The sequence below is a fragment of the Amblyomma maculatum genome, unplaced genomic scaffold, assembly GCF_055883805.1.
Source record: "Amblyomma maculatum isolate TAMU_Amacu unplaced genomic scaffold, ASM5588380v1 scaffold_13, whole genome shotgun sequence".
Classification (NCBI taxonomy): domain Eukaryota; kingdom Metazoa; phylum Arthropoda; class Arachnida; order Ixodida; family Ixodidae; genus Amblyomma; species Amblyomma maculatum.
The window spans coordinates 26,156,957-26,218,461 of NW_028146738.1; the positions used below are offsets into that span (position 1 = coordinate 26,156,957).

Sequence of the window (61,505 nt, forward strand, 5' to 3'; positions counted from 1 at the left end):
GTTACTAGCTCGCTGTATTTAACACAAAACAGACATCAAAGTACCGAGACAATATGCAGGTAACGAGTGCGAACTTTGAAATGTTTGTTCGTTTTGCTCAGAAACGCGTAAGAAATAGACCAGAAACCCCTATGTCACCGTTTCCTATCACGCTGCTAGACAACAACCTAATCTCATTCCGCATCAACACTATCGATGGGTCACTAACGCAGTCCGTAGGATCGGCTCGTGCCGTTGCGTATGCTTCGAAGATTAATCTTTGATTCCGGTCTGTGAACCGGCCTATATTACAGTGGTTTTTTCGAAACTTGGCTCTCAGTACTTGCAACGGGAGGTACTTTGCGAGATTGCTCTGAATGTTAACGTCGCCGACGTTTCATCGATGCTCTCCTAGTCTTATGTTTATGCATCTTTCTGCCTGGCCCACGTATATTTCGCCGTAAGACAGTAGGATGTTGAACACAACACCGTCATCAGCCCCGTCGTTGTGGTGCGGTGTTTAGGGCGCTCGGCTACTGCGCCCAAGGGTGCGGGATGGAATTCCGGCCGCGGCGGTCGCTTTTAGATGGAGGCGAAAAGCAAAGCTTCCGTGTGCTGTGCGATGTCACTGCAGTTAAAGAACTCCAGGTGGTCGAAATTTACGGAGCCTTCCACTACGTCGTTCATCACAGTCTGAGTCGTTTTGGGACCTTAAACCCCCAACCCAAACCAAACAATACCCTTGTCACATTTCATGAACTTCCGTTGATGGCCGATTCCACATGCCGTGCTTACCCTCTACTTTCCAACACCGAGGTTAACTTTTCTGCAGAATGAAGTAAGCTTTTGGAGGGATGAAAAGGCGACGGGTATTTCATCCTTCGCTGCAATCTTCTTAAGCCGATGCTAAACCTTGTGTACATAAGGCAGAAAAACAGGCCTCGCCTTTTATTTTTAGTTCGTCATCCTTTCTCATGGCCTCGAAACCTCTTTAATTATCTTCTCTGTAACTCAGCCAGTCTACTATCTGCAAAATCGGTTGCAATCAGTCTGTAAACTTGCAGTTGTAAACCTGTCCCTATCTTACGACCACCCGATGTTTTAATATATCGTAGAAGGCATATATGGAACCCAATTCTTTTGACAAGCTTTGAATATGGCATGTGTTATATCGAATTATAGGCTTTTCCCATTTGGTCTTGTAAATACAGCAGGTATGGTCACGGTACATGCATATTTGGATGTCAAGGAAGCTAATACTGTAACTTTTCTGCATTTCATGCGTAAAATAAAGCCCTGCGGACAGTGTTCTAAAATGCTGGGACCTGTCACTCTGGCAAGGCGGCCAATTCGTTTTCATGACCAAGGACACTTACTACAGGAAGACACTGGAAACAATGAACAAGAACTTCGCAATCCAGTGTACAGAAGTATGCGCAAAAAATGAATGACTGTTAAACGTCAATTCGACAGCGCGTTTCAAGAATTATCTGCTCGTGATTCCAGCGTTTAGAGATGAAGTTGGGAGGGAAAAGGTAAGGTACAAGTTCTTGTTTATCCCTGTCAGCTCAGAGTAAAATGTGAAGAAGTGTTATAATTCTGTAGTTAATCGGCGGAGTGCTAGTGTTTTTCAACCAATGTTTTCTTCAATGTAATATACTGCTACAGAAGTTAAAGTTATCAGAAAGCCAGAAAGGGGCCTTCTGCGGCGTCTGTGCACTCTTCGGAGATAAAAATTCCGTGAAAGACTTATCAGAGGCCCAGTGCCCTCGTTCGCACGCCGTTCATGCGATGGCATTGCGCACTTGAGGCTTTCAGTTTCCCAAGTGGAGCAGAGTAGCCCCAAATAATTTGTTGAGGTCAATGACCTTAGTGGTTTATCATTAGCATCCCTTTAGTTGTATTGCTGACATAAAAAAAAAAGAAAACGCGCTCCAGGGCGTGCTGAAAAAGGGGGAGTTGATGTCATGTGTCCCGGTGGGCAGGGATACGACGGGGCTACCAACAGGTCTTGTGTGAATGTAGGTCAGGAAGTGATTCAGCGAGAACATCCAGTCGCGTTGTATATCCGCTGCGCTAGTCAGTGCCTGAACCCAGCGGTTACTGATTGGTGTGCTCTATTAGACATCCGTAATGCCATCGGGGCATTTCCTGAAATTTGTGCGCTTTTTTCCAATACTTTTTGAACAGAACGATCGCCCAGAAAGACACTGGGGCGACGAAAGAGCGGCTGCACGCGTTCTGTGAGATGCGAGACTGGGTGGGTGGAGCGGCACGAGGTCATCTATATATTTGTCGGTCTTTGTCCTTCAAAAAGAAAGAAGCTATGAAACAGCCAAAAAAACTCACTAACTATTGATGTGCGTTCTTGCGACTTTATTTGTACTAACAGTCACACTTTGTCAAGGCCTTTGTCCTTCATTTGCCAAAGCAGCTTCAGTCCCCGACAGTCGTATTGGTCCAGTCGATCGCCCATATCGATGAAGTTGAGGCGGCTGTTGTCTGGTTGCGGGAGGCGAGGTATCCGACGATGCTGAAAGCAGCGGAACAGATGCGTGGGTAAGCCGATAGATATACCGATAGCAATGCCCGGTTTGATCGCACGCCGTAGGCAGTTTCAGGAACATTCTAGCGTCCACCTGGGAAAAGTAATTTAGGCTGTTTGGATCTCTTCCCTTCTTCGAACACTTCCTCGCGCATGCTTTCGGAGCTATTCCAAAAGCAAAAGGGCACTAATGGGCTTCTTTTTACAATGAGACCAACGCGATAGCGAAGCAGAGAGAGAGAGAGAGGGGGGGAATCTGTCGAAGTTTTTGTTTGTGAAAAAAATAAAAATAAGAATATCGACGTCCAACCTGTCTTTGTGGTACAGGCGGCTTCCCTTTGTCAGAAGACTTTGCATCCCAACATTCACCGCTTGCTCCAGAATCTGGCAACTTTGCCCTTCAGCCTCGCTGAAGCAAAACGTTTTCAACGCTCCGGCGCCTCAAGCCTTATCCCAAGGCTACAACGTCGCAGCAGCGGTTTCTGGGGTGTATACTTCTTGACATTCACTGTTACATTATCAGTCCAGAAGTTGTCTGTTCGCATCTTTTCGTCTACAGCTGACGGCTTCGCGGTTGAATGTGCAGCATGAACACAGAGAATACTTTCCTATTTTTTTGCATTAGGATGCGGTTTTGAACGGATGATATTACGCAAGATGCAGTTTGTAGAGGAACTCACAGAAGGTTCATGCATTGCCACGGCTATGTTTTAATAACGCTCTTTTTTTCTCGCCCGGCAGTTTCGCGTTGAATTTCAAGCAGTGGCTCTCATTTCTGTATTTCGGTAGTTATTCAGGAATGCTCCGGTACATCTGCGTCCTCTGCTGTTTATTCCCGAAAAGATTGATGCACATCGTCGCGGCGCTATACCAGACGCAGAAGTCATTGCAGAAGACAGTCCATTTTGCGTTGTTGTATAATATGCGAAAATGTAATATAGCCGCGATCTTTCGTAAGAGTGTATTCTGTGAGAAAATGAATGTTCTTTAGGAATCAAGCCCTGGGAGTCCCGTGTGGACTTGTAGTTTATGTAGATATTTGAGTCTTTACGAAACAACACTGCCTTTATTAAAGGCGAAAAATGTCCAAGATATAGTTTAGCGCAGATTTTCATTTAATGTTTTCAGCGGCGGCGTATAATACCTCCCGAAACAATATTCCTGGCTTCACCACTGCTGTGGCGGGCCTAGGAAGAGAAAGAGAGTTTATCGTGGAAGTACTACGGAGAATGTGGTTGGAGAGTACGACGAGCGGCCATCATCATGTCTTTTTATGCAGTGTGAAATGAGAAGGGAAGCTGGGTGGATAACATGATTTTTTTAATAACCTTGTTTATTGCCTCAGAGCATAATGGAATATGTAAAAAAAAAACTTAAGGGGCATTAAATGAAAGAAAAAAGGTTGACTGTTCTAATAAAGTTCAAAAGAGAGTGACGATAAGGCTCTTGCGTGAAATAAATGTACGAAGATGGGTTTTTCGGCGAAAGGCCCACAGCCGTGAGGTGTCGAATTCTCGTCGGCTTCAGTGCCGGGCAAGCCCACAAGTAGTGAATATCTGCCTCATGATTTTATAACTTGCAGACAAGGCATCATGGACGTTGATATAAATATTGATACTGAGATCATGTTCGTGTTACAGCAGATGTGAGGGCAACCCCGATCCGGATCCTCCGTAGCGCAACCTCCTCTATGCAGGTAAGACCACTGGGGAGGGTTACCGTATGCGGTGGGATTAGAGCACGTGTGCGGCGCCGGAGGTGCTCCTTTCTTGTGAGAAGGAGAGTGGCATCATCCATAGTGAGGAAGCGTGTCATTGACGAAGTCACCTGGCGGGTTGCAGAATCTGCAGAGGTTTGCGAACTGAGTAGGTCACGTGAGTCCCATTCAATTCGAACGGTTTGCGAGATGCGAGATGCCAGACAATGTATATTCTGTCAGATTTCTAGTCTGCGACTGACGCGTCGAGCAGACGTGTTGCTTAAAGGGCGTCGGTGCGGATGATAATTTTGGCTTTAGGTAGTAAGGTTGTGGACGGATAAAGAGCGAAGCCGGTCTTGGTCGGCAACCAGCTCAGCACAGAGAGAAGGAGGTTCTGCAAATTGATATCTGGATGTGCTGTTAAGCGCCGGCTTACAAGGACAATGAATTGCAGTTGTCGTTTCACATCCGTCAATGCTGGCATCTACATATATAATTATTGAGCCTTGGCGCAGCTTCGTGTCTTGCTCTGCGATCCTTTCACGAAGAGATGATGCCGCAAACGATGTGGTTGTTTTATGAAGGTCATTAGGTTTGTTTTCGTCCAGCTGAACAAAATTCCATGGAGGAAGAACTGGCGATGGCGGTGGGAATATGGTGTGCGATGTGACATAGGCCCGGAGTGCTCGTGGTGAGTGCAAAAGAGTCGTCGTAAGAATGAGTAGAAGCTCAAGTGTTGTGGTGACGGCAGACCCGCCCTGTAGATAAAATGAATGGGGTTCGTAGATGCAGTACGTGGCTGCTGCAGTAAGCACTGGCATGGGAGATAGGAGCAGGATGCATGGTGTGAGGCCCACGTGTAGGGTGTGGAATAAGTTTCTGATAATGGCGGTGAAGTGGGTACTAGATGACAGAAGGGTGTTTAGAATATATTGACGGTAGTCTATGGGAGGAATGCCAGCCTTCTGCCGGAGCCATTGTTCGTAGTGGGTACCAACGACCATCCTGGAGGTTCTTATGAAGTAGATTGAGGCGCGGAACAGTAAGGAACAGACCCGTTGTACAAAGGCGTTGGACGGAGGTATGCACGGCTGGGAAAAGAGCAACCTTTCTCAGGGCATAGAGATCGGAGGAAAGCTTGGCCTATTGGGTCTGGGTGAGGGAAAGCGAAGCTTGGAAGCGTGGACTCGGCTGAACCAGGCATGGACTCAGCTGAACACCAGGAGCCCAGGCGTGAGTTGACACGTCTGTTACACGTGCAGGTCCGCATGATTCCTTTCGAACACTAGTCCATCTAGCTGAGGGATATATTTGCTTAGATTAATGACAGCCTTTGCCACGTTTTGGAGGCAACGCGTTTGGAGGGTGCGGCGAATACTGTATGTGTTCGGACACAAAGGATGCCCTAGCGTAGTCGATGCATCGCTTGGTGTAGTATAATGCCCCGTAGATAACCAAATGTTTCTTTTTTTTTTACCAACTGCTATAATTTGTAGATCAAGCATATAATCGTTCTATGCAATTTATGAGCTGAGTTACTAGACTGAGCAATGCAATCCGTAAATCGAAGGCTACTGAGGTATTCGCTGTTAACTTTTGATCTCAAACTCTTCTCTGTTTACTTCTCTGAATGCCTCTTCTACACACAAGACGGACGGCAGTGGAAAAAGTTTTTCCCTCCCTTATACCCTTCTTTAATGGAATTTTATGACTTTTCACATGGAGGGCTATTGTCGATGGCAGTAAAAATAGGTGTTTGAGGGACGTTTAGATATTATTATTCCGAACCTTGGGTCTGCAATGTCTGCATTATTGCTAATATTTCACCCGAGCCTAATGCTTTCTGATAGTTTATGAACGCTATACATAGGGCTTGATTATATTGGGCTCATTTCGTTATCCTCTGGTTGATGGTGTCAGTCCCAGAAAACCGCAATAAAAAAACAACAACAACCATGCAGCTGGGAAGGATGGTAGAACTGACAACAGAAGCGCTGGCTGCGTTCTCGTCTATAATACTGATTAAGTTCACTCCTGAAAAAGAACCAAATAACCCAGAGTGCCAATCGTCATTTGCTTTCGTAAAGCAAAGCTGTGCCATTGGTTGGCTAAAGCTTAACGTTGCATTAATTCTGTTATGGATTGCACTACTACGTACCTTAGATGCAACGACAGTGAGTTTACCAGTCTGCAAGTTTTCTAGTCACATCTGTACTGTACAGCAGATGAAGCCTCCCTAACTCGCACAATCCAGGAATGAATCCTTCCTCGTTGTAGAAAAAACTCGAGTCTGGGGCAAGGATAAACAGTTTGCAATTCCTTGCTACATTTCAAGGGTAGTACGCCTGAAGGGAAAATGTCTACAGGTGGCTATCTACATCTAAATTTTGTGGCAAGAGATAGCCTATTATCCGTGAATACGGCAGCTAACTCTAGGAGCTTCACTTCAAGCAGAACATCTCGATTGGCATTTTCATTTGTCCAGTGAATACGACACGCATTGTGATGAGTATTAAAAAAAATATAGAACGAGTTTTTGGCAGCGAATGTTTCACGCGAACCAATGCAGATGTTTTTAACTCCTTTACAGCATCGATGTCCTTGTAAGTGCCCCACTTTTCATGTACCGAACCAAGCAGCGGAAGAGCCGGTTTCTAGATTGCCACATATTAGACGAACGCGCTCGCCAAATTGTTGTCTGTTACCTCACGGTAAGTAGACTGGCATAGCGAAAATATATAAATATCAAGCGAATCTATTACTATCATTGGTTTGCTTTTAGAAGCACGGTCTTCTCACTTAGCGTTATCATCATGCGTTTCAGCGTTTCGTCTTGAATCAAAACACAACAAGCAAGACTGAATTAGGACAAAGCTGCTGTTAACCCCCTCCCCCCCCCCCCCCCCCCTCCCACACCCCATTTCGCAGAAATTTCATCAGATGCGCACACAGTTTTAGCTTCTATTTAAGACCTGGTTGAAAAATAAGAAAGGTGTCTGCGTTGTCTGAAAAACTTCCGGATACTGATAAAAATATAAGACAACAACATGCGAGAGTGACAACCCAAGTCACCTTTTTAAGCGGCTTTTTGTTATTGCTACTGGCGCGGTTACCAACATATGATAGAAAAGCAGAGAGACTGAATTTAACGGCAAAATAATCAATAGGGCCCGATTCGAAACTTTCGGAAAGTCACATAATGTGAGAGCTCCACTTCATTGAGCTCAGAGGGAACCTCTCAACGGATTTAGATAAGATTGTTTTCTTTATTTTTTTATGCAAGCGAATAAAATGCGACTGCTCGCTTCATAAGCTTTCATAGTCGCCTCCTTTTTGCGCCAGCCAATTCCTCCCTCTGTTAACCTGAAACAATACTTAAAACCTCGCATTTCGCACATGCCTTCTATGTATTTTTTTTTTCGAAACAGAACGCACCGTAAATCATCACACTGCAGGGACCATTTCACAGGCTTTATACATGGCCTCCTGCATGCGTTTGCCTTTAGTTCGACGCTGTCTTGCCTTCACATTTTCTTGTTGCTTTATTCGCCTCCTTTGTAACAAGAACAGATTAGCAGACAAATGCCTACTTTACCTCCTTGCTTCGCCTTTTCCTGCTTTCACTTTCTTTAATCAAGCCAGGTATGGATTCGTGAAGCTTATAGAAAATGTGATTATTACCGTGAAAATGATACGTGAGCAACTTGCTACGCCGAATATGTTTTGTGCAAGAAAGCGGCTGGAAAAGAATTTTATGGCAGAAGTCTGTGTAAACTGCTCACTTTACTTTTACTTCGACATGATTCGTTTCTAAGAGGATATAGAATAATGCCCCCCCCCCCCCCCCCCCCTCCCCCGCCTTTTTTTTTTCTTTTGCGGTGCGAATACCCCGTATGGGCACATTTCCTGGTACCATATCAACAGAAATCCCTTTATATTAACACCAAAATAAAAAATGCGCGTTTACACTTCCTAAAGCAGCCCTCTCCCACAGCTACCCTCATGACGACCATAAAAGGTACCGGGTTAGAGAGCTTGTAATAGTTTAGATTACGAGGGTCACATAACGAAGGCTGAAATCTCGGAGCACGAAGTTTTCCGCATTTCCCCCCCATTTAAATGCGTCCTTCGCGGCAGGAAATTAAAAATTACGACCTCGTGTCAAAGCCGCAGGACATGTAATTCACAATAAAAAAAAGTATTGTCCGAGTGACTATAAAGATAGGCGCACCTCCTCCTTTCGTCATCACGTATTGGAAGCAGAGATTTTCAAAGGTCACACACAGTAAAGAGGCCCGCCCACTTTATAGCTCGTGCTGCCATTTCAATTCATCAGCTTGTTTCACTTGGGTAGGGCGTAACCGCAATCCGTTTGCCAGCACCTCTTGTCCTCACATGCCGGCTGCTAAATCGCCGACACGTGCGATTACGGAGACAGCCAGCCTTCGGGATGTCATTACCCGATATTAAGAATTCACGCACGGTTACGTGCTCTCGCCCCATTCTTACTACAGCGCCTATAGACGAGCGCGTTCTTGGCAGCAGCCTAGGCAGTACGTAGCGCGTGCCAAAGCGGGAAGCCAGTCATTAAACGCCGGCCGATAATCGCGAATTGAGAATTTATACTCCGCCAGCTGCAGGCTTCGACCAGTTCGATGAGCGATCGCCTAGCGACGGAGCCGAGGAGAACACGAACGCCCAAGGCGGAAGCATGCGATGGCTCCGCATTTGGCTTCGCCTGTCACACTTGAAGCGTTTGTAGAAATCGCGAGAATCCACGCCGGGCTTCCCCGAGAAATGACGACTGCATGCTTGTGAACACCTCGCGGCTCCGTCGTCGCTGCCGACGGCCGCGACTACACTTGACGACGCTCCCTTCTCTTTTCTCCCCTATTCCGTTCCCAGAGACTAGCGCGTGCTGAGCGCTCGGCCATGCGCACCGAGGTCGAGTACGCAGTGTTCGGCGCACTCATGTGCGCCAACTTGGGGTTCGGGCTCTACTTTTCCTGCGTGCGGCGAGCTCGCAAGGAAGCCACCACGGACGAGATGTTCCTGGGCAGCCGAAGCCTGCGCACCCTACCCCTGGCCGGCTCCGTGCTCGCGTCCATGCTCTCGGCCATCGGCGTGATTGGATTCAGCGCCCACTATTACGCCTACGGGTTCCACTACCTGTGGAACTTCCTGTCGGCTCCGCTCATCGCTGTCATCGTCTCCAAGATGGTCATTCCGGTCCTCTATCAGCTCAAGGTCACCTCCGTGTTCGAGGCGAGTGTCTGCTCTGCTTAAGAAAACTTTCCTTGCGCACTGCCTGCCGTCAAGGCAGCGATAGAGGCACGGGAGTTCAGCGGGCGCGAGTCAATGCACGCGCTGCCGCGAAGATGCTATCGCCGTGTCGATGCATGGGCGCCAAAGGCCAATTCCTGCAGATCAGGGCTCGCGCAGTCTGTTCCTTAAGCATGTGTAAACTCCTGCCCTCCGACATGAGCTTGCGTAATTTGCAGTTGTTGGGCGTTAGAATAACCGGCTATTCCAGGGCCTGACGCTTGCCTTCCGGTATCAATCTTTAAACGAACACGTAATTACGAACACGTTAGTGCTCGTAATTACCATCAGTTTCTGTTACAGAGATACGGAGGGTGTAAGAAGAGAGAAGCTAGACTAGTTGGGTTTTGATTATACGGACAGTAAAACACTAGCACGGCTCAGTTCGTTGTGGGATCGTGGAAGTCCTTAAGCATAGACCCCTGTGAATGTCGAAAGTAGCGAACAACTCCGGACTGCTGGGCAAGTATTTCTCTTCAACTGATTTTTGTAACACGTTATTGTTTTTCTTGCTGCTAACGGACATGACAAAGTGTTTTTTAAGGGAAACTTTGTGAGGATAACGACGAAATTGTCCCTTTTATTTGGACAGATAGTAAAGACTTCGATGCTAAGGCCGCGCGTTTCCACCACAGTAAATTGACCGCATTTTATTCGGTGCCGATGCCAATGGAAATTAATGAATGACGATCGTGAGGTTCGCCACAAGACGTATATGGGGGTTTTCAAGTAACGACGGTGATCGAAGTCCCACGACCATTTTTCGTTTTAAATGAAATTTTTATATCTGGTGGGCAAATGTCTTGACACAAAATAATGAACTAGTTTTACAAGTTACGCCGTTATTTTCTTGAAAAAAGAAATCGTACGCCACTACAGCTGAAAAACGCAGTAAAAAGTTTGAAGTTTGGAGACCTGCTGCTTGCGAACTAACATTTTGTCATGCATTATATTTTACTAGATAAATTTATGGAACGTTTACGCTTAAGAGAATTATTAACGGCATTTTTTCTTGCCACAGCTGTTCTAGTGAAAAATCGGAAACTTTGCGCCGCGAGTGACGCGCTGAAAAAAAGTCATTTTTTTTTCAATCCTACATTCTGGCACGAAGCATTACGTTGTTGATACTAAAATGTTTTGACTTTCTTATAAGCCTTTTTATTAATTCCAGGCAAAATGTGAGACTCTAAACCGTTAAATTGTTTCTCCATAACGCCTCAAATTCGGCCAAATTTCAAAAACAGTAAAGAAGGCACAACTTTGACTTCAGTGAAAAAAAAGAAACTTATCTTCGATTTTCAATAAAATCACCCTCAGAGACCCCCAGTACGTCAGAAACATTATGAACTAAAATAGCGTTTCATTATATTGTCTAGAATTAAAAGAATTAATTTAATATTCAGAGCGTGTGCAGAATTTTTGTCAATATTTAGCCCTACATTCTGGCGCGAGCCACTAAGTTGTAGCCATTGAAACGTTTTCTCGGTATTACGCAGGCCTTATTGTTTACTCCGGCGGAAATTTGCAGCTCTGGAACTGTCCGTTTTTTTTTCTCCACATTACTTCAAATTTGGCTAAAATTAAAAAAATTCGAAAAATGGATAACATGATTCGAATAAAAAAAAGAAAACAATGCCATATTCGATTTCTATTTGATTCTTTTAAACATAACCATAAGTTGTTCATAAAATTATACACTAAAAAAAGTAATGGTTGGTTGGTTGGTTTGTGGGGTTTAACGTCCCAAAGCAACTCAGGCTATGAGAGACGCCGTAGTGGAGGACTCCGGAAATTTCGACCACCTGGGGTTCTTTAACGTGCACTGACATCGCACAGCACACGGGCGCCTTTCTTTTCGCCTCCAACGAAAAGCGGCCGCCGAGGCAATTATACATATATATAATAGCTTAAAATGGAATGAATTCGCTATTGCTTGCCATTTCATGGGGAAATCTTTTACTCTATCGTGCATTTTTTTTTTCTTGCGGTACAGTGAGATTCCGTTCAGTTTTGGTGGAATTATATGCCTTTATATCTGCAGCACGAATGAGACGAGATGGCGAATGTTCTCGTCGACAGAGTATCTAGGCTAGGAGAGGCGAGAAAACCTAAAACAATCCCGCCGTCCACCTAACCTGCAAAGCCTATAGGGTCTCGTGTTTTGCTTGGTACTTGGCACGTTAGATAGAGGCGGCTTCGCTTTGTGTTACCTCGCCTTTTATTTTGGCTAGATAGCCCAGTCAACAAAAAAACAAAAAAAACATTCACCATCCCGGCTCATTCGTGTCGCAGGCATAAAGTCATCTAGAATTCCATCAAGACTATCATGCTGCAAAGCGTTTTGCTTATAATAGTATATTAGGATTATCATCTTCAAAAACATAATATTGCCTCCAAAAACGTATTAGGCGCACATAAATTTGTGTACACTAAGCATTCAGGCGTGCTTACGGCGAGCGCTTCTTCTGTTGATTCTCTGCGTTTACGCGATTTTATGAGTTAGGTAATATAGATGCAGCGTTTCAATGAACTCTACACACAGCAGCCTTTGATTTTTTATATTGCAAGTTTTTCTTGGCGTAACTTTCTTCAAAGAGCTGTAATTATGTAATAGAGAAGTGAAATATAGCGTTACCAATAGCTAGCTTTCCGCAAGGCGGAAAAAGAGCTACTGACGAAGATGTCTTGATTTGCAGAAAAAAAAAAAGTGCTGCATGATGCAGCATCTTCAGAAGCCTATTTCATATTATGCCGACCATACTTACTGCCACTTTCGTCGCGATTTTGTACGACTCCACACTTGAATTATGAATGCGAACCTCCACGATCTTTGTTTTCTGTATAAATATGCACTTCCGGCAGTAGTGCACGGGCAAGCGGCAAGGATATCAGAGGAAACACATATGAACATCTCAAAAATAGCCGCTGCACCGCCGCAAAACGCTGTCATGCAGTTCAGTCGATTCGCGTGGTTTCTTCACTTTTACAAGCTACTGTACGTGAGAAGTAAGATGAAGCGAAATGATTCACGGTCAGTGAACTGCACTTACTTATTATCCATCATGTTAAAAGTAAAATATGTGTAACGTTGTGATGTAATATGCTAGCTTCTGGATTGCGAAAAAAACCTCTGAGGGACGATTAGCATACTCCATAATGCGAAATTTTGAGCGCAGCTACTTTGAGCGTTTGTGCCATATATTAATAGAGGCAAAGAATTTGAGAGATGCTAATTGTATGTTATTTGCAGTTGCAAAGCATTCACCAGTTTTCTCCCGAGTCAAATAGTATATCTCAGAAGAGTAAGAAGAGCCACAAGCGAGCGGCGCAGAAGACGTGGCTCTTCTTTCCTTCTTTCTGAGAAATTATCTTTGGCCCGTGACTTTTTTTGCTCGGTTCCACCGGCAACGGCACCAATAGCGACGCGGCTCAACCTCTGAACGGACGCAGCGGAGCTGCGTTGCGCTAAAAACGTAAATGTGAAATTAGTTTCTAAAAAATGGACGCGTAACACAACGCTATAAAACATCTTTATGATAACTAACGCTAGTATGCGGGAAGAGCTGTGGTAGTCAGCGGGAAAAACGAAACTCAAGCGAGGTAAGTAACAAGGATATACTCAGATGTAACTGTACCGCACCTGTCACCTTTAGGTTAATGAGAATGGTGTTTAAGGTTCATCTCGTTTAGGCTCCACTCGCCAACCATTGGGATTATGCAGAGCCTTGCGTGCCGCAAAAGGCCGTGTGACAGAAATTTCTAAATGAAATCGACGAACTACTAAAATGCCATTTAGATGTTGAAACACGCAATCAGACCGTCGAGAGCGGCAAATTGCATGATATGATTGTATACACTGCACTGAGAGCTAGACTGCAAGGATTTTGAAAGTGTCGCAATGGCCGATGGCTGGAGGTTTTTGTTGTTTCCTGAGTCGCTGTCCACACTGATGGTAGTTACCTAGGGAAAAAAAAAAAAGAAAAAGAACGGTGACTCGTCCGCTGATAAGGCTTCGACCAGCAGCTGTTATAACATGATGTGAAGCGCTTTCAGTGCATTCTGGATAAAGCTCCCTTTTCCCTTTCAATTTGCTTTAACTGTGTGGTCAATTCTTCAAGTTCGAAAAGATACTTAGAAAGCAGGTACCCTTCTCTCGAGTGTACTTTACTTATAGGTTCTACCGATGAAGAATTGAGAATCAACCCCCCCCCCCCCCCCCCCCCCCCCCATCATATGCTTTAGAAAATATTAGTTAGTTAGAGGGGTTTTATGGCGCATAAGCAACGGTGGCTATGATCGCCAAACACAAGGTTAGAAATGCCTCAGAAAATGTAAGAAAATCTCCACTACACGCTTAATAGCCAGCATGCTATTTTCTGACTAACTACGCTGAAATAATAGATTCGCTTTACAGTATTATTGAAACTTTGCAACAATAGCGTGCACATGCTCGTGCTCGATTATCAACTAATACGTTGTCAAGCTCGGTAACTCAGAAAATGTCACGAACGACAGGAGCTGTTCAAATGCGAATGATATTTGTTTTTACGGTGGAAACTGTGTCAATTCACTCGGAGTATTGTACAAATACTATTTGTCAGCATAATACTAGCATATCTATAAAAATATACAAGTTAGCGCAAAACAAGACGGATACAAGACGAAGACATGAACGATATGCGTGTCGTTCTGTCTATCTCCCTTGTGCCCGTTCCGTTTTGCAGTAACTTGTTTTTGTCAAATATAGCCGTTATAACCTGCGTTTTGGCTCGGTATTACAGTCTTAAGACAAATGTTGAAAACATAAGTATGTTTAGATCGGAGTTTTCAGCGCAGTAGTGGTCCACCGGGGCCAGAGTGTGGTATACCTCGCTAAAACGTTTAAAAATCTACATACTATTTTTCTCTACGCGATGCCTCGCGTCATACCTTGTTCTTATCATGTGCCTCTGTGTCTTTATTTTCTCAAAGAAGTTTTGTTCTTAAAAATATGCATGCTCTATCGGTTTGGACTCCGAAAGGGGGTCTTAACGGCTTCCTTTTCAGTGCTTTCCGTCCGTTGTTTTATTATTGCTAAACGATTTTTTGTGTCCGCACATAGTTGGTCGCTCATGTCCTCCAATAAATTAACGTAAATGGAAAGCAGGCGTATTGCTTAAATGTAAAAACAAATTTCTCGCCTCGAAAGGATATAAAAGTGATAGAATAAGAGTCCTCTGTTGTGCTACATCACGATGTGCGATTATTGTAAAAATGACTGCAAAAGAAAATATGTTCATAGTTATCTTATCTAAGCATGCACAATCAGGAGACACCATCGTAATATATCGTAATGTTGCATATATAATTAGCAGTATCTGTATAGGGGACCAGTTGTGCCATTACATTCTTCTCTTTCTTTTTTCAGTACCTGAGGATGCGGTATGGCAATAAGATTGGTCTGACAGCCTGCGTTATATACTTCTTCATAAGCGTGAGTAAATTTGTAATAAAATATCTCTTTGTGGCTTATTTCATGCTATACCGTGAATATATATTTTTTGAAAAGTAATTTGTTCAAAATTCGGTCTTAAATTGTGAAGCCCTACTCCGAGGAGCTTGCTATTGCTTCCCCCCCCCCCCCTCCTCCGCCCACACACACCAATTACAATATTAAAATTAGTATGGCGGACCAATAGCGGCCTTTGCAAAGGAAGCCTTTCCAAAATGAAGCAGTTTGCAAACGATTATTGTTAACTTACTGTGCTGTTATAAGATGAGCGTACCAACAAATAAACTCCCTAGACGGGTTTATAGGCAGCTCGAGTAGGCAGCTTCTGTCGCATCGGCCCTGTCACGTGGTCGCGTAACGTCGCACAATCTTACGACCAATTATTAGCCGGCCATGTCGCTTGCCAGCTACCGCCTGCCACAGCCATGCCCGTGAGTTATCGCTCACAACACCGACAACGCCACCGCCGCCGCTGAATTTCACGGATGCCGGGGCGTTTAACGCTACGACATTAAAATTAAAAAAGAAACAAACAAAAAAAAACATGGCATTACTTTCTGATAAGTCGTTTTGTCATATATTTTGTCTTTTTCACAGAGTGAAATTGATACACTTTAGTGGGCTACTGAGTCCACCACCTATGTGTGTATTTCAAGTTTGGGTGCTGTACTGGGGAACGTCAAACAAACAAAGAAGCAAGCAAACAAACGTAGAAACAAACAAAACAAACAACTTGGTAGACAAATTTAAGCTGTGAATTTTATTATGCCAGAGATTAACAGTAATCTGTCCTTCTTTCCGCGTGGAGTTGTGCGACATTGCGAATGACGAGCCAATGTCGCCCAGTTAATTTGTTCACGTCGTCATATGAAGTGAATAGGCGGCGAAACGGACATGCAGCATTATCGCAATGGGATAGTTTGGCGGTACATGTTAAACCCAGCACAGCAGTAAAATGAAAACCAGTTTCTTTGGCTACTTTCTTTCATTGGCTATCTGGTTTTAAGGCTCGAAAAGCCGCCCTTGAAACCAAGGCAGGATCATATAGTTCACAGCGCACGTGTTACTTTTGTGCTGGGTAAAACGGCCAACAAGGTAACTGCAGCGATTACACGAGTGAATTTTGAATCAATTGAAAGCTGCGTTATAATTTTTCTAACGTTGGCGTACAATTAATTCCACAAATGAGAAGCTCAACAACTTAATTCAAGCTGATTTGGCCTCATCGCCACAGGGTCCTGCATGAAAACCGCTGTTCCGATTTAGTAAGGCGAACTCTTGATGATGAAAGGCGTTGCCTAATTTTGCTGCAATTTTAGGAAAACTTATTTATATTGTGATTCACCAGTTAGGTATTTGAAGCTTTATTAGTCTCTACAAAGGATGTAACTGTACAACATTCAGTCGTGTTCAAAGTATTCATCTACAATGTCGACTTCTTTTGTAAGAGCTTCGAAAATATCGATTCCACTAGGAGGAGACGAAAAGATTTGTAGGGAACTTGTGGTTGCGTAAGCTGGGTGAAAGGCTGATTATGAACATGTCGAGGTACTTTTATACTGTCAAAAAAAGTAGGAGAAATGTTTGACATTATTCAACCAAGGTAAAGCTGTTTTTCTTACCTTGATAAGTTGCTTCTAAATGAAGTTGGAAAAAGAAGAGAAGAAAAGATCGGTTAAACTGATATCTTATCGTCGACCTTCACGCATAATTAACCTGTCGTATGGCAACCCATTCAGAATAAATTAAGCCTGAAGTGATGCCCTAGATAATGACTTTGTATTTGAGAAAAAGGAATCAAGCGGCAGCTAAACTCACTCAGTTTCATTGCAATCTGAAGACACGTTTCCATACGATATGATTTCTTTAGCTGCACTCGAATATGTACAGCCACCCAAATCTTTAAATGGCGTGCGTGACGGCCACACTTTCTCTGATTCAGAGCGCTATAGAGGAGTTAACCTGATAAACATTCAACTATAAGCAAAAGCTCCCCAAGCCCTTGCTTAATCTTGACCTTCCGGCAAGTTTTTGTCTGCCCTAAGGCGCAGAAAATGCGGTCGTCAAGCACGCCAGTTAAATATTTTGGCGGCTGTACAGTCCTCTGAGCTGCTAAACTAAACGTCGAAGGGCATGAGCAGTGATACCTACAGAACCCGTGTCTCATGCTACCATGCTGCTTTCATTACCGGAGAGATTTCAGCCATCTAACCACATAAGCCACAAGCATAAGACACTTACAGGACCGAAAGAAATAAGGAAAAGTAAATAATTTCTTCATGACGCGCTAGGGGCTGGAGATTGGATTCAACTCAGCACTGTTCTCTTATGAGCTAGTAATTAGTACTGAACATGACATAAGTTTGGAAAGAGATGATAATTATAGGGCAAAGTGTACAAGGAGGAAAGGAGACAATTGATACTTATAATATTGATACTTTGCGGATTTGTGAGTGAAACTGGCCTTCACTCATACATCAAACTATTCTTGTCAGAGATAATTTGGAAAATAACATTTTAGAGTGAAACTGACGCTTAGATCAAACTGTACATTAAGGGGAACAAGTCGAGTTGTTCTCGGTTGTGCTGGCTTTAACTATCACGTCTTCGGAGGACGAGGCGGCGTTGCTGTAGAGAAAACGATGAGCATCTCTGACGTGTTTACAGGGCTGTTTGTGCGGCTGAAGAAAGCAATTTGTTTCACAAATAAATGTTGAAATATACCTCATCAAACTTTCCCGAGTGAAGCAGCGCAACGGCTTGATGCATCCTGCCGTTGCGCTGTTTAACTAGAAAAAGAAATCTAAAGGCGATTATTCAATAGCTGCGCTGAAATTCAAAATTTTAGCGCAGCTATTTAGGCACTTTTGCTTTATATTGAGCTGAAGAATTTAAAAGATACTTGTATGTGACTTTGTGTAGACACAAAACCCTCTATTTTTCACACGATCCATAGATGATTTATCATAAGAAAAAAATTGCAGTGGAATTGATACACTGTTGAGGTTTTCGATGTGTATAAAGCACATGTTTATTCAATGTTTCGCTTTACAGACACGAAGACCGATCGGTTGTTTGTACAGTAGTTTGCCACCGTCTCAATTTTGGATACACAGTACCTAGACGAGTTGGTCTCTCTATAATACAGAAGATCAATGGCGGTTCCCCATTGAGTAGTTTAAACTTGAAGATTCGATGTCAAATTAAAGTCTAACTTCACCTTCATACACTCGCTAAGCTTCGAATTCTTATTGATGTACCGTTGGACAGTGTTCTTGTAGTTCGGCAGCGACTCGGCGTTTTTGCGGATCTGAGACGACTTCGCTGCTTAGCAAAACGTTCTTCCCGCTCTTTACGCGTATCCGATGCTCGCAAAGCGTTCCTTGTTTCATTCGCACCTTGTTGGGCGGCCTCGCGCCATGCGATGACTTCTGGATCCGTCGACGCTCCTTCGCGTATCCTCCGTTATGCCGTTCACGGTGCGTGCGCTCGTCGTCCGCCTTTTCATCTATTGCGCGTCTATCTAGCGATCGCACGCCCCGTAGCTTATATGCTCAGCTGCGCGGTAGTCAGGGTAATCATTATGATCACGGTGGTCACGCGTGATGATCACCATGAAGACGATGAAGACGATGATGAAAATAGCGGAGCGTGACGCCACGCGCTGTCAAAGCGAGGAGTTCGGCGCGGCTCGGCGCAACCGGTCATCAGGGTAACAGCGCATGCGCGTCTGTGGCGCCGGCTGGGCACCGCGAATTGCACTTCTGTTGACCTTGTGTAGTTTCCCCTACAAGAAGAGCCACAAGCGAGCGGCGCAGATATAGTGCGCAGAGCTTGTGGGTCTTCTTTCTCTTCTTCTGAGAAATTTTCTTTGGCTCGTGACCCTCTCCTGGCTCATGTCTATGTTTGGCTTTGTACACCGGCAACGACACTGGCCGGCTCGACCACCGCACGGGCGCATGAGGGCTGCGCTCTAGAAATGTCTCACCAACTCGCCCAGCTTTGATTGTACAGCCTAATTCCGTGCTCAAATGTCACCCTGTATGCTGCTGCGGACCTCTTGTTTTTTTATCGAGCTACCTTTTCCTAAAATTATGCTATGGATAAGTTCTTGTCGGGCCTATTCGCCGGAGAGAAAACTGGAATGTCTAACTTTGCTTTTTTTTTCTTGCCTTAGATAACTATAGGAGCTGTGGCTCTGTTTACTGCCTCCGTTGCGGTTTCAACAAGTAAGTCTGCATCACATTATTGTTATCACTCGGCCAATCAGTTTGAGCCTGCGGACGCTTACACATGTCTTTAATTTGCATCCACAGTTTTCAATGTCTCGCTGTTTTGGAGCACTGTTTGCATCGGCATTGCGAGTACAATCTACACCTCGTTGGTAAGTAACGCCCAGAGCTTCTCGTTGAAAAAGGTCTTTTAGATATCAGGGCCCCAGCCATATCAAAAGTAATGCATCTTTTGTTAGAAATTGAATCGGCTAAATCGGAGCTTTAGAAAGTCACTAACTAATGATGATGAAGCGTCATCGTGGCATGAGTTAGCTAAAACAGTGATACCAAATGTTGTAACTGGGACGACGTTCGGATGGTTATAAACAGGTATTGTTGGTGTCGCAATGCCTGGTCGCAAGAGCCGGTGAGCACGACAGTTTTGCGGTCAATTGCACTGCCATTTAACGACAAACCCAGGTGCTTCGCATTTATGCTACCGAGAGAACGGATTAGATAACTGTGTTGCAAACACTAAAAGATACTTAGGAAGTATAAGACGCATCTTGCATTTTTTGTTTTTTATTGACTGGTAACATTTAAACAGGAGACTCTGTGAGCACTTGCAAAAGAGTACGGGATTTGCTGAACAAAGCTCTGAAATGAAAACAGAAATATGTTAATGCTCACAATGAGGAATAATGCCGTCGCCTCTCTTTGCGAACATAAAGCGGCATGTTCCGAAAAGCAGTTTGTGGCACCAAATGCCGCATAAGAAGAAATGTTTTGCTCCGTAGCTCCAGGAATAGCTGAAGCCTTGTCAGCAATTCTCGGAACGCTAACACTTCTCATTGATTTCGTAGGATGCACGGGTATCCTCAGTATAAAGAGTCGGGATGTGATATTTGCCGTGGGCTCATTGCACAGCACATGCTGCCCTAAAATGATTATTACATTCCAAAAGTAACTAATGTACTGTAACCTTCGCAGGGAGGAATGCGGGGAGTCGTATGGACCGATTGTGTTCAGTCGCTGCTCATTCTAATGGCCCCAGTCACCGTTGTTACCAAGGTCATCTATGACTCGCATCATCGAGATGTTTCACTGCGTCCGGCTGCTGACTTCAGCATCAAGAACTACATCTTTGAGTGAGCGTCTTCAAATACTACTGCATTTACTTTAGCGGCACAGTGGCCAGCAAGCGAAGCTAAAATGCTTCTTCTTTGTTTCATTACTAGCGCCAGCCTGGACTTTACCAAAGACGAAAATGTATGGGCCTGTTTGATCGGCCTGTTCATTCATAGCCTGTTTCGCTCGGGCATGGATCAAGTCGTCGTCCAGAGATACCTTGCCGCTAGAAAGCTGAAGGAAGCTCAAAGGTGCGATTATCTGGTCTTGACCAAGAATTCATTAGTCATAGCGCCACCCAATATTTTACTGTTTTGATAAACTCAGCAAAGACACTGATGACATAAGTGAAAGACGAGAATCTAGCATCACTGCTAAATTCAAGCTCCTAGAGCTAGGCTCCTAACTAAACCATAGGCTAAGCAAACAATAACGCGCCAAACAATCCGCAGTTATTGCACGCGTTGTGGTTTTTTTTTGTGGTTTGTGAGGTTTAACGTCTGAAAGAGACTCAAGCTATGAGAGACGCCGTAGTGGAGGACTCCGGAAATTTCGACCACCTGGGATTCTTTAACGTGCACTGACATCGCACAGCGCACGGGCGCCTTGCTTTTCGCGTCCATCGAAAAGCGGCCGGAGAGGCCGGGATTCAATCCCGCATCGTTGGGAACATTAGTCGAGCGCCGTAACCACTGCACCACCCCGGCGGGGCACTCGCTACATACGCAGTGCTTGCACGTAGAACTCAGCCTACCTACACTGAGATGTATTATAATGTCCTACTCTCTCACCTTGTTGCCAGGGGCGTTGTATGTGGCGAAAACGTTTTCAAACTTTGTGTTGGTGCAAAATGAGGCACCAACGCACACCGTTTTTTTTTTGTGTGTGTTTGCATAGAAAGTTGTAGTTTTATAAATTTGTTCCTGGCTTTTTCAGTGCTTTTTGCATAGATAGTTTTTGCCTCTTGAAGCATTCTAGCACACGGCCAATCTTCATTGGGCAGACCGTGGTTGCCTTTGCATAGCATGTGCGCAGGAAAGTCCTGGGCACAAGGGCTTTTGCTGTGTTTTTCCTATATGCCTATAGAGTGATGCCTGCACTTCATTCTTGGTGAACTATACTCAGCCGTATAATTTTTTGCTTTTATTTAAAGGCCTTAAAGAAAACGACACTCCAGCTTCGGTATAGTAGCTCTGAGAGCCAAAACGATTTCTTCCTCCACTGTAATGTGAAGCAGATAACGCCTTAAGGGCACTTAACAACTATGACCTCGAGAGAAATTAGTATCGTGGTACAGAAATAGGGTGCAGCCGAAATCGCTTACAGATACACAAATCCTTCTTGCCTAAGAAGGTTTCCCCTTAATGAACATCATTACAGAGCGACAGCCAAATTTGGCTACTTGGAAAAGTGACAAAAGCCCCACCCAGGAGAGTGGTAACACAGCTTAGACCGGGCTGGGCTAACGATTGCAGTGGTCGGAGGAGCTGGCATTTAAATTTTTTTATTCATTTTATAGAAAGGAAGTACCCTGCAAGATTTCACGTAATCTTTTAAAAGTTTGCATATGTTAGCGCGCCGCTGTGCATCAGTAATAAAGAGCATTGCGCAGTTGGGATGAAATTGATCACAGACAGGCTAAAACGGCGCACTTAAAATGAAACAAATAGGATGCAGTTTGCCACAGGTGCCGCGTTAACTGCACGGTTCTGGCCTAATCACGTGTTTATATTCGAAAGCTACTCCAGGTAAAATGATTGTTGTACAGCACTGATAATTTGCTTTTTCGCAACAACAGCTCTTCAAGACTGCAGCCTAATGCAATTGCTGCTTATCATATGCAGATCATGATGAAAGCTGCAGCCTGATACACTGAATGGCAACCAGAGCCAACAGTAATTTACGAACGAGGTTTCCTGCATACAACACAGTTTTAAGAATATCAAGGTGTTTGGATTCCGTGCGCAAACAAAGTTAATGTCAAAGCTTCTACTGAGTTATGAAGCGCGCCGCAGGTGAATGCTTCAAAGTAATTTTGCCTCCTTTTGAACACGAGCAGAAAACTCATCATAATAAAGGTTTTGCATTTTGTCTCTTAGAAAATCTGGCCATTGTAGCCGAGATAAAACCTGTAACCACGGGTTAGTCAGCCTAAAAGTATAGTTACACATGTGTCGCGGTGGTATGCGTCTGGACAGGCGCTGCTTCTAAAGGAAGTGGCAAGAATTTAGGATCTGAAAATTGTTTTTAAATGAAGGTATATCTTTATGCACCTCGCAGTTTCAGGGCGCAGAAGAACTGAATTCGTCCCTTGCGCAAAAGGTGTAATGATTTTGTTGTGTGAAACAAAATTACTTACGCAGATTACTTAACAGATTACTGCTGCGTGAAAAAAAAATACTTACACCTTATTAACAACATGCTTAGAAAAGGACAAGTGCTGTTAGCTATGAAGGAATTTATAAATAGGTTTAAAGATACTCTAGCTAACAATATGCAATGTATTTTGCACTATTTTTAATACTGTGTCACCCAAATGAATCTCAGGATTATTTTAATCCTCTAAACAGATTATCCATAAGGAGCATAGCGAATCGAGGCGCATTACATATGTTGTCCTTTTCGCAAAAAGTTTGATTTGGACGAAGTTCGCTTCTTAATGCCCCATCCACCGTATCTTAAAACCTGCAGAGGTGCGCCCCTCGAGCAATTCAGTCTGTTACATTTGCACCAGCCGACACCGACGCTCTGCGTCTACACCATCCAAATTTTCATAAAATTTCCGAGTACTGCAGTAAATTATTTGGTTTCTTTCGCTCTCTCCCAACACAGGAAGTTTACAGCGTGGCTTTGATCTCACAAAATGTAATGAAGAAACTGAAACACGAACTTGCCTAAATAGATGTATGGAACACTTTGACTTTCAAATTATGCTGTAAGTTATGGCGCCTTGCGAAATGTATGCACTCGAGGGTGCATTGTTTCGTCATAACTCTGCCCACACGTGTATTTACTGCCGCAAGGAGCGGCGCTGTTTCTGTCACCTGACTGCGTGCACAACTTTGCGACACACCATTTACGCAACCATGACAGCATTGAACGATAGCAGTGGAAGCGTGCCAAACTCTTTGATCTTCTCAGCTTGTAAACTTCCCACTGCCGAGCAAGCTTGCTCGAAAGGGCGGCAGCGATTGAAAGCGCGTCGATAAAAGAGTTTCAGAGGCAGGCATTAGCGTGACAGTTTCCTAGGCATGGTGGCGGTCGCAGACGGTACTTTCCAGAATACGTATGCATCAAAGTTTGGGCGTCTCCATACACACCCTTAAGGTAGACAGCAGAAAGAAATATGGCGCCTCCACCCCCTCAGAGTCTCAGTTCTGGCGTTTCTGGCGAGAGTAACCAATGATTATTAACCCGCCAGGTTTACCTCTTAGAATTAGTATTCTCCAAAACGTTCGCCTAACATTGTCACAGCTAAATAAGCAGACACTCGCAATACATGATAATTACGATTGCTTAGCACACGTTTCCTCTGACAGCGCTCCACCCTCCTGTCAATGGCTCGGAGTGAAGGGTGAAGGGCACGTGGACTCTATCGAAAGCTACGCTGAAGCCACCAAGGGAGCCTACGTCGTCCTGGGCATGAGTCCAGTGAATAGTTTTGAATGCGACTTACGCTACAAAATGCCGAGTACAAATAATGTCGTCGAAATACAGGCATTCCTCATTGCCAATATTGCACTGGGACGTCACACTCCATATGCTATGCGGAAATACTGTCCGAACTTTCCATTTCCCGCGACAACCTTTTGTGGTCTCTCTGCCAGCAGTCGCTGCACTTAGGCTTAAATTGAAATAAAACATTACATAATGAATGACAAGAAAGGAAAAAGACCCAGAAAAGCGCAATTCAGATTGAGCAGCGTTCCCTTGTGTATATCTGTCTATGAATATCTTTGTAGCTCTGCTCTGTCCGTTTAAAAGCTTGAATGAACGCGTTCAATAAGTAGTTCTATTAGCGCTTCATCTCAGAAACTGATTAGGTTACTGAGGAACGTGTAATTTTAAGGAATGGATGCACTCTCCTTTGATCGCCGAGACTGCGGCGAGCCACGCGGGGTCACACTGATCGTTTCCTCACTCGAGCAGAGTTAAATACAGGCACATGCTGTTCGGCTAAGAGGACATCATAACTAGAAATATTTGTACCTTTGATAACTTACAAGATAAATGGCTTCTCTACCCACCGACTTTGTAGTATCAAAACGCTAGGCGGGAACGTTAGTACATATCTTCAAACGTTCTGAAATAGCAAGGCATGCTTGCACGTTTTGTGAGCGGCGACGAGGTGGTGCCTGCAGACATGGGGCTAGTGATGTGTCCTTGTCATAACAGTTCTGATGCCTCAACGCGTCATCCAATTAACGCGCAGCCTGATATTATCCGCTCCAAATTAGGAAGAACATTTTTAAGCAAGTGAAAATAAGATGTTAGACCTTGTACTCCAGAGGAGCGCATAATGTCCTTATTGGCTCTATAGGCCCCATCACATAGCTTCTCCGAATCGCTGAAAAAAATTCTGCTTACCGCAACGTGCATTGTAGTATTCTATTGTGCCGCCTTCGTTACAAGTGGCTTATGCGTTGACAGTCTTAAGGTGCGCCCGGTGAGGAGTCTCGACAACACTGCACAGGTGTCGTTGTCATGGCTGAAGTGTATCTTTTGTGCATTGCCAGGAATATATGCAAACACACCTCGCACGCAAACACCCGGCACGCATACCCTCGAAGTTTCTTAAAATTTGTTGAATGCAAATGCTCTTCACCTGAGCAGGTTAGCCAACCGGGACGCCTTTTTCGGTTAACATCCCTTCCTTCCCTCGTCCTGTTTATCCATCTATCTATTTAATTGAAAATATTGCACTTTTCCACGTACACCTGTTGTTTTATATTCATAATCAGATAGCCTTTTAATGTTCTGTTATATTGTTTACAAAATACGGACGCACTGAAGGTCCCAAATTCTGAGTATAAAGTGGCACCGGCCGTAGAAGGTGAAATTAAAAACATATTGGCAGCTACAAGCATAATATAGCCAGTAAATATGCAGTAACAGTGCAAAATATGTGTACTAATGTGTAAAATTGCTAAACCTGCGTGTGCGTGTCCTACCCTCATATCCTTTCCACAATCACCGCCACTTTTGTTTTCTCACAACTCGACCCATCATGCCTTCATGCCTTCATCATGACGTGACCGCGTGTTCACTGCGTCTTTCGTTTCTCCGAATCGACCACAACTTTTCGTGTACCAAAAGCTGTGCTACGGGCGTGGATGCTCAGGAATATAACTCTGAAATTTGTTAATCTGCTAATGTATTTTAATACTATCTATACTGAATAACAGGCTAGTACAACTTGACACCAATAAGATCGTGCAGAAAATTTTGGTTCAAAATATAAATATTTTTAAGCAGCACTAGGAAGGCAAAATGCCACAATACTGTAATAAGGTTATGAAATGAGAGAGAAGAAAAATCGTCGAAAGGTGGAATGTATAAACATAGATGTAATTTTTCCAAAGCATCAGTTTAGGATAAGATAGTCAGGACTTTAGGGATAAGGATATCTTGTTAGATGCATATTCGAAATTGACGAACGTATCGAGTCTTACAATTGAGTGGCATTATAAGTCAATAAGAAATCGATGGCCTGTTTACGTTAACTGTAATTACCAAGGACGTCGGCTAACCTAGAATTACTGCTTGGTCTAAAACTTTAAAATAGAGGAATGTTTCAAAACGCCCATGCGCGTACTCAGAAATAGAGCTTGAGAAGCACGAATAGTTCCTGAAAGAATACATTGCAAAGGATTTACCCATGAAAGTGGCAAAGTGAGTGAAATATTCACTTTCATTATTCTGAATACATATGGAGCACCATTCTCGTATATAAGAGAGATCAAGTCACTGCTGGTTCTAAAATCTCCGATTCGGCATCCAACATGAATTTACATTGTCACAAAAAAATTATGCAATTCACTCATGTAAGTAAATACAAGCGCAAGCCTACTTATCCCTCAGACAGACTAATTCTATCAACAGTGTAATTAGGGTAAGACTTGATAATACGATAGTAATAAGTAATTTTTATATTAACCTTACGGAGGAGTGCTCGTTCTTGCTGCTTGAGGATTAGGTGTTACAGCTTTAAAATTGACGATCGATTTTATTGAATTAATATATTTTATTTGAGGCCAGTACGGCGATGTTGTGTGACGATGTCCCAGACGGGCCGTTGGCACTAGCAGCGTAATTATCAGGAGTCTAAGAGCTGCACACAACACTTTTCAGATGCGACAAACGCCCATTAGCACGTGAGCTTGTTCCAGAAGCCACAACTGAGTTCGTAGTGTCTCAAAATAGGCCCTGCAGTACAAATACGTTAGTTATGTACATGTATATGGTAACGTAACTTTGTTTTTTGCGAGACTGGATGCGCTCTCAGAGCATGCAATTTTCTCTTGTTGCAAATGCATGCCTCGTTCCTTCGCAGCATTAAGCAGACAACATTGCGATATTTCGGACGCAGACATAAGAGATAGCAGCACAGTATGAATGCTTCCTGTATATCGCCAAAACTTTGATGTTCTCAGTGTCGTTGTGAAGTTGCGTGTGTCGGAAGCGACCACTGCATCATTAAATGAGCACTGGCAAACGAAATTGTCGTTAAAGTGGGGACCTTTGGACAGAGGAAATTTGGGATATTCATGCAAATGTTTCTGATGAACGGGTTCGAACCTGACCGCCGGCGGTTGCGTTTCGACGGAGGCGAAACGGAGAGGCGTCCGTGTGCTCAGTGCTGTGTGATGATCTCAGTGCCCGTTAAAGATCCCCATGTGGCTGAAATTAGTTCGCAGCCCTCCACTACGGCTCCTCTTTCTCTCTTTCTACTTTCACTCCCACTTTCCTCCCTCCCCTTACGACGCGGTTCAGGTGTCCGCCGAACAAGTGTGACAGATAGTGCACCTTTTCTTTCCCTGAACCAATTATTATTATTATTTAATTTTATATTATTATTACTATTATATTTTTATTATTTATATTATTATTTCTGCTAATCGCGTGTAACATCTAGAGGCAGCAGGAATGTGAAAAAGACATTATTGACGTTCGGCCCATTACTATATGAATGACTAACGGGACTGTGTTTTGTTAATTGTTTCAGTCTGGACAAGTAAGAGCCATGTCTCTTTTTCAGCTCCATTACATAAATAACAATACGGTTCGTTTATATGTGCAAAAAGACTGTTTCCTTTAATGTCGCAGCTAGGTGTACCTTGGAGACAACGTAAGTTTGTTTAAGTATAGCGAGGAATTTAGTGCTTTCAAGTGCGAACATAGCTGCCTGTTTTAAAACAACTAAGTTTGCCTGCTCGAATCCATTTTTGTGCAAAAGTCTAGTTTGTTCAATGTTTGATTTTTGTTCTTGTTATGTCCGACGCTGAAACAGCATAACCTACATCGGTCTTACGTTGAACGCAATCTACAACTTCATCATGGCCGGCATGGCGGTGGCATTGGTCTACTGGTACCGAGACTGCGACCCGCTTCTCTCTGGTGCCATCACCAAACTTGATCAGGTAAATGAGCGTCTTGAGTGTGCCATTACGTCAATAGTCTCAAATGCTCATTTTACTGTTGAGGCCGCTGCCGAAAGGCATTATGAAGAAGAGACAGTAGATTGCATAAATAGCTTCTCTATTTGGCTCTCCATCTTTCTTTCCGGTACAGCGTGCCTTGTAGCTTACTGTATCAAAGCGAGAGTAATTTCTGTGTATCTTTTGAGTATTTTATCATGATATGTTCCCTTATCTATTGCTGGTATCGTTAACTCGGGCTTAATAGCAAAATATACGCTTGCAAATCACATTCCCGCGGCCACTTTAGTGAATGGCGGAATGTGGTATGGAAACCGTCTAAAGATGGGGTTTACTTGTCTCTGGCGGTGAAATGTACCCTTAAAAATATCGCTGTTAAGTGGCTCAGCAGGAGTGTACAGCTACACTTCTAGTTTTACGAAGAGTCGCTGCGTTTTTAAATCAACATGACAGGGTTTTTTCCTCGCATATAGTGAGCAAAGCATGACGCTGTTGGGTTGAACTATCTTTTTACTATGGAAGTAGAAATAGCGGCACAGTTCTGCTATGCACTGAACAAATATTTTGCTCATATAAGCATCCTGCAATTGGCGAATGAAATATATTTGACGGGTATGTGGGTAAGTGCAAATCGGTGATATATTTTCTGCCACCATAATGAATAGAGGAGTTTTTCATACGCAACAAACATTCTCAATTATGTATGCATTTTAATAAAAGCATTCCTTATTTCATCAGATGCTACCGTTCTACGTGAAGGAGAACTTAAGCGACTTCCCAGGCTTCTCAGGACTCTTTCTCACAGGAGTTGTCAGCGCAGCAACCAGGTACGAAGGGTGCTGGTCAACTTTGGTGCATCATACGAGCACATTTTCAAGAAGCTGGGTATGCCTAATCTTATAGACAGCTACATTCAATCGCAGCCACACAATGAACATGTGATTGAGAAGTACATTTTCAAGACTTTTCAAATTTGCGATAAAGCATTACACATCCCTAGCCGTGTTTTTTTTTTTTTTTTTTTTTTTTGCATACGTATGTTGAGTAAAGATGCAAAATTTGAAAAAAAAAGTTTTGAAATCTTGAGAAAAACCGCCTTTTCCACTTTTTCTTCTAGAAAATTGTGAAATTGTGGATTAAAGCAGTAACGTAAAGTATTGACAGGCATAATTTTCCTGCAATTCTATAAAGTGAACGATACTATTTTTGCACCGCAACGATGTAGAAGAGATGGGGACATCTTGCATATATGCAGCCGAAACGTAGCGATGTGTCTGTCTGACTCAGCCCTTCTGGGCAGGGAAATGCTTGCTTCGCCATCTATTTCCACGCTGAAGTTGGAGTGCATGTATGTGCAAGTTTTTGCAAGTGCTCTCAGGCGGTCCTGTTGCGCAACCTGGTATACACACTACTGAACTACGACCTCTGCAACCACGACTGAGAACAGATGACATGCTGTAATGGCTGCTCAATGCGTTTATTAGCGCCCCGTGCATTCGTGCACCGTTCTTACTGAAACGCAGAACATAAGACGTTGTGAGAAAAGCGAAATTACTCAGATAAAAAAAAAATGCGAAAGTTTCTTTTGTAACTTTAGAAACGGGTAATGTCCGTTAGCAAAGAGCAGAGCCACAGCGGACACTTTGTATTTGAATATTTCATAGATTTCTTGTTTAGGGACCCCCGCAACCGCCACTGAATGGCGGCGATATGCTGTGACGGCCAAGATCCGGTTGATTGGAGGCCGGAGCGACTGTTACTTGTGTAGCTTACGCGTGCGCTTTTTACCTGCAGGTGCCCAAACGAATAAGCAGGGCGATAAAAAAAAGATGAGGGGAGGGGGTCATTCGCACCGCCATAAAGGGTGTCTACGTATCTAGTCTTTGTACTGAGCGCGGGAGTCCGACTTCAGATGGACACAGTAATTTTAGGAAAAAGAATGCTAAATTTCTCAGCTAGCAGAGAACTGGTATTCTGCAGGAGGATCCGTGTGGATATTTGGGCCTTTGTTTTGTTTTTTGAGTCAATAAATAAACAACCAAACAGTTTCTCACTTTTGTTTTTGCATCTAAGTGACTGGCCCCCCCTTTTTTTCTATAACTGACAATAGCCAGATGTACCTTGGGCAAAGGTCTCATGCACATAATACATATTTTAGGCTGCTCAAAGACGTAAAGCCTATCGTTATGAGGCTGTGCAAGGTAATTACGCATACATCGATCAGTTAGTTTTTGAGAGCGCTGGATGACTGATTCTACTGGCCACTTTAGCGTTTGATTTTTCAAAGGGCAGAATGTGTCCCCATCGTTACTCTAGTTTCGAAAGCTTCAAGTATTATCGCAGCGTGTGAACGTCCTCAAAATCTTGCCCGTCATGGCTTAATTTCACGTTTTCTGGCTGAGCAATTTTGTGAACATTATATCAATATGCCGCATCGTGTCAAAAGTACAACTACATCGTAAATATAAAACCCAATGTGTTTTTTTTTTGTTTTTTATTTTGCAATTTGGATAAGACGTTTGTTGCGTGTAATAAAAGAACCAAATAAAACATCAAATTCAATTACAAGTAGCACAATGGACGCCTCACGCTGCCTATTCTTTCGTGAACGCGAACTTCTATTAGCAATGTTTGCTAGATTCATAATAAAATGTTTTTCGTAATTGTCGATTCCTAGTTAGCAGAGGCCGGTGTAGCGAATGATATAAGGCGCGAAAAACTCCGGTACCGCACTTGAGCAACAGGAAAAACTCATACTGATCTGTTTAATTCCCTTTTTTTCAGCACTGTATCATCAATCATTAATTCCCAAGCTGCTGTATTTTACGTAGACGTTATCTCGCAGTACATGAAATTCACGACACAGCAAGGCGCATCCTTTACAAAGAAGAGTGGTGAGTAGTTTCTCTTTTTCTGCATATGCATACACGGAAAAGGGTGCACTTTGACGAAATAATTACAAGACCGCGCTTAAGTCTGTTTAAAAGCGCAAATTGCGAAAGGCACTTTAGAGAACTGTTTCTACTAATTACATCGCCATTGTTATCTCTATTATATCATTATCGTCATGACTATCGCTACTATTATCATTGTCAACTAAATGCACCATCATTGTCATCGCTACTGCAATCATGTCATTATCACTAACTGCCGTGTCATTATCGTCGCTACTCGCATCGTTATCACTAACTGCAGCGTCATTCTGATTGCTCCTGTCACCCTTACTAACCTTAGACAGGAATTAAGATCTGTTTCTCACGAGCCTGTTGTGTAATAGTGTTTTGCGGGCTCGGCTGGGTATCGCATTGGTAGAGGTTCGATCCCCGGTGGGGTCAGATTGTTTATTAAGTGTCAGTTCGCGCGGGCATTTCTTGAGAACATTTATTTTTATTTTATTTTATTTATTTATTTATACAATACTGCAGGCCATAAAAGGCCCTGGCAGGAACGGGGCACAATCGAGCATCGTTATACACACCTATGTACAGTACATTTTTCCGTGGAAAGAAGAGAGCAGAAGGAAAGAACAAGAACACATTTTGATATATTACAAAAAATAGATGCTATTGCTTCAAAAATTGCTGAATTGCAGAGAGGACATTTGGACCTTCAAACACATGCGAAGGCAATCCATTCCACTCGGTTAAAGTCCTTGGGAAAAATGAATATTTGAATTGGTTTGTGCGGGCAAATACAGGAGTTAGTTTATGAGGATGATGACGCCTCGTAACTCTGGACGATGAGGGTTGAAAATACAACGAAGGATTCATACGGAGCGTGCGATAATAGATGTTGAAGAGCAATTTTATTCTAGCTAGCCTTCTCCGAGATGCTAATGATTCGATTTCATTTAATCTTATCAACTGTGATGGTGAATCATGTCTGCGGAAGCGGTTATATATGAAGCGTACTGCTGATCTTTGTACTTGCTCTAACTTATTAATATCCTGCTTTGTATAAGGATCCCAGACTTCGCAGGCATATTCTAGCTTGGAACGGACTAAACAATTGTATGCTAGACGCTTTACATCGGAGGTGCAGTGCTTGAGCCTATGTCTCAGTTGGCCTAGTTTGCGACGGGCAGATGAACAGATGTTCTGGATATGGGGGGACCAGTTCAAGGGATTGTTAATTGTAACTCCTAAATATTTGAAGCTGTCGGTTTCAGTTATAAGGGTGTCTTTGATAGTGTATCGGTAAGAATGGTACGATTTTTTGTTCGTGATGCGCATGAACACGGTTTTATTGACGTTAAGTTTCATATCCCACTTTTCACACCAGTCAGAAACAGCGTTAATACTTTTATTTAAAACCACTTGATCACTTGTATTATTAATAGCCCTGAAGAGCAGGCAGTCGTCCGCAAATAAACGAATATTCACACTTTCATGGATAGAGGCAGTCAAGTCATTCACATAAATTAAAAAAAAGAAGAGGACCTATCACACTTCCTTGCGGAACACCGGAGGTTACGGAAAGGCAGTCTGAATAATGGCCTTCAAAATTAACAAACTGCTGGCGCATGTCTAGATATGATGAAATCCAATTAAGCACAGTTTGAGGTATACCCAGCTCGTCAAGTTTATATAATAGACCGGAATGCGTAACCATGTCGAATGCTTTACTAAAATCGAGAAATATTACATCAATTTGGCCAGCATTATCGAGTACCGAAGAAAAGGAATGTATTGTGGAAACCAGTTGAGTAGTTGTCGACAACCCTTTGCGAAAACCATGCTGAAATGGGGAGAGAACGTTGTTCTTATCTAGGAAGTCAGATATGTAGTTCGAAATAATATGTTCCATAAGTTTGCATGCAGTGCTGGTGCGAGATATCGGGCGGTAGTTGGTTAACTGATCGCGGTTGCCTTTCTTGAAAACAGGCACAACACGGGCAAGCCTCCAGTCAGATGGAACATCGCCAGTAGAAAGTGATGAACGAAATATAATAACAAGAAAGTGTGCTAGTGATTCAGCGTAACGTCGCAGGAATACGTTTGGGATGCCATCAGGGCCACAAGACGATTTTGGCTTCAAATTGAGAAGCATTGAAAAAATTCCTTCATATGTTATGAATTCCGGGCTAACGCTGGTCGTGTTATTGTAAGAACTAGGGTGGGGACGGGGATTCGAAAAAACTGACTGAAAGAAATGATTGAACTCCTTGGCTATTTGTGACCTGTCGCGAACAACGTTTTCGCCGACCTTGACACGATCGACGGTTCTGCGTCCTTCATGATTAAGGTGGCGCCAAAATTTGGCAGGGTTACTTTTGATGAATTCAGCTAATGTATTGGAATAAAAATATTGTTTGCTGACACGAAGTTTTTCTGCCAATGCACGCCTTAGGTTTTGAAGTACACAATTATTAGCCTTGCGTTTTCTAAGCCGTTTGACTTTGCGAATTAAATGAATTATTTCGCGGGTAATCCACGGAGTTTTTCGGCGAACAGTTTTAGTTTTACTTGGGATGAAGTTATCTATGCAAAAATGGCAATGGGACTTAAATTTGTTCCATAGGTCATTCACATCGCCCTCAGAAAAGTTATCTAGGGCCATTTCGAGGTAATCAAGAACAGATTCATCGTTAACCCTGGTAAAATCCCTAACGGTCTTCCTGCACCGAACTGGTGGGCAATTAGCTATACGCATGTTGCATGTAAACAATACTTTCTTCGTCGTCGAAACGTTGGCTCGGCTTGCAAACTGAGGCTTGTCCTCTGCCCTTTTTTAGTTCCCTTTCTTTCATACTGTGTAACCATCTTCTTCTCGTTCTACCCTTAACGTGATTAAAGGATTCGTATAGGCTAAACACGAGAAGCTATGTTTTTGTCACATAAACGTGTGTAAACAGGTTTCGCTGCACTTGTACATCGACAGAGCAACTTAAACCCAAAACAGCTGCTCGCCCTACATAAGAGGACCTTCAGAATGTGGAACAAACTTCGGTCAGCTGGCCACCTGCACAGGAGTGCTGATAAATACGCGTACACGAAGAACTCAATTTTATGCGAATGAGACACCCCTGGAAGGTTCAAAGTTTCAAATAGTTATATTTCGCTATATTTGGCTTTCTACTTTTATGAAAAACAAGGCAGTTATCTTTGTCGAATATTCCCTGTTGTTTTGCTTTGTAAAATGCTCCAAAATGAAAATCTTTTATAAATCAGGGAATCAGATCTTTGCACACTTGACTTCGGCAGTGCGCAGACTTCGTCCCTCTGCTTAAAAATTCACTTCAAGCGAAATGCTGAAAAACTGGGTCAAATTGATTGCAGTCAGGCACGGCTATGGAAACAAAGAGGTGGAGAAAACAAATATTTATAAGAATGTCTTCAGATATATGTGTTTAGAAGAAACTAGCGAAGAAAGCCAGGGAATACCTGGCTTCCAGCAAAGAACGTTTCCCGAATGATTTAAACAGAGCGTGTTTCAACCTTTTTTTCAGTGCTATGATATGCGGCTACACGTTGAGACCGTAATCCCGTACTCTTCCGGCTATAAAGATTTAAAAATGCTCTCCAAGCTTCGTCTCACCATTACGTGCTCTTAACCATTTTTAGGTTATACACTTCACGATAAACATTATGTGAGCGAGTTGAAATTCATTTTTGCAAGCAGCCCAAACCACCTGTGCGAATGTGCAGGTAGAAATGAGAGGAAAGAATTCGCGAATTATAATGCAGGACAGTTTGTTACGAATTTACAATTCGTCTGCTATTTCTAACTAAAACTCTTCTAGGGGGATTTTTTCCGTGCGGGTCTTCGAGGCAACGTTTACGTGTGCGAGCACTGTAGCTAACTTTTTTCAATGCGCTTTTTTAGGACATCGTGCCATTCCATATAATTTCATCCATATTTCAATTCTATTAGAATTACACATTTTCTGTGCAGTGTCTGTGCGCGTTAAATAACCCCATTTGTTGAAGTTTGCGGAGCCCTCCACTACGGTGTCTCTGAAAGCTGATATAAATTAGGGCCATTAAACGCTATAAAACTACAACCAACCATAGCTCCACAGGTCGTATGTCGCTATCGTTCTCGCATGAATGGAATAGGAAGAAAACAGAGAGGCATGATATGGCTAGCGCTAATGTTCATCTATGGTGCAATGTTTATTTGCTAATGGTAGAGTAACTGGCAAGCACACCTTCTGAAAAGCATTTATGCGCTAAGCTGCACCTTGGTAAGTCTCGATTATATTTCAGGGGAGGTAACTCGTTTCCGGTTTTCTTTCTCCCTGCAGCCGTGTTTTTTGGGTGCGTTCTTACAGCTTGTGCGGTCGCAGTGCCTTACCTGGGATCAGCCGTTAGGGTATGTAAGACACTTTCTGCATTCCAATTCTGAGCAGTCTGCTAGATTATATACACTATTTTTATGTCACGTGCTGCCCTGAGCCATGGGCATATTTTGCTAGATGCTAGATGCCATCATGTAGGAGTGTACACGTAAAAGATTTGGCGCTAAATATACATGATATTCCTAGCGGTGGTCTTACGTTTAGTGAAAAAAGAAGGTGGTTAGAGTGCAACCAGAAATGGGGGCCACGGTTAAGTTGCCACTATTTATGGGAAAGCGTCTTTGACGCTATTGTTTACCCTATAACCTGGCAATACGCTCACCATTATTGTAGGTACCCGCTACATCTTTTTCTAATCTTCACTCCATGTGTTGAAAATTTAATACGTCAAAATTCTTTTTAAATGCTTATCAAATTATGCTTCACTTAAAAGCACCCTCCCTCACTTGGAAATTTATTCATTCGAAAAAAAAAAAAAGCAACATGAGTGCCTAAATGTGTGTTAATGCGTAAGTACCCGTTATAGATTCTGTGTTTCAATCAAGATATTTTAGTCCCCACATCTTCGAAGAAAAACACTTAGAACTAACTAGTACATGCGGAGAACGAATGAGGAGGAAAGGCGGAAAATTAACTGGGAAAAGACCGTGTGGGAGTGCTAAACATGTCACCTTTTGAATTAAAAAATAGACCAGCAGGTGGGAACACAAATCGACTATAATGTCGGGCATGTCGCGAAGTACGACAGTATAGTTGCTATATTGAGCCTTACGGAGGAATTCCTACATTTGTAGCGTCATCTTGAAGAAAGAAAGCGCTGCGCCACATATTGGAAGCAGTAACGCATTAATATTAAAGCATGTCCTATTATTATCCAGGTGAAAAAAAAAAAAGAAAAAGAAAGCTGTCATCAGAACTAAACCTGCGCTCTTGAAACAATTCGCATAGATAGGTCCATAAGGCACGTATCAGTGAAAAACATTTTAGTCCTCTGCAAACAGGCTTGCACAGCCACCGTTAGGATCACAGTGTGTAAATCTGGTAATGTGCTAAACGTGGTTGTGGAAATATTTTTACTAGTAAGTCGCTTTTAGTAAGTTTCTAGCTTGCGTATGCGATGGAGGGACGGAATTACAACTCTGAATGCCCATTACATTATCTCTATTGGCAATTTACACGAAATATAAGCGGGGATGCACTTGAGCGAAGATGATGACCATAGGAAGGACTGTAATCAGCCTGAGAGTAATAACATGTTTCTTTGATAGCACGATCGAATCGAGTTGTTTTGGTGAAAGTGAGTGCGTAGATAATTTTTTAACGTCTTGTATTAGCGGACGTAAAACAATCAATGACAGACTGGAGATTTTCGGTCTTTCTCTGCAAACTCGCCTTTCGTACGTGAGCGAAACCGTAAGCTTTGTAGCCCTTCTCGATGGGTTATTTTAGTGACATCAAGAGTGTCAACGCTAAATGTTTGGCATGTTGAGAAACAAAAAAAAGCGAGCACGTCTAGGATTTGATGCTTCATTTTTACAGGTAAGCAAGGCTTCGGGAAAGCACTCCATTGCGTTGAAAGCTGAAATGATTCGCGATAATCTCGTTATCGACTGTAGGTTGTTGCAGGCGAAAGTCGGGCCTCAGTACCATTTACGGGGGCCCATCGCTTCAGCCGAGCAAGCATCAAGCTTGTATGCGTACCTAGTACACATTTGGGAACTTCTTTAGGACGCTGGAACAGCGTGCTGCGAAAGCTATCACAGCGCGCAACAGCTATGTTCGAGGCAATGTGCTCGTTGCTTGTTCCTATATTTATGCAGTGAAATGCAGCACCGGCTGTAAAATTTCGCTCCTTTCTACTGCAGATGACTAATCGAGCGCTTCGAAACAAGCTTTCTCATATCTGTACGCTGAGATGGGAACTCGGGGCGCGATCTTTTAGGCCCGATGTCGCGAGTACAGGAAGTGGGCTTCTGGTCCGGCTTTTACTTGCCGCTACTCAAATTTCTAGTCGTGAAACAAGCGAATTGCATTTTACCGATGGGATCTCGAGTGTAAATGTACACTACATTCACTGACGAGATAATTTGATCTGCCCCGCCGCGTTATTTGTTTACTTGCCCGCTGGCTCCTTCTTTCTGAAATTCGTAAAACACGAGTGTTAAAAAAAAAGAATTAGAGGGTCTTTTAGATGTCTCTTCAGAGGAAAATGGCGAATATCTACCTTTCGATCCTCTCCTATAATTTGCGTCTCTTCGTTTGCCTCTTATCGGCGTTCGTTGCAGTGCTACGTGTAATTATATTTGGTTTAAAGGAACGAAAAGACGCAGTACCTGTCAAACGTTCTCCGACAAGTGCGAGTTTGGGCGGTACACCATCGCTCCTGTCGCGTGGCGTTCCTTGGCGGGCGTTCAAGTGTGGGATTTGCAGATGGCAGCAACGCTAGACAAGAGCACACTTCGCGCAATGTGACAGATTTGACGCACAGATCCGACGTACAGCTCCCGCGCACAATGAGATTTCGTTTCATGAGCCCAGAAAGGCTTTCGTCTTAAAAATATGCCGGACGAGTTTTCTTCTTTGATGGGATCGTAAAACAGCTACAGTATCGCGTTGAGGGCGTAAAAATCACTCGTATTTTCAGAGCCCAATTATAAAAAAAAAAAAAAAAACATCTGAATGCAACGATAAAGCACTTCCAAAGAAGCTACCAAACGGTTCCACAGGCTGCAAATCCTCCCTAAACTAGTTGGCTGCACCACTCCAGCGTGGTATGGATCTCGTGAAAATTGCCAGTAGTGAAAATTACTAGTGATGTCGCTTCTCTTGCTTATTTTCGATCTCGCACTGCGTCACGTCGAAGTTCGCATGGTGTAAAGAAAGAAGTGAAACACAGTACCAATAATTGGCATAGAGCATGATTTTTCTAAGAGGGAGGGATGCATGCATGTAGTGATGAACGTCCGTAGAATATGAACGGGGACCATACATCATGCTGTGCGGCTATCAAAAGCTGGGGATGTGAGTCCTTTCATGGCAGGGAGCCTGGGACACTGTCTGCAACCTAGTAGAGGCGGGTAGTCACAGATAAGAAAATTTGCCGCAAAGTGGAAGACATTTTCAAGATGAGCACAGACATCAAATTTCGTCAGGAGGCTGCGGAAATGGGAATTGGTGCTCCTCCTGTAGACACCATTTTATGCACACAGTTTGCTTCTTTACAACATCCAGTGCAAGGTCACCACAAATAGGCACAATAAACATCCATAATAAACGTTTATAAAACCTGGATTTAGCGATGGGACTCTAAAAGTTAATAGGGAAGTATAGTTTGAAATGAGGCAAATTTTCCTGCCATTAAGTTAAAGACAGCCCTGCAAAAATAAGCACGGCAAATTTTTTTTTTCCCGATGTGGATAACGTTTGGTTACATGCTACCTGCTCAAATAGTGAAGACTGCAGCGCAATATGCCCATGTGCTGGTTTCATTTTTCGAAGCTATCCGGAGAATGCGCAGAGAAGAACGTAGCGAAAAAGGAAGAAAAAAAAATGTTCCTTCATAACAGTACCTCACCTCAAAAGTCTCACAGTGCGTAACAATTTCTATGGGGATTTGGATTCGAATAGTCAACTGCGCAGCCTATTCTAAGAATCGTGTTAACTGTGATATTTATTGTGTTCGAACTTTAGAAAAACAGCTTCGACAATTGACGCCGCTGCGCACCATATTTCCAGACGTGCGGCAAAAGCTTCCTGTTCTCAAAAATAAAAAAAAATATCAAAAGCGATATATAAGTTTTTCAATTTCTCGAGGCTGGGGCTGCAATAGGATTTGAACTTACTGAACGCGCCTCCTGCCCGGTGTTTTAAATTTCTGCAATACAGTTGTTCCCGTAATACATTTCTAGACAGCAGAAAAAAGCATCCATTGAATTTTCACGAGCTATTCTCTCGCATGCATTTACGAATAGCGGATAGTACAAATGATATCAATGAACGAATTTCATACCTGTTCACAAATGCACCCTATTTAATGAGAAGCGAAATTTACTGTAATATACGAAAATAATAACTACAAAATGGTCTGACGTTGTTTGTCGTTTTAATATTTTATTTCGTGCGATACCAAGGACGGTCATCGAGTTTAACATTGGGCCTTATTATGCACAACCATCTTTTGATATCAGAACTGGTTTTCAACAGTTGAATTATTGTAAAAGATGTGGCTATCGGAACAATGTGCGCTTCAAATATTTATGCAACCTAAGTGTTTTATCATATTTGGTTACCAGCTCATCCGGAGTGAGCGATAACCGCATCGAAATGTCTTTGCCTCAAGGAAAATAGGATCCGGCTGATAATGGCGATAAATTAAGAGACACTGCACATCCCTTTCAGATTGCCCGGCCCCTATCTCGTACTGCAACTTTTTCAGGTTCCTTTTTCCCCCGCACTGCTGTGGACTGGAATGCCCTCCCCACCAACGTCGCCACTATCATGGGCCCATCTTCTTTTTTACATGCTATAACTACTTTTATCGTAAGGCAATGACATGCATTTATTATTTTTGTATATATTAACCCACCCCTTATGTAATACCCCCGGAAGGGGGCCTTTAAGGTGAATAAAGTGAAGTGAAGTGAAGACACAATATGATCGGCAAGAACTTGGTGTTGTACCCATAAATTGCCACAACACTAAGGTGTCTTCTCGTTGCGTTAGGCGCCCATTTATTTTTAATTTTACCCCAATTCAGAACAATTTTGTATTGCAGAACTATCCAATCGCACATAGTTCGCGCGATTTTATCTAACGCATATTTTAATGTTACGCATTTATCGTTAACGCTAATGTTTTTAATTCTTCGCTAGCATATAAAACATGTATTTACTAAAATAACAAAACAGGCCCCCTAACCTCATCACTGTGCTCTTCTTACTCTATATTTAGCTAATTCTAGTGCTACACAGCGGCGGGACTGCACCCTTCGTCGGACTCTTCATTCTCGGCCTGGCTTTTCCGTGGGCCAATGCTAAGGTATGGTGACTGAACCTGTATGCTCCCGGTTTCCTTTTTTGTATACGTGAAGTGATCAAACGCACCTGCATTTGCATTAAGAGCGACTGCCTTTACTTGTAGACGTAACTGCTGAGATGTACGTACGCTTATCTTGCTATATATAGCCTGTTTTTGTGTTTACCAACCTTTTTCTTTGGCCTGATCTGCGATAGTCTCTTTTGATACAAATGTGTACTTTTGAAAATCACCTCAATGATACGTCGTTTCATAACCTATCTTTTCTTAAGACTGAAATCCAGCGATATAGACTAAGACATGTTTTTCTTCGCGCTGACGCCAAAGTTACGCCGAGTTTACTCAGGCCGAATAAGGAAGGTCACCCGCAACATGGAGGCAAGCCAAGCGTAAGGATATTATAAGTTTAACACAACTGCTGACACTTCACACTTGTGCGCCTGAAAAAAAAATGCAAACCTGTTCTTGTTTTCTCTGTGGTTTCTGCTGAGTTTAATCAAATAGCTTTTATATCGCAATTCCCACAAAGAATAAGCTCATTGGAATGTACAGCCTATAGCTGTGCAATTATCAGCAGAAATGATGGGTTCATAACACTCTCCGCAATCGTATAGAAGTTCGCTGAACAATGCGCTGGTGCCTGTGAATTTGATTGTTGGAACTATCAACAGTTTAACGGCTCATACGCCGTCCAAGCAGGTAACTACATATATAAAATACAAGCAGTCCTGTGAATATTGTAAATGGCATGGCAACAAAATCGGTTTTATTCGCTGCAGAAAAATGATTTTTATATTATGTTCCAAAGTTGTATTTCTTGAAACGACACTGCTACAGGGAGTAATCTTGGGGCCCCTTCGACGTTTGGGGTGCCTTCTTGCCTACAACTGCAAAGTTTCTTGAACAAGTGGCGCTTCAAGAAGTTACACTCCTGGGTTTTTCTCCATATTGATTGATTTTTGCACAAGACATCTCGCGTCTCCTATTCAGTGATTAATATTTCATGTTAATAGAAAACAAAAATACTGCGCTTCCTGCTCTCACTCTCACTCTCATTCCAAATTCACTCTCATTCCAAAACTCTGTTGTAGTTATATTAGAAACGTCCTTAGCATCTCTGCACCAAAAGTAGGGAAGCATATGGCGGTGCTGTATAATAAATTCGAAAATTCACTACGGTAAGGTTTTATGCCAAAAATGACAAGTGTTGACCGAGAGAGAAGACGTTCCCAGTTGTGCTCGTCGCAGCTGCTCTTAGTGCTCGGTACTTCGTTTTGAATCATTATTGAAATCGTAAACCGGAAAGAAATTCGTAAGAAAAACGGAGTTGAAATCATTGGAGTCTAATTGGTAACTGCCAGTATCGACGTAGTAACTCAGTATTGGGAAGAGGGGACAGGGATTTGATAGCATTTCGCCGCACCAATTTTTTCTCGTAACGAAAACTGGGAGCTTCCTTTAGGAACTTGGTGCGTTTCGCATCCATCTTTTAGTGTTGTGGCAAAATACCTTTAGGCGCATATACAGCTTCAAATACCTCTACTCGATCTCAACAATATTTGTAACCGATTGAATTTTGAAGTATCCTAACTGCATTGTTACGTTTTCTTTTTAACTGCATTGTGTCATCACCCTTGCGCCAGCTACGTATATTACGAAATGTGTTAAGCTCCTCAGCAAGTTTGAGTGAATATCGACCGGAAACCAGGCGAACCTGAGCCCGAACGGGAAGCCTTCGCCATCTAAAAACCTCCAAACATTTCTGTTGGAATGACAGCCCACATAAACAAAAATACCCATTAAAATGCAGACCTGAACGCGACTCGAACCAGCTCCTATGCAAAACAAGCAGCCTGACTTTCACTGATTGTGCCATGTAAAGTGTCAAAAGTCCCGAAATTGACAAAGGAAGGGATGTGAGTGGTTTCCTCATGACATACATTTGGAAGAAGCCAACATGCACAAAAACCTAGTAAAAGCATAGGGGAATTTTTTGCTTTTTTATCGCTCTGTGGTATTTATGAATGGAAAATTGGTAGCATATTCAAATCAGGGCTGCTGAAAGATGAATTATTGGAAAGAAGAAAAACCACCCACACACTGCCACTGAGATCCGAATTCACGACTTCCGGATGTCGCGTACGGTACTACCATTCGAGCTGCCTTTCAGCCATACAATGGTCGGTTGGTTTGGTTTGTGGGGTTTAACATCCCAGCGCAACTCAGCCTATGAGAGGCGCCGCAGTTCAGGGCTCTAGAAATTTCGACCACTTAGGGTTCTTTAACGTGCACTGGCATCGCACAGAACAAGGACGCCTTGCTTTGCGTCTTCATCGAAAAGCGGCCGCCACGGCCGATATTTGATCCAGCATCCTTGGGCAATTTCCTGCCATTTCACCGGTTGGGTTGTGCGCGTGCTATTCAGAACGAGTCTTCGTTGTCTTCTTTCGTTCAATAAACTTTCAGTTGTTAGTCCAGTCTTGTCCTGTCCTCTTCTTCCCTGTGTCTCGTCCTTTGGCTGGTTTAAAATGAACCGTTATCAACTCGCCCAGGCGTCAACCTTGTTGAATCCTTGGGCACTGAGGTCGGCAATACAGTGATTGCACTGCTAATTTCAACTCATAAAAACTAAAATAAACTAATTATAGAATGTTAATTGCGGCTTTCCTTCGTATCGCAGAATGTTTACTTCTTTAACAATAAAGACGCGAAGGAGGAGGAGGAGGAGGAGAAAAGGAGGGCGAAAAGCAGGGATGCTAACCAGAAAGAATGCATTCCGGTTGCCTACCCTGCACTAGGGAAGGGGAATGGGGGATTAAAGGGGAAGGGTAGAAAAGGATAGGAGGGGATAAAGTCACAGTCTGTCAATCAGGCTAGTCTCTCTCAAAAAGCAAAGTGCCTTGTAGGCTTTGAGCGCAAATGACTTTTGTGGCCATGGTCCCAAGATCATCCCTTGCGTTAAGGGGTGAGCGTCCAGACAATCCAATGCAGTACGCAGCGTATGTCGTTCAGTTGCAAAAGCAGGACAACCACAAAGGAGGTGCTCAATCGTTTCATCAACGCCGCATCGTTCACAAGCAGGGCTGTCAGCCATCCCGATCAGGAAGGCGTATTTATTTGCGAATGCAACGCCAAGCCATAGGCGGCACAGTAACGTTGTTTCACGACGTGTTGTGTGGTGGGGAATACGCAGGCATAGTCCGGAGTCCAATGTCTTGAGGCGACGGTTGGAGAACTCTCCGGTATTCCACGCTGAATGTGTCAGCTCCACAGCCAAACAGCGAAGCCCACTCGCTGCGTCGGTTCTCGTTAACAGAATTTGGACTGGAAGTCGGTCGTCGTGGGCAGAACGGGCAGCGTCGTCCGCCTGGTTATTTCCTGCAATGCCACAGTGTCCTAGAAACCACTAGTAAATGATGTAGTGGCCTTTGGATATTGCGTAGTGGTGCAGCGTGCGTATCTCTGCGATTAGTTATTAATTTGAGCCGTGACGGTAGTGCCGCTTGCATGCCTTAAAGCACTGCTTTGCAGTCAGTGAAAACTGACCATTCTTGGGGGAGTTTCTGGCTGTTGTATTCGACTGCAGCCCGTAGGGCAGCTAGTTTCGCGCCAGTCGAAGAGGTGAGATGTGTAGTCTTTAGCTTTATCAAGACGGACCTTGCCGGTACTACCACAGACCCCGCGGAGCTGGCTGACGTAACGGAGCCATCCGTGTACACATGTATTCAGCGATTGTGCTTACAGTGAAGGTGATCCAGCGTCATTTGTTGCAAGCAAGCATTGGTACCCCAGCTTTCTTCTTTATGCCAGGAATTGATTGGTGAATCTTAGGTTCATGTAGGCTCCATATGTGTGCGCAGAGGTGAACTGCGAGGAAAGATAAGTGCGGTGAGCTTCAATGGTTTTGGAAAAGGCAGCACATGGTCTCGTTGCTGGAGATTTGCCAGGTGGTGATTGGGAACTCGCGCGAGGTGTCTAATGTGTGTTCTCAGGGTCTCGACGGCAACATAGGCAGTGACAGGATGTTCCCCGGCTAGAAGAACAGTTGCTGCCGTTGAGTTGCATTTAGGCAAACCGAGGCAGGTGCGGAGAGCTTGCGCTTGCGCACTTTGGAGAGTCCGAGTGTTCGTCTTCGTGATGTTGTTGAATACCGGAAGGTTGTACCGCATGTACCGCATAAATAATGATCGATAAAGTTGTAGCATCGAGTGCACTGATGCGCCCATGACTTTCTCCCGAGGAAGGAGAGAACATGGACAATGGCAAGTAGTCTCTTTTTCATGTCGTTCAGATGTGGGCTCCAAGAGAGATTCCTGTCGATGACAACTTCCCAGGAAGCGATGGCTTTTTTCATAAGGAATGGCTTTCCCGTTTATAGATATGGTATAGTGTGACATTGGTTTTCGTGTGAACCCCACAAGAGAGCATTTCTCACTTGAAATACCAGGCCCTGCAAATGTAGGTAAGACGTCGCGATTGATGCTGCCCTTTGAAGTCTCGCACGGACTTGGGTACGAGTCACACTTGACGCCCAAATGCAGATATCATCAGCTTAGATGGACATCTGAGCGGATTGTGGCAGCAAATCGACCAGGCCGATGACAGCAAGGTTGAACAGGGTTGGTCTTAACACCCTACCCTGTGGGATTCCGCGTGAGCACCGGTGTGAAGAAGTTGGTCCGTCCTGAGTCTGGATAAAAAGCGACCTGTCTGATAAATAGCTGCGGATCCAGCTGAACATACGACCTCCAATCTCAGCGGTTTGCAATTTTCCTATAATAGCCTGATGTGTAATGTTGTCGTAGGCGCCCTTAATGTCCAAAAACAATGCCACAGTCAATCTTTTCAATTTTTTTTTGTACCTGAACGATGTGATGTAACCAGGTCAACCATGTTGTCGATAGACGAACGGCCACGTCGAAAATCGGCCATAAAGCCTGGATACACATGGTATCTCTCCAAGTATCATTCAATACGCGTGAGCAGCATTCGTTCCATAACTTTGCCGACACAGCTGGCAAGTGCTATCGGACGATATGATGCAACCTCGAAGGGTGATTTCTCGGGTTTCTGCAGTGGAATGAGCCGGCTGGTCTTCCAATCATTGGAAACATTGCCGTCGCACCATGACTTGCTGTAAATGTCCAAAAGAGCCCGACGAGCCTCCTGGCCAATGTTGGTAAGCGCGGCGTACGTCGCACCGTCGGGCCCCGGCGATGACGACCGTCTGCAACAAGCTAGCGCGGCGTAGAATTAAAAAAAAAATAATAACAGATCCATGCGGGAATCCCTCGATGCTGGAACATCACAGAAATGCTCCGCTGCTGGTGGGTTTGGGAGGCCAGTGATCTCTGCACAGAATTCTTCGGCTACATCAACCTCGCTGCGTCGCTGGTGCAACGCGAGGGATTTGAACGGATAGCGCTGTTGAGAGGATGTTCGGAGGCCACGAATCCCATTCCAAACTTGTGACAAGGACTTCCGTGGATCCAGTGTTGCGCAGAAAGTCCACCAGCGTTGAGTCTCAAGTGCCTGAAGTCTGCTCTGTATCTTCTTTTGTATGCGCCTGGCATACCGAAGGTCTAGGTGCGACTTCAGGCGACGGTATCTACGCTCTGCTCGTCGCCGTAGCGATCGCAGTCGCTGTAATTCAGTGTCAAAATGGGTGTAGCTTGCCACAGGGTTTTAAGAAGCGGGTTGCTTTTTCCATAGCCTCCTTATTATTTCCTTCGATACTCGTGTCGAAGCCTTCAACGCAAGCATCTTCCATGATTTCCTTGAAAACGTTCCAGTCAATGTAGTGCATACGTGGTGCTGAGGAAGATGTGACATGACCGGTAATGGTAAGGTAGGTCAGGATGTGGTCGCTGCCATGGGTTTCAGTATTAGAAAACCAGCGGACGCGTCTTGTAAGGCATTCCAAAACGAAAGTCAAGTCCAGGCAGCTGCCGTAGTTCACTCCTCTAACATACGTAAGGGTTCCGTCATTAAGGCATTGAAGGTTATGGTCCGAGGCAAAGGAGACGAGCTTTCTGCCCCTGCGGTTCATCCTAACACCTCGCCACAAAGGGTGATGGGCATTGAAATATCCTGTGATAATCCATGGACCACTTGTGACTCCCATCAGGTCACTCAGTCTTTCGGTGTCCAAGCGGCTTGATGGCGCCAGGTACACAGCCACAAGTGTAAACGTCAAGGCGCGGCTCTTTACGGTCATGCAGACATATTGGTTATCATTGTTCGGACGAACCGGATGAAGCACGTATGTTAGTTCACGTCGAATGTATACAATAACTTTGCTAGTTCTGGTGCACGCATGCGAAGAAAATGCCTCGTAACCGGATATTCGCAAAAGTTTCGATATGTTCGGTTCACAAATCGCGAGAATAGAGAATTTATATTCATAGACATAGCGCCGATTATCTGAAATACGAGAATGAAGACCACGGGAATTCCACTTAAAATAAAAGCTTGCTTGACGTTTTTCTGAGAGGTAAGTCCGGGGGAGCCATGGTGCCTAATTTTGTAAGGCCGCAAGAACTGTATGTAATGCGTTCAGTACTTGTAGAGCGGTATTTGCTGCTGGCGTGTTCAGGCTCGTCAGCAAACTGCGCATGGCATTCATCAGGGACGTGAGTATAACGATCACTTGTAGATCTTGGCTGCGGTCAGAGTCTTGTCGTTGCGCTGGCTCAATAATAGGTGTTGGACGTTTGGATGGCAGAACGTTTCTGGCCTAGTGCGAATAGAAAGCTTCGGTAGTGATGGCCAAGTGAGGTGGCAGGCGCCAGGTTTAGCATCACTAGAAGATGGGATTTCTGCGTTTACTGTAGGTGGTCGCGGAGTTGGACAAGTCATAGTAGCACTTGGAGCCTTCTCTTCAGCGGTGGTTGCCTTCTTTGTCGATCGTTTTCGGTGGAGCGACGTCGTCGCACCTTTGCTGTGGCTCTTCTGTGCGTGGAACCATCTCGCATCATTTTTCTCAGTACTGCCCTTTCAGTCTTTAGCCGAGGGCAGTCTCGTGAAGATGGGTCGTGGAGACCACTTAAGTTGGCACACTTCAAGCCGTTCGCTCAGCAGACAACAGCGCTGTGTGCCTCTGAACATCTGGAGCACACGATGGGGTTGCTGCACACAGCGCTCACGTGGCCTATCTTGATGCAGTTCCTGCATTGTAATGGTTTAGGCACGAATGGTCGAACTGTAACGTCAGAAGTGCCCGACGTTGACATGCGCTGGTATGCAGTCACCCTTGAACGTAAGTTTGATGCATGTTGACTTTCCAAGGCACTGAACTTGGACTATGGTAATGTTATAAGTCACCGGTTTGATCAGATGATGTAAGTCAGCGTCACTGATGCCAATGTCAACGATGTAAATGACGCCAGCCGTGGTCCCGCTGCCTTGGAAACTATGAGGGCGAACGCTGATATTTCCGAGTTTGGTTACTGCGGCCAATATGTCGAGTGCGCTCCACTCAACGACATCAATGGCAAGGATATTTTTGTAAGGATATATCCTCCCGTCTTTGATGGCCCCCGGTACGAGACTCTCCAGATACATGGAAGTAGCTTGCCTGTTTAGATGGTTCAGGTTGTCCGTCTCATTTTGCGGTACAAATAAAGCCGTGTGTGCCGGTACACTTCGCGCCGTGATCACCGTAGCCGTGCTCGATGAGGAGGACTGGGCGGCTTGTCGGCGTAGTCGGTGTTTTGCTTTTGTAGTGACAACCGATACGAACCCGTCGTCGTCGGTCGAGGAGTCGTCACTGAGCGCCGAAGACGCATCAATGCCCTGGCTGCCTGAGTCACTTGTATGGTACACTCTTTTCCTCTGGCCGACTGCTGTCGACCGACTAGTTGCTAAAGGAGGCCCAGTGGTCTCCTCGTCCATTGCCGTGGCAAAAGGGAGCGGCACCTCCCTATATATCCGTGAAGGAGGTTCATTAAAGGAAGCGGCTCAAGGCGGAGCATACTCAAGCCGCGTAAGCGGCCAGGACTATGCTCCCTAGCTCGAACACTAGGAGCGGGAAAAGACAGGGGCGCATTCAGCCACTAAATGTCCTGACGTATATCACTGTTCGGCTCTCATTATAAGCTCTCTTAAAACACTGAGGATTTCCTGTGACATTTTTCATAATTTTACATATTCTATATAACCATATGAACTACTGTTAGAACGAGAGGAAGAAGATGGTTAACGCTATGAAAGAGCCCTGAACAAGGGTAGATGGGTGGAATGCCTCAATTTGCTGGTCATAGCCAAAGTTTCTACAAGTGGGCTTGTCTTCATCTGTGCAGAGCGATTATTACTGGCAGGAGTTTAAATACGCTTTTGCTTCCGAAGAAGAGCTGGAGAGGGGGAGGGTGGGTGAGAAGAATGTAGGTCGAGGAGTGAATAAAAGAAAAGTTTCTTCAGTATGTATTTCTCAGCCTGGAACCAGTGGTCCTGTGGCCTAAAAAGAAATAGAAGCGGAAGTACCAGAAAAACTACAATGCGGGGTGGATATTTATACACCTTAAGCAGGTTAGGTGTAAATACACCTTTTTTGAAAACGGACAGGCATTCCAAAGGGTCCTGATAAGGAACATATCTACAAGGTAACAATTCTCAAAAGTTTTCAGCAAAGGCGGAAAAGGAACAAGAAACAGAAAAATAACACGACAGTAAACCACAGCTGCCAGGCACTTTTTTGGGGGGGTGGTAGGTGTGGTTCACTGTCCTGTTAGTATTATGTTTCTAAGTTTTTTTTTTTTTTGCCGTGGTATGTGTGGTTCATGGTCCTGTTATTCTGTTTCTTTCTCCTTCTGCCCCTTTGAGGAAACTTTTGAGAATTGTTCCCCTGTAGACCTTCATGGATCACTGCCTTGTCGTGGCGGAGGGGGTTGCGAAACTCGATGAAGTTGTGAGCCTACTGTGTAGGGCCACCCAAGATAGACAGGTCACGGCAGAGAGTTCTGACAAAATGGGATTCACTGGAGAAGATAATGGCAACCCACTCCAGTATTTCCTGCCAAGAAAACCCTATGGCCAGTCACAATACCATAATTAATATGGCGCCGGAAGATGAGCCCCACAGATTGGAAGGCGTCCCAAATGTTACTGGGGATGAACAAAGGGCGATTCCTAGTAGCTCCAGGACGAATGAAGCGGCTGGGCTTAAGCCAAAAGGACGCTAAGTTGTGGATGTGTCGGGAAGCGACCAGAAAGTCCGATGTTGCAAGGAGATATATCACATAGCAACATGGAATGTAACATCTATGACGCAAGGTAAACTGGATGTCGTCAAGCGAGAAATCGACAGATTGAACATTGATATCTTGGGTATCAGCGAGCTCAAATGGACCGGAATGGGAGAATTTAACTCCGACGACCATTATGTCTTTTATTGTGGGCACGAATCCAAGAGAAGGAATGGGGTCGCTCTCATAGTAAACAGAAGAATGGGCAAAGCAGTGCTAGGGTACAACCCCAAAACCTACCGAATGATTTCACTTCGGATCCAAGGTCACCCTTTCAACATAACAGTTATCCAAGTCTATGCACCGACCACTACTGCTGAAGAAGCTGCCGTTGAGAGATTTTATGCGGACCTACAATGCCTTTTAGACCGCACCCCATCATCACACGTCGTTTTTCTCATATGAGACTGGAATGCTAAGGTCGGGAGTGAAGAAATATCCGGAATTATAGGCAAGTTCGGTCTTGGCGAGCCAAATAAAGCTGGGCAGTGGCTAGTAGAGTTTTGTCAATGAAACAACCTGACCATAGCGAATACTCATTTTCAACAGCACTAGAGGCGCCTGTACACATGGACTTCACCGGACGGTCTGTACAGGAATCAGATCGATTATATTCTTTGCCCGCAGAGATGGAGAAGCGCTATGCAAGCAGTAAAAACAAGGCCTGGGGCCGATTGTGGCACCGATCATCAGCTTCTTGTTGCCAAAATTAAGCTTCCATTGAGGAAAACGCAGAAAACTAGAAGGTCTTTCAGGTATGATCTGGATCAAATTCCATTAGAATATGCTGTGGAAGTGAGGAATCGATTTCAAGAATTAGATCTAGAAGACAGAGAGCCCGAAGAGATGTGGACTGATGTTCGTGATATAATACAAGAAGTTGCTACTAAGGTAGTTCTAAAGCAAAAGAAATGCAAGAAAACAAACTGGTTATCTGAAGAGGCTTTGCAAATAGCTGAGGAAAGGAGGATGGGAAAAGTTATGGGGGAAAGTAAAAGATACAAGGTTCTCAATGCGGCATTTCAGAAAATAGCAAGGAGAAATAAGAATGCCTCCCTGAACATACAGTGCCAAGCAGTTGAAGACAACAGCCAATTGAGGAACACAAGAGCTCTGTATAAGACAATCAAAGATATCAAAGGAAGCTTCTGTGCTAAGCTAGGCATGATAAAGGACAAACGAGGCAAGGACCTCACGAAGCCTCAGAGATAAAAAAGAGGTGGCAGGAATACACAGAACTGTACAGGAAGGAACCGAATGTGCAAACCCAACATAAGACGGTTGTGATTACTGATGTCGAGCCGGGCATCCTGAAGAGTGAAGTTGAATGAGCCTTAGCCAGCCTTGCTAAGAACAAAGCTAGCGGAATTGATGGCATTCCAGCTGAGTTGCTTCAAAACCTCAACCATGACGCTGTTAACATTCTGTATACATTATGTCAGAAGATTTGGACAACCCTGCAGTGGCCACAGGATTGGAGGAGGTCAGTTTACATCCCATTCCAAAGAAAGGCAGTGCCAAAGATTGTTCCAGCTACCGCACGATCGCGCTTATTTCGCATGCTAGCAAGGTGATGTTGAAAATCCTCCAAGGTAGGCTGCAGCAGTATTTGGATCGGGAGCTTTCGGACGTGTAAGCTGGGTTTCGCAAGGGCAGAGGAACTAGCGACCAAATTGCCAACCTTCGCTGGATAATGGAAAAAGCAAGAGAGTTCCAGAAACCCATCTACTAATGCTTTATTGATTATGCGAAAGCGTTTGACTGCGTAGATCACAGCAGATTGTGGCAAGCTCTCTAAGAGATGGGAGTTCCAATTCACCTCATCTGTCTCCTCAGGAACCTTTATGAAGGGCAAGAGGCCACAATCAGAACTGGGCATGGTCTTACTGATTGGTTTCCGATCGAGAAAGGAGTGAGGCAAGGCTGTATACTGTCGCCCTGCCTATTTAACCTATATGCAGAGTGCATCATGAGGAAAGCCGGTCTGGACGAGTCTTCAGCTGGAGTGAAGATTGATGGAAAACGTATCAACAACCTTAGATATGCGGATGATACCACTTTAATGGCAGAAAGTGAAGTGCAAGTCAAGAGACTTCTGATGCGCGTACAAGAAGAGAGTGAGAAGTTTGGACTTAAACTGAACATTAAAAAGACAAAGATCATGGCGTCTTGCCCTATCAAGTCCTGGAGCATCAATGGACAAGAAGTGGAAGCTGTGACAGATTTTCTGTTCTTGGGCTCCAAGATTACCTCGGAAGGAGACTGCAGCCATGAAATTAGGAGACGCCTGCTTCTGGGAAAGAGAGCAATGGTTAGCCTTGACCGCCTAGTAAAGAGCAGAGACATTAGTCTGCCAACCAAGATCCGTATAACTCGTGCTATGGTCTTTCCAGTTGTGATGTATCGATGCGAGAGTTGGACTGTGAAAAAGGCTGACCGCCTAAGAATTGACGCGTTTGAATTGTGGTGCTGGCGAAGACTCTTGAGAGTTCCTTGGACTGCCAGAAGATCAAATCAGTCGATATTGTCGACCATAAACCCTGACTGCTTATTGGAGGGTCAAATACTAAAGTTAAAGCTCAGCTACTTTGGTCATCTCATGAGAAGAGAGGAGTCGCTGGAGAAAGATTTGATGTTGGGAAAGGTTGAGGGTCGCCGGAGAAGGGGTAGGCAGCGAACGCGATGGCTAGATGGCATCCTAGAGGCACTGCAGATGAAGTTATGTAATGTTAGGAAGATAGCGAGAGACCGGAAAGCGTAGCGTGACATGGTCCATAGGGTCACGAAGAGTCGGACACGACTGAACGACTGAACTGAACTGAGATATATTCCTTTAAGGACCCTTTAGAATGCCTGCCCCTTTTCAAGAAAAATGTGTCTGCACCGAACCTGCATTAATTGCTTGCTAATCATCCGCCCCGAGGAGAAGGAGGACGAGGAAAAAAGAAGGGCGGAAGGCAGGGATGTTGACCAGAAAGAATGAAGTGGGGTTGGCTACCCTGCACTGGGGAAGGGGAATGGAGGATTAAAGGGGGAGGGTAGAAGAGGAGAGGAGGTTAGAAAGTCAAAATCTGCCAATTAGGCTAGTCTCCTAAAAAGCGAAGAAGTGCCTTGTAGGCTTTGAGCGCAGGTGACTTTTGCGGCCGTGGTCCCAAGATGTTCCCTTCCGTTAAAGGGTGAGCGTCCAGACGATCCAATGCAGTACGCAGCGTATGTCGTTCAGTTGCAAAAACAGGGCAATCAGAAAGGAGGTGCTCAATCGTTTCATCAACGCCACATCGTTCACAAGCAGGGTTGTCAGCAATCCCGATCAGGAAGGCGTATATGTTTGCGAAAGCAACGCCAAGCCATAGGCGGCACAGTAACGTTGTTTCACGACTTTTTGTGTGGTGGGGAATACGCAGGCGCAGTTCGGGGCCCAATGCCTTAAGACGACGGTTGGAGAACTTTCCCGTGTTCCACGCTGATTGTATCAGCTCCACAGCCAAACGGCGAAGCCCGCTTGCTGCGTCGGTTCTCGTTAACGAAATTTGGACTGGAAGTACGTCGTTGTGGGCAGAACGGGCAGCGTCGTCCGCCTGGGTAATTTCCTGCAATGCCACAGATCCGCCCCGAATTGTAGATTTTTCGTGTACTGCCGCTTTGTTTCTTTTTCAGGCCACAGGATCACTGATTCCAGGCCGAGAAATACATATTGAAGCAATATTTTTTAAATCATTCCTTGACCTAATTTCTCTTTACTCACCCGCCCCTCCGCAGCTTTTCTCCTACAGAAGCAAAAGCGCATTTAAGCCCATCGCAGTGACGATCGCGCTGCCCAGACGAAGACAAGTCAACTTGTAGAAACGATGGCTAGACCTGCGAACTAAGCCCCCCCCCCCCCCCCCCCTACCCTTGTTCAGTGCTCTTTCATACATATGGACTACAGTTTGAGGAACATCTTTTATTGTTTCAGATATACGATAAAGCTCCGTGGCGTGCAAAATTGCTGACAGAAAAAAAAAAAACACATTCTCATCTAGTTTAATGTTTATACTTCACAATACTACCATCCTTACTTAGTTTGTAGATACAAAGCTAGTAGGAAGATTCCTCGGCTTTTAAATTGTCAAACAATATGTTTTAGTTTTCATGTATACCTTGACGTGTGCTATACATAATATATAATATTATACACGCATTTCGATGATGCTATTGCTACTTGGCCGAAATAAGTGAATCTGTAATTACAATAAAGTACAGTGCTGCACCACAAAATTAACTACCAGCTGCGTGCGGGCCTTCCTTCGGTTTGCAGGGCGCTGCGGTTGGCACACTCGTCGCTGGATGTCTCCAGCTATGGTTGATGTTCGGGAAAATTGCCCTCGACATTCACTCCCCAAGGATGGCCGTTACTCTCGACTACTGCCCCGCCAACGTCAGCGCTCCAGTTGCTAACATATCGGCCTCCGTATTCGACGAAGTCTCATCCATTGAAAGGTTAGGATCGACGTACGTGGAAATGCTAAGCTATTTGGAGTGGAACGACAGGACAGATTATGAGGCGAGGTTTCAGGATGGTTGATAATTCAGCATAGTTGATGCTGGGCAAGTTGGCGCTGTGTTTTAGAGTAAAACTTTATCGCAGCAGCTAATGGGTAGACATGCTGACAATGACAACACAAATGCTTGTTTCCCTCGCTGGCTGTCTCTTCAAAGGTGTAGCTTTTTTTTTTTTTTACGTATTTGCACATTAACCGCGGGTAAATGAGAGCGAGGCGAACTTAGCGGTTCTGCTGTGCGTGCAGCCAGTCCAGGGAGCGCAGTGTAGACCAAAAGAACAGTTACGCACCCTCGACTATATGATGTCATTGTATCATTATTTGAACTAGTAAGAGGTCCGTCCATGACGTTTCTCAACCTAACACATACTCTCTAACACACACACACACACACACACACACACACACACACACACACACACACACACACACACACACACACACACACACACACACACACACACACACACACACACACACACACACACACACACACACACACACACACACACACACACACACACACACACACACACACACACACACACACACACACACACACACACACACACACACACACACACACACACACACACACACACACACACACACACACACACACACACACACACACACACACACACACACACACACACACACACACACACACACACACGCACGCACGCACGCACGCACGCACGCACGCACGCACGCACACACACACACACACACACACACACACACACACACACACACACACACACGCACGCGCACACACACACACATACACGCGTACGCACACGCGCACGCACACACGCACACGCACACACACGCACGCACGCACACGCACGCAGACACACACACGCGCACGCACACACACACGCACACACACACACGCGTACGCACACGCGCACGCACACACGCACACGCACACACACACGCACGCACGCACACGCACACAGACACACACACAAAAAAAGACAGCTATAAGGCCCAGCGGCATATTCGTCGAACAGTACGAGAAGCAGGGGAGTAAAGAAATTGTTTCGAAGGTAGATTGCAGTAAACTTGAGATGTTCTAAGAAACTGAAAAGAGTAGCTTTGCGATTATCCTGCTGGAAGTTCCGCTAAAAATAGCGATCGTTAATAATTAATTGCAACACGTTCGCCGTAGATCAGCATTATGTAGAATATTATGGTAATCTGAAGAAGAAAAGGGCACTCAAAATTAAAATCAAATCGTCGAAGAATGGGCGCATGGAATCACAGTACATTTTATGAAAAAAAAAAAAAGGCAATTCAAATAGAAAAAAGAAGTCAGTGAGGTGATAATACTGCAGTTTGCAGCTAACGGCTTGAGAATGTGCCATTTGTTGCATTATGAACACCGAAAACATTGAAAGATAGCAGAATTTATAGAAGTGGAGTTAGTGATTCCTGCGGCTCAGAAAAAACAGAAATTAATGTGTGTAATCAGAGGCGAAGATGTTAAAGTAGGTTAAATGATATTTGATTGAAGACAAGCACCGCTATACTTATCGGCCGTAGTGGCTTTGTGGCTATGGCGTGCAGAAGCTGAAGCCAAGGGCTTAAGATCGTATTCGGGCCGCATTTACATGGAGGCGAAATATAAAATATCACTTGCTTTTCGATAGGAGAGCACAACCTTAGTTGGTCTAAAATAATCTTGAGCTGTCCCCTGTGGCGTCTGACGTAGTCCTTCTGTAGTTCCTGGGCGTTAAAACCCCTTGTATGATCCATGTAGCGCTGCACAAACATGAACAAAAGGACAAAATGTATACGAGTTTTATAGAAAAAACAATCCCTCCATGACAAGGTGTCACGGTTGGGCACAATGACACCGCAGAATAAAGAGCGATGTGGTTCTTTATTGGTTTGTTCTCTGTATTTCTTCCCCAACACAGCTTAATTCGGACATTCCCAACGGGTCATTCTCCGCATCCTTAGAATGGCCGGTTTCTTGCTCATACGTGCGTGAACATAAACAGCGAATGCTTTTCTCCACCCTTGGATGATGCCTTATTGAGATTCAACTAACTTAACACCTAAAATTCACATGTATACAGGAGCCTGATGAAATGTGTGTCAGCTGCTGTGAGGACTATGTAGAGTCCAGTAATGATAACGTTTTCTTTTTGTGATTCATTGCAGCATTTCAGGCCTTGAAGAAAACAGCTTGCTCGGCTTCTATCGATTTTCAGCATACTGGAGCCTTATTTTTACTACAGCTCTGACAATTATACTCGGCCTTACTGTCAGCTTACTGACAGGTGAGTTCACCCTCATTTTTCGCCTTCCGTTTGAGGACAAAGTGTAGAAAGTCCGAAGGTGCTCAGTCCTATAATTTGGATTTCAGAGGTTGAGAAGTTGAGAACTCAATAAGGAAATTCTATACCGCGATGAAAGGAGCCTTTCGATGCTATTATAGAACAGATGACTTGCAAGTCGGGAGTGGCGTAACGCGTTGCGATTTTAGTAAGAAACACACAGTTACTGGTAGCCATGCGTTGACAAAGAAGTAGGTACTTATTACGCGCAAGAAATGGAGTGGAATGCTGTGGACAAGGTTTGTTGTCTGGGAGCGACTCTGGCAAGTTATTTTAGTCTCATCAACAAGGCAATGACTTGGAAAGCCTTTCAGCCAATAATTTGTTTAAATATTGTCCCAAAGTTATCCAACCTTCTAAGAAATTTGAAGCACAAGAAGCAAGAATAAATTGAATAAATTTAAGTGAGTTCTAATACTTACCAGCCTTTGTATGCCTGCACATGTGTCTCGCAGAGTAATGCGATGCAGGCAATAGTACTAACAATGTAATAATGTTAAGGATTGTACCTAATATGCCTTTTTACATTCGGACATATTCCGTAAAATTTTAAATGAACGACTCTGGACCAATTGTCATGAGTAAACTGATCAAATGAGATATTTTCATTATTGTTATAATTTGTTACAGTAGCTGTCTCGTAGAAAATGACCAGTCGGTCTTCCTTTATACGAACCGCAATGTGAACAGAGCAAAATTTGCGAATCATTCGAGGGACATGATTTCTTAATATAATAGCTGTATAGAAAAAATACACTTCGCTACTACGGTTTATTTTATTCTGACATTGTTCATTAGCCCATTTCATAATTCAGCACGGAAGATGATATAATTTATTTCTTTCCGCGTAGCAGGACTATCATGCGTATTGTTTCATGTTTCCTCGGGAAAAACTTCCGGCTTTCGTTTCAACTTGTGTCTCACCGTGCGTTGTTTTCAGCGATGCGGAATAGACATTTGCGGTTATTAGCTTGTTAGTACGGCCTACATCGGCATATTGGTATAATTTAATGATCGTCTTTTTTGTTCTCACTTCCTGCTATGTTTTTTATTGTTCCGTTTGCTTTTCATTCTGAAGAAACATGGCACCATCTGAAGGCGGCTTTCTTCCGTGTGTAGATTTATTGTGTTTAATGCGCAATTATCGTTTTCGTTTATGATGTCTCGTTGCCGACAATTAAACTAAGGTGGCAATTACCCTAAGTGTGACACTAAGCATCTTTAGAAACAGTTTGGTTGCAAAACACCATAGTCTACTTTAGTCATTTCACAAGCCAATTGGAATGAAAGTGCGGGAATGGTGAACTTATGCTTCGTAGTGTTCGTTATTCAGTTTGCGACTACAACAGGTGTGATCCTGTCTCATGCTGCAGCGTGCTTTAAAGAGTGGTTCTCTTGTTTTTCTTGGCGTGCAGGTGAGAAAAAGACCTGTGCTGAGAATTTTCACCTCACTAGCAAGCTTGCATTAAAGCTATGGAGGAAATTCAAGTTTCTGCCAAGACCGGAGGTACGTTTTGAACCATGTGCTGTGTTTTCGAAGTGCTTTGTAGATTTACCTGCTAACATGTAAAAATAATGCGGCACTTGCCTGAACTAAACTAAACAAATTGGATTCAACTGGCGTTTCATTGTACAACACCCGGTTTATTTTTGTGCTGTTGTCATCCCTTAAAAAATGCTGACACGAAATGAACAGTTTTTAAGAGATGCGTCTGGCAAGAACACACCTAAGTAACACTTAGGCGATGGATAGTTTAGAAAACTTATGAATAATATTATTTCTCTTGTACTCATTTGAGCAGGACAAGACATAAGGTTAGATGTATGAACACGTTTTCTTTATATATACCCTCCTGCGTAAATGTACACATCCATAAGAATATGGTCGAAAGGTATATACTGCTGCACAAATCAGAATCAAAGATGGAAAAACAGCGCTTTGAAGACGAGGACGAAACACAAAGGACAGGACGTGCGCTAACATTCAACTCCAGTTGAAAGTTAGCGCATGTGCTGTCCACTTTGTGATGTGGTCTCGTCTTAAACACGCTGTATTTTCATCATGATAAAACAACTCGCCCGAGCATCCACCCTGATCAGAATCAAATGTCTGTGTTTTTTTTTCGTGTACCATGCTCTAGGTGAAGCTCCCTGCCGAAACAGGAGAGGAAGAGGATGAGAAGAAAATCCTTCACCACGAATTCAAACGGGAAGAGTCCTTCCACTCGAACGAAAGCAACGTGTAGATGTCACATTTATGCACCCGGAAAAATATTCACCTCACATACTGAACAGAAGCAGATTCTGAGACGATATGCTTGCAGCTTTGGGCTGAAACTGTGCCCTTTCCAAGTTGCCTCACTCAGTGAGCGACGTGTACCAAATAAGAGGTGTGGTTTGGAAGGCAGGGAAGAAAAGTAAGGACATGCCGGCATATAATGGGTACACCGCATTAGCACGTTCATCCATTCAACAATATAAAAATGGATGTACAACTACTACAATGCACATACATCCAATGAAAAAAAAAATAAAATTACCTTTGTTCTTGTTTCGAGTATTGTTTCGCACCCTGTTAATGAAGTCCCGAGGAACCGGTCTTTTAAGATTGTCTCGCGTGCCGATGGATGGAATTTGTTTAGATGTATTGGTCGCATCATTGGCGATTTCAGAAATTAGAGGACGCCCTCGTAGAACGAATTGAAATAAATGAATGACATAGGTGCGAACGTGTACCAGCAGTAAAATCAAAATAGGCAGAGACAGTTACCTCCAATTTTGCGGAAATGGCCGCTTTTGATCACCGTAGTTCGAGAGCACTCTCATAGCACTCGCGCAGCATGCAGAGAAATTATGAGGCCGTCTGCACCGACGGTATACCAACGCATGAGGAAAAACAAACGAACTGCTTAGCGGTAATATTCTCTGTTGAGCTGCGTCCGTATAAGGCTTCTTGTCCCCTGCTGGCAACCATCAATTCACTCCAAACCGCGAGCTTGAGCAGTGGCCACAGTTTCGCGAATGTCGCTGCGATTTTTCTCTTAATTGCGAAGGGTTTGACGGCTGAAGGGACCTAAGGAGATATACAGGTAACGTTGCACGGTTGTGCGCTGATCATATTGCGCAGCTGCGAATAGCCCAGTGGCTACGTTCCAAAGACGACAGGTCTGTCGAAGATGAGCACACTGCTCCGGTTACATGACGTCCTTCGACGCCAAAGTTTCAGTATTGACACAAACATTTCAGTATTCACAGCATGCATGCTATAACTGGCCCCTTATTGAGTAGAATAAAATTAGAAATACGCGGTATGATAGCGTGGTGCGAGGGTAGTCGCGTTAGATTAAGGGTCGCAGTCATGCGTTTTAAGTATTTCATCACTACAAAGTCTGCAGTGAAGGGGGTACAACCTCCTCGCCATCATCGTCTGCTGGCTTAGCACTGCTTACAATTATCAGCCGAAGTGGCGACTCAGTGATTATAGCGCTCGATGACTGCGCCGGAGTACCCGGGTCCAAACCCGCCCGTGGAAGCCACGTTTCGGCGAGGAGAAAATACTAAACGACGTCCGTGTGCCGTATAATGACAGTGAGCGTTAAGTATCCCCAAATGGTTGATCGGAACAATTACGGAGCCCTCCGTAGAGGCATATATTTTTCTCATTTCGATTACATCTTCCTCGCTTCCCTCACGGCTAGGTCAGTGCCTGACATTTCTCAAAATCTCATTTCCACAAAACAAATCTAAATTTTTCAATGTCATCACCAGCTGAGGACGCTACCTGGTAAAATAGGTTTCTCAAATCATGAAATGACACCGACTCTGGACCGCCATGTACAAGCGTCGTAAAAATGTATCTGACTGCCCTTATAATAAAGCGTGAGTTCCACAGCTGCTGTCAGTAAGCAAATCTTGCGAATGAACCCTCCCACACTGCTCAATCCAAGGCTAGAATCCTGTGATACCAAGCCGACCCATCTATTGGCAGTCACCTTTCAATCAGATTTTTGTGAAGACATCATATTTTAACTTCCATCACTTTTTGAAAGAGCGACAGTCTTCCCCTCTACTAACATAGCCCTAACTAGGACCTTTTCTGCGCTGATTAATTGAAAAACGAAAGATCAGTCACGTTAAAAATGCAATATAAATTGCAGGTGACTTTTGAACGCAATTGGTGATCTAAAGAAACTGACAGCTGGTCCGTTCAAAACAACATTCGCCCAAACAAAACGCAGAGAAAGTGCTTCGATTCTCGTAAAAGGAGAACTACGCAGTCCAAACATACCCACGAGGAAGCCTTCTGTACGGGCGAGGCCGCATAGTCTGCCAGCGGAACAACAAAACTTTGTGAGAGCTATATACCGTTGCGTTCAGTAGTTTCTACATCTACTCGGAGGCTTTATTTATTGGAAAGATCGGCTATCCGGGATGAAATCTGATTTCACCAATTTAACCACAAAATATGCAAGAGTCAAAATAGTGGAAATTAACAAGCTCTCGATACTTGAGTGGTCGTCGTTTTTTGTCTTTTTCAGTGGCTTTGATGAAATTTGACCAGGTGATTGTGCCCAGGAAGGTCAGACATTATTGGGGAGTATTATTAAAACTTTTTGAAAAAGTCCGAGGTCACCCTTTGAAGGAGACATACTGCAAAGCAGAAAAATTGCATTTTTTTTTTCCACGGACAGCAGTCAGCGTCAGCGAGTTTTAGCTCTTGCCGCACATGACTCATTCGTGCTATCTCGTGTCGTTACTGCCTTTTTTGCTTCCTGCCACGAAGAAGTGCCTGAAAAGAAAAATGGTTTTCAATAAACGATGCCACCATGGCTGAGGCTAATGCGTGGTGTGACTCCCAATGATTATAATTTTTTGACGGCTCGGCAAACTTTCAGAACAGAAGTGAAACGTGCGTGAAAGACCAAGGTTACATATGTGAAAATGTCTGTCGTTATGACGCACTCATAAAGCTTAGAGCTGTACAATATTTAGGTACGAAGCCAG

General features: G+C 44.0%; 1 protein-coding gene across 1 annotated transcript; it reads left to right on the forward strand.

The window, feature by feature from the left end:
* The first annotated feature begins 9,155 nt into the window (after window positions 1–9,155).
* LOC146172402 (sodium-coupled monocarboxylate transporter 2-like) lies at window positions 9,156–58,767 on the forward strand. The gene is made up of 15 exons (XM_084585861.1): window positions 9,156–9,488; window positions 14,953–15,018; window positions 19,214–19,265; window positions 19,353–19,420; window positions 20,241–20,398; window positions 20,489–20,629; window positions 27,889–28,018; window positions 28,775–28,863; window positions 30,821–30,930; window positions 35,283–35,350; window positions 40,287–40,373; window positions 53,910–54,091; window positions 56,326–56,444; window positions 57,917–58,008; window positions 58,643–58,767. The coding sequence occupies exons 1-15, from the start codon at window positions 9,156–9,158 to the stop codon at window positions 58,745–58,747; spliced, it is 1,800 nt and encodes a 599-aa protein (XP_084441987.1). The 3' UTR covers window positions 58,748–58,767.
* The last annotated feature ends 2,738 nt before the right edge of the window (window positions 58,768–61,505 follow it).

What these genes read in the sequence shown, in the direction of transcription:
- LOC146172402 (XM_084585861.1), top strand. Translation starts at nt 9,156, where the DNA reads ATGCGCACCGAGGTCGAGTACGCAGTGTTCGGCGCACTCATGTGCGCC. An exon ending in CTCCGTTGCGGTTTCAACAA is followed by an intron (nt 19,266 to 19,352) that starts GTAAGTCTGCAT and finishes TTGCATCCACAG; the next exon opens with TTTTCAATGTCTCGCTGTTT. An exon ending in AGTTTCTGCCAAGACCGGAG is followed by an intron (nt 58,009 to 58,642) that starts GTACGTTTTGAA and finishes ACCATGCTCTAG; the next exon opens with GTGAAGCTCCCTGCCGAAAC.